We start from the raw sequence: 72,089 nt of genomic DNA, 5'->3' as shown, positions 1-72,089 counted from the left end.
AGGTGGACACCAGGACGAACGCCACTGGGTGTCTACCCCTGCCGCTTGGGAAGAGGCAGACAGCCTACCCTACAGCCAGGGCATGTCCTAGAAGCCTCTCCCCAAACCCCATATTGGGATTCCCAGAGTTAGAAAAGTTACCCCACTGGCCGCTTTTCCCTCCAAACTGACACATCTCCATGCCTATCCGCCAAAAAGCTGCATTGGGCCCCCTTTACTCACGGACCTGTGCAGCTTCCGCCACATCTCACAGCTAAAGCAAATTCCTCAGGCCCCTTCAAATGTTCTGTAGCCATAAATCCATGCCCCAGCTGGAGAGGTGCACACTGACCCAACAGTGTAATGCTGCCCTGCGGAAGGAAATGTCCCATTGATGTATTACCGTTCTGCCCGATCTGACCACCGCTCTGGCAATTGCATTGGTGACCTTCCTCCTTGCCATATCTATTCACTTGTCGTTGCGGGCACCTCTCCAAGACCTCCTTTCAAGCAAAACCGACTAGCAGATTACCATGCCTGGGCATGCCGCCAACAAAGCTGCCAAGTCCCAGCAAGCTTCCTTTACCAGGCCTTTGCTTCATGTGCTGCAAAGGTCGTTCTCCCCCAATTGGCGAACCAAAGCGTGAGGAGCCCCATGCTTTTTTACCAGCTGTAACATCACCGGCATTAACGAATGTCCCGCATGCCTCGTTGTCCCAGCCACTAATTCCAGACTGCACACTCCAGGCCCAAATTCTGTCCCCAACCAGTCGCTGTGGCATACCGTCCGTTCCAAAAACGATGCTGGGGCCCACAATCCACACCGTTCGACAATGACCTGAAACTCATAAACACAATTAACGGAAAAAACATCGCATGTCCCGTTGGCTCAGCCAATATAACCAGACGGCACACTCCAAGCCCAAATGTCGTCCCCATCCAGCCATTGACCCGACCAAAACGATGCTGTGGCCCACGATCCACCGTCCGACAGTGTCCTGAAACTCATAAGCACAATTAAAGAAGAACCCGGTCAGTCCAGACGTAATTCTTGTACGCCGATGAACGCCAGCGACCAACGGCCTGTAACTGTTCCGTTGGCAGGCCAGCACCGGCTGCTAGCGTGGCCGCTCCGATGCGGAAGGAGTGTCCCCCATATTCCGATACAGGAAACCCCATCCAGCTGATTGTGTTTCGGAACACACTGACGAACTGATGTCTCGTCAACGGCATATATGCTGGGACATGCTGAGACTTCGGCCTCGGCCTTGGCAAAATGCCAACGTAAGGCATGCAGATTTGATCAATGCTGTGATTTCTGCTTCGTCCCCCATCCTCACACTTCTTGCCCACGTGGCTGTTAGAGTCAGCCCCCTCCCCTGGGGGGGGGCAGGTCAGGCTCTTCCGACAGCAAAAGAGAGCGGCCATTCATCCAACACTAATGCATCCAATACAAGTAGGGGCGGTGTTGGGGGGGTTGACCTGCACACCTATGAAGTGGAATGCCTTAAGACTACTAATGAACCGCCTTAGGACCACTACTGATCTAATATAACAACAAAGCAACAACACCATATCTAATGTATGGCTTTGTAGCCGGTTTCCATACCCCCCCTTTTTAAATGCTCGGGTCCCCATGGGGGGGTATAGTGCGGGTCAGTGGCCACGTGGCCCAGAGGGCGAAATGTGATGTGTAGTCTGCCTTCAGCTACTTCTGTACACCCGGACAATTTTGCTTGTTCGGTTTTTTCAGTTTCAAGGTTCCTCATACGTGGCACAGTGATGCCGATGGGATGCTCAGGGGCATGCGCTGTGTTTGAGGCTCCCATATGAGGCAGGAAGCAGAGCTTAACATGGACCTTAAAAGGGGGCCAGGAAGGGGGCTGGCTATGCACCTGTTGTTTACTTGGATAGTTGCCAAATAAGATAGAATTTGCTCTTTCCACCCCCAAACTTTGACACCATACAGTAAATGAGAGATTACTTTGCTGGTAAAGAGACTAAACTGAGGCTATTTTGGTCATGTCATGAGATGACAGGAGTCACTGGAAAAGACAGTCATGCTAGGAAAAGTTGAGGGCAGCAGGAAAAGAGGAAGACCCAACAAGAGATGGATTGACTCAATAAAGGAAGCCACAGCCTTCAATTTGCAAGATCTGAGCAAGGCTGTCAAAGATAGGACATTTTGGAGGACTTTCATTCATAGGGTTGCCATGAGTCGGAAGTGACTTGACGGCACTTAACACACACACAAAGAGTTTTAATACTGGGTCTATAAGGAATCCTTCCCTGGTATAATAGAATCTCATTATAGCTCCTTTAATCTTTAAAGCTGAGGGCTTAATAATTAAAAGATGGGCATTCCAAATCAAGGTTTCACTAAAGGTTATGCCCAAATATTTAAAATTTTAAAGGTGAGTTCTTCTTCTTTACAGTACTCGCCCAAGCTATTAAGACGCCTTTTTAATCCAGCTCTAGTGAGGGAGATTAAGGCCATATCATCTGCATACAATAAGATTGGAAGTTTTTGTTAACCTATTTGGGGAAGTTTTTGTTAACAAACGCTGGTCCTGTTAACCTCAGCACAATGTCGTTTATATACAAATTAAAAAGAAGGGGTGCTAAGAAGAAGAATTTTCTAACAGAGCAGTTCCTCAGTGGAGCAGGCTTCTTCAGGAGGTGGTAAGCTCTCCTACCCTGGAGGTTTTTAAGAAGAGGCTAGCTAGCCATCTGTCAGCAATGCTGATTCTATGACCTTAGGCAGTTCATGAGAGGGAGGGCACCTTGGCCATCTTCTGGGCATGAAGTATGGGTCACTGGGGGGTGAGGGGGTGGTAGTTTGGAATTTCCTGCATTGTGCAGGGGGTTGGACTAGATGACCCAGGTGGTACCTTCCAACTCTATGTTTCTATGATTCTAAGACACACCCCTGCTTTACTTCCTTTCCTGTTGGAATTTCATTTGTTAGGGAGCACTGTTTATTTATTTAGTTAGTTGATTTATATCAATAACTATTTATTTATTTAGTTATTTGATTTATATCCTGCCCCTCTCCAGCAATGCCAGGCTCGGGGCGGCTCACAACATAACACAACCTAAAAAAAGATATTACAGAGCTTGAGAAGGTGCAGAAAAGAGCAACCAAAATGATTAGGGGACTAGAGCAACTGTCCTATGGAAAGCGGTTAAGATGCTTAGGGCTGTTTAGCTTGGAAAGAAGGCGACTGAGGGGAGACATGATAGAGGTCTATAAAATTATGCATGGTTTGGTTAGAGTGGACAGGGAGAAGTTTTTCTCCTTCTCCCATAATACTAGAACACGGGGTCATTTGCTAAAGCTGGAGGGTGAGAGATTCAAAACAGATAAAAGGAAGTATTTTTTCACACAACACATAGTTAAATTGTGGAACTCCCTGCCCCAGGATGTGGTGATGTCTGCCAGCTTGGAGGGGTTTAAGAGGGGAGTGGACATATTCATGGAGGAGAGGGGTATTCATGGCTGTTAGTTAGAATGGATATTAGTCATGCTGCATACCTATTCTCTCTAGTATCAGAGGAGCATGTCTATTATTTTGGGTGCGGTGGAACACAGGCAGGATGGTGCTGCTGCACTCATCTTGTTAGTGGCTTCCTAGAGGCACCTGGTTGGCCACTGCGTGAACAGACTGCTGGACTTGATGGGCCTTGGTCTGATCCAGCAGGGCCTTTCTTATGTTCTTATGTTCTAACAATTAACAATTTAAACAAAGCAATTTTGGTTAAAATTTCCAACATTCTGAAATTCTAGTGACGCTCTTGGAGGGATAAAGAAAAAACATTTTGAAGGACATTAATTCATAGTGTCGCCATGATGCGGAAACGACTTGACCACACTTAACTCGCACACAAAGAAAGAGCCAAAGGTGCTGATTTAATTGCCTTTTGGGGGGGAGAAAATTCCAGCCTATTCCTGTGGTTGGGGGCTGAATGGGCTTAGGAGGCCAGCAGGGCCTTACGCCAGCACAAATGACACTTCAATGGTTGTTATTTGGTACTGATGAAAGAATCACATTGTTAATGGCTAAATTTTTACAGGAGGTAATTAAATGTAAAAAGGGTTATTTTTGGGGATTATATTAGTGTGATGCTGCTTGTGGCCTTTTGGCTGTTTAAACAAAATTATTTAAGTAAGTTAAGTATTAAAATAGATTCCTTTGAAATGTGGTGTTGGAGGAGAGTGTTACGGATATTGTGGACTGCCCAAAAAACAAATCTGTGGGTTCTAGATCAAATCAAGCCTGAACTGGCCCTAGAAGCTAAAATGACTAAACTGAGGTTATCATACTTTGGTCACGTTATGAGAAGACAAGAGTCAATGGAAAAGACAATCATGCTAGGAAAAGTTGAGGGTGGCAGGAAAAGAGGAAGACCCAACAAGAGATGGATTGACTCTATAAAGGAAGCCACAGCCCCCAATTTGCAAGATCTGAGCAAGGCTGTTAAAGATAGGATGATTTGGAGGACATTAATTCATAGTTCATACTATGAAAGCTCATACCCTACCAGAAGCCTGTGGGACTTATAAAGTCCACAAGGCTGAAGTACAGTCAACAAACGATGGGTAGTAAACATTGATTTGGTGGTGTCACCTAGCTATTTGATTCCTCTGAAGAAATTTTTACCTATGGTTGAAGTGGTGCAATTTATGATCATCTTCAGAGGCTCTGCTTTGGGTGCCCTCACCTCCTGAGATTAGGCAAGTGGTAACCCAGTAGAGGGCCTTCTTGGTTGTGGCATCAAAACTCTGGAATTCTCTCCCTGGGGAGTTTTGTCTGTCCCCTTCTGTTGCTGTCTTCCACCATTGGGTGACAACTTTTTTGTTTTGCTTGGCATTCCCTCAGTGATTCATCCTTCCTGACCAATGTTTTAATTGTTGTTTCATGTCTTTGTGTTTTAGCTCTGTTCATAGTTGTTTTAATGATGTGTGTGGGGTGTGGGATTTTTCTGGTGAGCCCAGAGCTGACATGGACTTTATATGATTATTTTTATATTTCCCCTCATCTCTGCATTTAGAACTGCTTAAATCAGGGGTGGGGAACCTCAGGCCCGGGGGCCGTATGCGGCCCCCGAGGACATTTTTTGTGGCCCTCGGGAGCTCCGGGAACCCTGCCGCGGAGGCGGGGCGCAGGGTGGCCCTCCCCGAGGGTGTTCCTGGGGCCACGGCTTACAGCGCCCTTGTAGCGCCCTTTGGACCTCCTCTCACCGACTGTCGGTTGTTGGTCGGTGAGAGGGGAGGGGGAGGGATGCTTCCCCCAAGGCTGCCCCCTACAGCTGTGGCGTGCAGGAACGCTGCGGCACATTGTAAGCCCCTCTCGCTGCCTGTTGACTGTTGAGCAGTGGGGGGTGGGAAGAGGCTGGTGGCTCCGGGCGGCAGAGCATGCATGCGGGAGCTGATTTGGCTGGGGGGGGCTTTTATGGACTCTGGGGGGGAGTGCATGGAGACTGGGGCCCGGTTGCTTGGTGCTCTGTGCGCCGCCGGATGTGTGTGTGTGTGGGCGGGGGCGGTGGGGTGGCTGGGGCCCGGTCGCGCAGGCCGGCATGCGCGGGTGTGGGGGAGGCTTTTCTCTTTTCTTCCTCTTTTTCTGTCACTCTTTGTCCTTTCTCTCCCTCTCTTCCTCCCTCTTTTTCTGTCTCTTTCTTTGTCTACCTCCGTCCTTTTTTTCTTTCCCTCCGTCCTTTTCTTTCTTTCTCCCCCTCTCTCCATTTCTTTCTCCCTCCCTCCCTTTTCCTCTTTCTATGTTTTCCTTCCTCCCTTGCCAATCGACTGTGGGCCCACCGCTGGCTGCCCTCCCACCTGGGAGGGGGGAGGGGGAGGGGGCGCCCTGCAGGCCTTCTCTGGCTGGCCTCCCCTGGGGTTGCCAACCTCCAGGTGGTGGCTGGAGACATGGCAACCATAGCCTCTCCCCCCCACTGGGAGATCTACACCTGGTGTGGCCCCCGAAAGATGTTATTAATGTGCGAATGGCCCTTGGCAGGAAAAAGGTTCCCCACCCCTGGCTTAAATTCATCTAGGTGGATTTGTTAGCAACTCGTCAGGTTTTCATTGCCAAGTATTGATTGATTGCTCCTAACTAGGGGGTTGTTCCTTTCTTAAGGCTAGGGGGTTGTTCCTTTCTTAAGGCTAGTTATCCCTCGAAGAGAAAGGCCTGACCTTGTATTGCCTTTTTTCTTCCCTTAGGTTGGTTTTATTACACTTCCTCAGCTGCTAAGTGATTATTTCTCGGTGTTCGTAAGTTGTTATTCAAATGATCACTCTGTTGAAGATTGATTTGCAAGAATCTGTGGGATTGGATGTCAGTTAAGCTGCCTAGCCTGACTCACAGCCCAACATGTGCTGAGGCTGTTCAGCCACTGCAAAGCATCACTTTGCTGTGAAGTCTCCATTTGTTCCTGGGACTTGGCTTCAAGCTGCTTTGGGGAGGTTTTATCTCAGTAATTTCATTTGCTCTATAATTGTCTCAGTCCCTATTCTGGTTCAGTCATAAGTCACAAGACCACTACTGGTACCATTTTCACTATTCCAAGTGGTAAGACATTCCAGGGCATCACTTACCTAGAATGGTTCCCTTTGGAGAAAAAGCACTGGTAGCATTTGAGATATTTACAAATGGACAAGAAGAGAACAGCTGTAGGCAAAGAGACAGTCCTATAAGGCAGCATTTGATATCTGAGAGAGAGAGAGAGAGATCCTGCACATCCATGGTGCTTCAGCCATGGCTACTTCTCACAGTGTCTGCTTCTTCTTTACATAGAGCTGTTTCCACATGGGGACACTTACTGCTATTGCAAATGCAGATTGCATATTGAATTGCAGGTAGATAATCTCAGGAGAAATTCCAATGGAGCCTAGGCATAGTGTTAGTAGTGCATTGCACTGCCCTTGCACTACCAAGTTTACATTGTGCACCACCCATCATGGAGTCAGTCCAGTGACTACACGTTTGAGTACTTTGTATCAGAGATGTGAATTTGGTAGGTTGACAGGGTGCCCTTGGGCCAGTAGCTCAGTCTCTCAGCCTATTCTACCTTACAGGTTGTGAAAATAAATCAGATAATACGAGTACCATAAACATCACCCAAGCTCCTTGAAGGAAGGGCAGCATAAAATGTATAAAACAGATCTAATCTTGCAGAAGAGAAAAATAAACTGCAGCTTGGGGCAGAAGGAAGAAGCTCACTTCCTGGCTGCAGGGACGTATTATACACAAGTGAAACCAATAAACCATTGGTTATGTTTCCAGGTACAATTCAAAATGTTAGGAGGACAGGAAGCGTTGCATCAATACTTGGGTTTCGTGGCCCTTTCTTACATGCCCGGGATAACGCCGATTGCCTCTTCGGAATCAAGCAGCAATTTCCCTCCAAACTAGATGGGTCAGGGATCCTGGAGAGGTTTTTTGCCATCTTCTGAGCATGGAGTAGGGGTCACTGGGGGTGTGAGGAGGAGGTACCTGTGAATTTCCTGCAGTGTGCAGGGGTTGTACTGAAGTGGGTCAGTGCCTTTTGGTTGGCTATGCTCTTAGAATTGACCCCTTCCTGAGAAGTGGTATGTTATCTTATTCAGTTAGTCACCTACTAAGCAGGACTCAACTTCTTTACTCACTTAAAAAGTAAGTCTTTTTATTGATGTGCTCCAATGAAATTATGTGTATATATGTGTATATACAAGTATTACAAAGTCTTAAAATTCAGTAACAGTGTATACAGTAAAGCAAGCAAGTTCTACATACTATTCAGTTGTAAAATCCAATACTTAAAATATAACAGTCTGATTTAGTTCAAAGTATCTAATTCACACTCTAGAATAATATATAAATAAAGTAATACATACCAAGACAATCTTCTGAGACCCTCAGTCCAAAGACTTAGAGAGGTCTGAAATTCTAGCCCTTTCCCTGCCCATATTTATACTATTTCAATCACCTTGAAAAGGGTCTGTCTTGGTAAAGCACTTTGAATTGGAGCAGAGTGCTTTCCGCCCTGTTTTGGCAAAGTTATGTGAGCTGGAGTAGGGTGCTTTCCACCGCACATGCTCTGTTGCTGCACTACAGACTACCATATAAGGATTTCCTCCTCCAGGCTAAGCATACTATTTCTTAAACAGTCAGTTTTGAGTTTCGTTATATTCTATATAACTAACTTTACCAGCATTCTCATCCACAGAAAAATACGTTAATTTCTACCATCATTAATTTCTACCATCATGTCTTCATGTTACAATCTTAAAATACAATATATTGTTTACGTTATTAGTCAGCATAAAATACCTTTAGAGTATTGAGTGTGGAGAGCCCTTCTGCACTTGAAGGCAGGAAGTGCTGAGAGCACTTTACTCCATAGTCATTGAAAAGGCTGGGAAAAGTCATGGAAGAAGGCAGAAAGTGCTGAAAGTACTTCTGCACTGACACTTAAATCTTTGCCAGAGTAATTCAGAAACATACATCTCTGGCAAAGAATGTCCAGGCTCTTTTTCCTTTTCAAAGGAAAGTGAAGCCTCTGCTGCGTTTTTATGTGTATTTTGCTTTTACATTGAATACTTCTGCATATGTACAACACTAATACCACAGTTCATATGATCTAATATGTCAAAGCCTGTAACAGTATTAGATGACCCTGGTGGTCCCTTCCATCTCTATGATTCTATGACCATGAAAACCCTTTATTACTTGGGCCCGCTTATCTGAAGGACAATCTTGCCAGCTGATGTCAACACTGTGTCATCCACTGGTGATTTCCTTCTTTCAAAAAATACAGCTATCCTCCATTAGGGTCACAGCTTTCTTTGTAGTTGTCCCAACTTTGTGGAATGGTTTGCCAGAGGTAGTACGTAGAGTTCATTCTCTGGCAAAATCCAAAAAGCTGTATTATTCCAGCATGCCTTTGGAAATTAAACTGGATGATGCTGGATTCTATACTGGATCAATAGTTTGTAGCTGGGTTTTTTTGTACTGAAACTCTGAGATGGAGACTGCTGCCCTTCAGAGCTATGGGGCTGAGAGCATACATTGTGGAGGATAAATCTGCAGAAGTTTATTCTACCTTTGTTCCTGGGGCTTGTATAGTAAAATAGAATTTCATTACCTTTGTGGGGTTATTTTTGTGTGTTTTTTTTAAAAAATTTTAGTGCTGTTGTGTTAGCCACTTCATGCTATGAAGAAGCAAGACAAAAATGCATGAATAAAAAACAAAAAAATAATGAAATTTCTGCATTGAGGAACTGGAGGATGGAGTAGTTGAAACCTTCTCTCCTCTCTCTTGTGCCAGTAGCATCTCTATCACTTCTTGCTCTAGAAGAAGAAGAGTTGGTTTTTATACCCTGCTTTTTCTCTACCTTTAAGGAGCCTCAAAGTGGCTTACAATTACCTTACCTTCCCCACAGCAGACACCTTGTGAGGTAGGTGGGGCTGAGAGACTTCTGAGAGAACTATGACTAGCCAAAGGTCACCCAGCAGGCTCCATGTGGATTAGAGTCCACCGCTCTTAACCACTACATCACACTGGCTCTAGAAGAAAGGAAACATAAGATTCAACCTGATATGTATAAAACAGAAGATATAAAAACTGTTTTATTAAAGACAATACAAGTATTCTTTTGTAAGAACACGAGGCAAAGGTTTAGGAAATTCTGTTGGACATACTTGCTGTGTTGTGTTTCAAGATACCTGGGGAACAAGGAGGGAAAGAGCAGTAGCTGCCTTGTCTCCTGGGCAGGTGCCGGAGATGGAGGTGGTGGTGACTGGGTAGCAGCAGTGGCTTCAGACATCACTCCCTAGGAAGCCATCCCTGGCCTTCTTATGCAAAGCCTCTTGGGGAGAAACATGTAATTTGTTGCTCTTACCTCCAGTTGTTAAGCAATTCTTCAGACATTTCAGTGTACTTCTAACTGGTGCTTCTGCAATTAGTTTTGTGGCCAAGAAATTCGACAAATCTGTCTTGTCCAATGAAGCCATAAAGTGGTTCTCAATTACAGAAAGAAGAGAATCTCCATGATCTATCCCCTGATCTTGATGCCCTCTGGCTGAATTTTTAATGGAATGACTGTTGTACCAATCAAATACAATATAATTTCGTCTGTAAGCAAGTCTACAGTTTAGAACTGATTAAATCAATTCCTGAACGAAATCTCTAGATGTCTTTGCACCCAGACAAATTCTAAGGGAACCTATCCATCAGTCATTAGATATGCCTCCTTGATAGTCAGATCAGTTTTTCAGGGCAAGCAAGACAAAACACATCTTTGTCCTATTCTTTGCTCACCATTTGTCTGTTTTAATGGCACAATACTGGCATATGTTAATGTAGCAGCACCTTGGACAGGTCAACCTGATGTTGCACCTGATAAACAACAACTAGAAGCTGAAGAATATGTCAGGTTTAAGAACAAATTTCCACCATCATGCTTCACAACCAAGGAAGTCTCTCCAAGGAGGTATTTCATTTTTGTGAAGCAGCCTCTTTTCTATGTAAATTATGTTCTGGAGTTGCCCAACACCCATAATATTTTGAATCCTGGATATTTGTTTAGACCAGGTCCTTATTGGAGACATTCTGTTAATATAGTTAATCTATATTGTGGGAAAATGTTGAAAAATGTTTTAAAAAACAATCTTCATCTGTGTTATCTATTGCATTTTCCTTGTGAATTGCTCACTTCATCATATAGAGCCTGGACATGTGGATCTCTATCATGCAATGCATCAGTGTCATTGGCCAAAAGAGACAGTAGGTTTATATGAAAATACATATTAATCCAATGCTGTGAGACCACAATTCCACCTCCTCTCTTTGAAGTTCCATTCAATCATGGTTGACCCTGGTAATAACCTGATGAGTAGTGCCATCCTAAGGAGAGGTACACCCTTATAAGTCCATTGAGGTGGGGTGTAATTCTGCTTACAGTGTCAATGTAAATCTCTTGTTTGACCCACTGAGGATAAAGTGAGTTACCAACTGCCTGGAGAAAAAAATGTCCTATCCTTCTAATAGAGGTTTAATGTGTGCAAAATGGACATTTTGGCCATTTATGCACAGGAGGTTTCGCCTTGGATTTGCCGCTCTCCAGATGCACATTTTCCCCATCTAGATTGTCAAAACTCTGCAAGGGGACTTATTGTTCAGTTCTGGGAATTCAGATGGGGAAAATGTGCATCTAGAGAGCAGCAAACCCAAGGCAAAACCTCCCGTGCATAAATTTTCTTCAGGCAGCTGAGGACCAAGTTTCCAATTTCTAGGTCTGAATTCACTAAGGATGTGTGCTCTTAACACATGAAGAAAGGAATGAGGTAAGCAAATGAATGGATATAAAGGTCCCATAATAAATGACATTGTACTCAAAGGAGCAGGAGGAGAATTTCAGACATCGGCACTTTACACACACACAATTCAGCATGTCCCCACATTTGGAGGGAGCTTCCACACATTGTTGGGCTCTTTCTGAGCACAATGTGTGGGGCTCCTGGGGCTTTCCTCTTTAGACCAAAGCTAAGATTAAAAACCCCTTTGCTCCATCTTAACGGCAAAAGCCCCAGAGCTCCATGTGTCATTGTTAGAAAGAGCATGCTGTTGTGTGGAAGGTCCCCCGCTCCCATACCTGCTTTGTTCCAGCCCAGTACAGAAGACAGGCCCAAACAAAATATGTTTGGAGGTAAAGCAGGTGTAAGAGCAATGGCCACATCCCCTGCCTCTGTGTGATCACCTGGTTGTCTGTAGCGGGCAACTGTGTGGAGAAAGTGCTTGCCCCCCCCCCCATCAGCAATGATCAGAAAATAGTTTTGAAGAACATGGGGAGGGGGCATACATGCAGCCATTTCCTCCACATTGCCACATACTGTATTTGAACAGGCAAACATGGCGAGGCAGGGGGTGAAGCCAGCATGCTCATGCCCAGGCTTCCTGCCCGCAAATTCAGTGATTTTTTTAAGGCTGTCATCTGCACCTTGCTTTTGATTTAAAGGGGCAACAGTAGGGCGGTTGTGAACAAAGCCTCCATATGGAAGCTCTGTCCCCAGCCAATCTGGGGGAAGGGGTAGTGCTAAGCTCCTCTTCAAAATGGCAGAGCTAACACCCATCATGCTTTTTTAATTAGTTCACAGCCGTGGCTCAGTTGCAAAAGGGAAGAGGTTGCCAAGCCTTTGGTCATAATTTCGGAGCCTCTTGCAGGTGCCCAGCCCCAGGATGGTTCCATTAGCTGTTACCAGGGGAAGGGCTTTCTCAGCTATGTCCCCAACCCTGTGGAATGCATTCTCCAGAATGCACCGTCCTTCCACTCTTGGGCTGTCATTCCAGTCCCAGAACACTTCTGCTACTCCCAGTGGGTGTCATTTTACTCTGGGAGCTATCATTCCAATTCCAGAGCACAGATTCTGCTCCCTGGGACCATTATTCCATTCTGGGGGCTGTCAATCCAATGCCAGAGTAGTCTATCTGGGCCAAGTGACTTTAATGGAAAATCCATTTCGCACTTTCTTTGCAACTGTTTTTGTGCTGGAATGTATTTCAATGGAGCCCATGCAAGTGCAGCTAGGTTGGTTCCTGATTATACAAACACTCGCTTCCTCCCCACCCGGCGTTTCTGCTGGAGGAGGAGTAGGGGGAAACCCAGGATGCCTTATGCACACAAATAGCTACAATTTGAACCAAGCAGTTGATCTCAGAACAGACTTTAAATTTGTGGCAAAACAGCATTTGTAAAACCCAAGAAAGGTGGTGGGTGGGCGCAAGGTCAATTCTGAGGGACAAAAAACTCATGCATAACTCTAAGAAACAATCAAGTCATTCTGGGTGCAAAAGTGAGTCAAAATACCCATGCACAAAGGACCCTAGTTGCCACCAGTCTCCTCCCCAATACCATCAACTTCCATAGCAATTTCTGAACAATGGCAGATGGTGACCAAACTATGGGAGTATGCCATTTGACAACCTAGATTTTTGAATTCAACACAATTTTAAAATTAAAAAATGCTTCATTGTCACTAACCCCCCAATGCCTCCGCTTTACACATTTTTGAAAAATCTAACTAGTCTAATGGAAGAGAATGCATAGAAGATATAGATTAAAATGTAAAAGTCAAGCATGCAAACCCAGTCAGCAGATTATTGGGTGTGTGGGCAGAGGTAATGTGGCCAAACCCTAGAGCCTATAAACAAGCCTGAAATACCTGAAGCATTTTTTAAAAGAAAAGAGAAGCCCTAACTTGTCTAGATGTGGGAACAGGTCAGCAGACACTATAATAAAGGTGGCCAAGCTCATTAAGATAAAAGTGCATTTACTCCTGGGTTTGTCTTCTGTTGTCATTTCTGCAGACTGCGGCAGCTGTGATAAATGGGCTTAAAAAGTACATTTTTTACCGCTAATTGCACTAATTCTGGTTCTTTAATACATACTTTGACATACAGCTTTTTTTTTCAGTTAAGCAACAGCATATTCACAGAGAGGTCATTGTTGGGATATTGCTGAGGTGTGGGTGTGAATTTGAACGAACTCATGAGAATGGTAGAGCATAGTCGAATGTGGAGCTGTTGGTAGAGCTCGAAGTGGGCTAATTGTTATTATTGTAATGAGGAATAATTTCTCAATGGCACATTAGCCTTTTATTTATGCTGACACACATAAATTCACAGTAATGCTGCAAACCAGTGCATCAGTGGGATTTACTTCTGAGTAAATATGCATAGGACTAGGTTGCACAAATGTTTACATTAAGCAATGCTGGAAAAAATATTTAGTAACTGGGATATTGTATAATCATGGTCCTAAGGTGCCCGCTTGCCAACTGTATGGGATGCCTTTCAGCTTGTGCAGTCTGAGGACTTCTTTGGACAGGGTTCTTTGAAGTTTGAGACCTACAATTTGCTAACAGCATGTTGAAGAAAGGGTGGTGATGAAGCTCTGGATTTTGGGGGAAAGGTGTGTGTCTGCTTTGTTCTTTTAAGTACAGATTCTGAGAGATCACAGATCCTGAATCAGCAGTTCTTGGTCACCTTGGGAGGTGATCTTTTCCTTCCTCCTTATTCATCTCTCACATCTCATCCCTTTTGATGTATGTATGTGTGTGTGAGAGAGACACACACAACAAAGCCTATGTCTCTATTTGTGCAGTATTTAAGTAAATTAAATTAATCATAAAATAAAATAAGTGTCCCCCATCAGTCTCTAGGACAGGCAGATTCCCTATCCCTGGGTTGTGTGAGTGCAGAATCTGAGAGTCTTTCCCCCTCCCATCTCAATGACTGGTTGTCAGTGTGTGTAGTAGGCTGCTTACCAGTTTTGAACACAAGGGCAAACTGGTACGGATCCATGCCTCTGCCACCCCCCCCCCTGCCTGCCCTGCCTGTCTGCTAGTTTGTGTAAGTGAAGCTGGCTTCATCTAAAAAGAAAAATGGGATATAAATGTTTCCAAAAATAAAATAAGTTCCCTCTGTCCCTGTTGCCCTATCCTGTGTATCTGCCTCTATTACCTAAGTTTCGCAGCCCTACCTACTCACCAGCTGATACAAGCAAAGCATTTCCCTTTGTTCTCTGAAGGGCATCACCGCATGCTGACTGCCTATTTATCATCTAGAGGGGGGACCCATAGCCTCTGTGCCGGTGTCCTTCTCACATCTGCTTTGCTTTAGGGTTGCCAACCTCCAGATAGTAGCTGGAGATCTCCTGCTATTACAACTGATCTCCAGCAGATAGCGATCAGTTCACCTGGAGAAAATAGCCGCTTTGGCAATTGGACTCTATGGCATTGAAGTCCCTCCCCTCCCCAAACCCCACCCTCCTCAGGCTCCACCCCCAAAATCCCCTGCCGGTGGCGAAGAGGGACCTGGCAACCCTATTTACATCAGATACCAATGAAGAATTTCCTCTGTCTGCTTAGCCTAGCACCTTTGCTGCCCCAGGTAACAGAATAGCACAGGCAACCAGTGCCCATGGTTATGTAGAATCAGAAAGGCCTGCCCAAGCCAGCGAGATAGTACAGTGCTTAATGTAAAGTGGAAATGCTGAACACAAAAAGCAGATCAGGCTGATCTCAGGTTTCTTATCCTCCAGTCAATTATGATTTAACTTATCTCCAGACTACAGAGATCAGTTCCCCTGGAGGAAATAGAAGCCTCAGAGGGCAGACTCTATGGCTCACATCCCTGCTGAGCTCCCTCACCTCCCTAAATTCTGCCCTCCCCAGTAGGGTTGCCAGGTCCCTCTTTGCCACCAGTGGAAGGTTTTTGGGGTGGAGCCTGAGGAAGGCAGGGTTTGGGGGGTGAGGGACTTCATTGCCATTGAGTCCAATTGCCAAAACAGCCATTTTCTTCAGGTGAACTGATCTCTATCGGCTGGAGATCAATTGTAATAGCAGGAGATATCCAGCTAGTTCCTGGAGGTTGGCAACCCTACTCCCCAGGCACTACCCCTCCAAATCCCCAGGAACTTCCCAAGTGGGAGTTGGCAAGCCTCATCACTATCCCGATTGGTGAGACCACTTCTGGCTGAATGTTGTCCCTTGCTGTGTACACAGCTACTGATGCCCTTACTCTCCACTTCCTGCTCCAGCCCCACTCTCTTTTCAGACCAGACAGTGCATGTAGCTGTTGGTGATTACTCTATGTTACTCTTCCCGCTCACTGCCTCAGCTCCTCCTATCTGCTGCTGTCTCCGGAAAAAAACACACACCAGGCAGTCAGCAAGGCAGTGCAGTATAGGGCTGTCGATTCGGTTCCATCCGACATGAAAAACCGCCGAATTTTCCCCAATTCGGCGGTTTCCAGTTCGGATAGAGCCGAAGTAAAAAAAAGGCGGGAAAATGACAAGCCGAATTTGGCGAGTTCGGGTGGACCTTGAATAAATTCGGGCAAATTCGGCATCCCCGGATCAGCATTCTCCCGCGACCAATGGTGGCCCAAGCTGGGTCTTCTGGCCAACCAGAGCAGGGATTCTCCCTTATTAATTGGCCAGGAGAAGAGTATAAAAACTCCAGTCCCGTCTCAAGTCTGTATTCATTTCCTTCCATTTTGGTGGTGCTGCTCCTGAGAGATCCTGAGCTGAGCTGCTGCTGCTTACTGGAATAGGATTGGATGGATTTACTTCTCCTCCCTGCTCCTGCTGGAAGACATCAACACAGTTTGATTTTTGGGGTTTTTCTCTATACCTTTTCTCCTGTGTGTGTGTGTGTGTGTGTGTGTGGGAAGCAGTTTCTGTGGTTGTGGGGGAAGCCAAAGGGGGGCTGTTGCCTGTTCTGCCGGGTGTGTGTGTGCCCGCTCGCCTCTGCGGGAGTGTGCATTCTGCCTTTTTCTGCCCATTGCCACCCTCGCCTGGAGTTGAGTCAGTGTGGCAGTGTGGCTTGAGTCTCCCTTCGCTCGGCACCCGCTCCTCCTCCTTGGTTAATTTGTTTGGGGTTGAGCTGAGCCGTACTGGTTTGAGGGGGTGGGTTTGCCTGTTCTGCCAGGGGGGCGCTCGCCTCTGTGGGAGTGTGCATTCTGCCTTTTTTGCCTGTTGGCACCCTCACCTGGAGTTGAGTGCAGCTGTGCAGTCGTTGCCATTGTTTCTAATGGGCTAGCCTGTCATTCGTTTTAGTACATCCCAAGTGAGTCTCTCTGTCTGGCCTGTTCTTCTCCTTGGTTTGGAATTTGCGTCTTCTGGTTTGGGGGGGGTTTCTTCTGCTGGGGGGCTTGATTTCCTCTGTGGAGTGTGATTTGGGGGGGTTACCTGTCCGGGGGGGGGGCTGATTGCCTCTTTGCGAGTGTGATTGTTGCTGTGGAAGATTTGAATCCAGCAGCATGAAATCTATCAATACTGAAGATATGGAATTTGCGCAGGTCGCACTTACGCTAGTAGCGTTATAACATGCATTTTGGCTGTGTTGAAATGAAAAGATACATTACCCATTCTAGTTACGCTGTTTACTTGCGCTTTGAGCGTTCTAGGATGCACTTTCGGCGTAGTATGAAAGCTTTTCTTGCTTGTGTTACATCGGTTCTTAGAAGCCACGGACTGTGTGTGTGTGTGGGGGGGAGTCAAAGGGGGGGTTACCTTACCTGAACTGGTGGGGGGGCTTGATCTCCTCTTTGCGAGTGTGATTGTTGCTGTTTTCACTGGTTTCACAGTGTGGGTTGGTGAGTCTCTCTCTGGCTGCCACAGAAACAATGGGAGGTTTTGCCTTGGATTTGCTGCTCTCTAGATGCACATTAAGGATTGCCGGCTCCCATTCATTCCAATGGGCGGATGCTGGGACCCCTTCCAGACCCCCTGACCCAATCTGCACCAAACCTGGGGGTTCTTGCAAGTAGGGTCCCTCCAAGCTACCCTGAAAGTTTGGGACCTCTACCTCCAAAAATGCCCCCCGGAGCCGCGGAAAGCTGCGAATGTGCTTTAAATGGCTTTATTTGGCCGAATTAATTTGGGAATGCCAAATTTCATGCCAAATTCCACGGATCCGAATAGGGGGAGTTCAGACTTCAGCATTTCCTAAATAAAAACGGGCCGAATTTTACCAAATTATTATTTTGTTCAACAGCCCTAGCAGTAAACATTGGACATAATTCTCCTCTTGCATTTTCATTCTTTCTTTTGTTCTTACTTTCTCTCTCTCCCTCCCCCCCCCCATTATAAAGAGTCTGGGATGGGGGGGCAGGTCTCTTGCTACTGTGGGAGACCTCCCGGTCTAGACCCACCATTTCTTACCGCTTGTGGGGAAATGGGAAAGGGTCGTAGCTCAGTAGTAGAACATCTGCTCAGCAAGCAGAAGGTCCTAGGTTCAATCCCCAGCATCTCCAGTTAAAGGAACTAGGCAAGTAGGTGATGTGAAAGACCTCTGCCTGAGACCCTGGAGAGCCACTGCCAGTCTGAGTAGACAATACTGACTTTGATGGACCAAGTATGATTTCACTTCTGGAGTGAAACTGAAAGTGACATCACTGTGTTGGTGTGATGTGCTAGGATTCACCCAAAACTCTGTGATTTAACCATAGAATTTTGGGTGACTCCTTGAGTTGTACACTGGTGTGATGATGTCAGTTATGGTTGCTTGCTGGAAATGATATTGTGCATTGGTGCAATGTTGAAGAGCTTGTCCATGTCCTCCAAATTCCTCTACCAGGCAACCCTAGTCTGGGAGTTTCCAGCTGGGCAGCGCTGGCACAGGAGGCTCATGCTACTGCATGGCGCCCTGGGGCAGCCTTGCACCAGCATCTGTGCCAGTTTGCACAGCGCAAGTGGCATGGATGCCGGCATAGGGGTCATGTTGGTTCCTGTGCGGCTCCACCCCCCCTTCAGGAGTGCATGGTTAATTAGCTAAAATATGCACTGTATTCAGCATTTGCGTTGATGGGACATGGCTTGAGGCATTTTCTCGCTTTCATTTTGAAAGTACAAGATGAGCTGCTGGAAAAGCAACCTTATTGCAAAATCAGTCTGTCCTAAAATAATTGAAGATGGTGGTTGTTAGCACTAACATTGCTTTATGCTTTCCAAAATGAAAGTCGGTGACTGCCGTGATGGAATGACAGCAATTAAATACAATTCAAGCATGTTACTATATTTGGCGGCCTGGATTCCAATAGTCACATAACCAGTTCTAGGCACTCAAGAGAACTTCAGACTTATGTTTCTCAAACAGCAGTCCCCCCCCACACCACAGGGCAAATTGCTTTAGAAACAGAGGGCAGATCCCGAATCAGTTCCTAATAAGGCATAGTGATTTCCTGCTAGAGGAAAAACCAGTTCCACTGGGAATGGCAGCACCTTTAGGCATGTCAAAAATACTGCTTTGAATCCCAGCTGATGTTTTTTCTCTGTCAGTTATCTCATAATAATTTTCTCAGGACTCATACTATTTTAATCAGGAACCTTGCCATGTATCCTTATCAAGCTAGGTGGCAGCAACATTGCAGTCTATTTGGATTGGAATAGCACTTGTGTGTATGTAAGCAGCAGTATTGCCAAGGGTTTTTACATTCTGACTATACATTAAAATGAACTTTATTTGTCTTGGCCATAGGCTATGCAGGATATGGATGATTTATATTTACTGTTTCCAAATGTACTACGTATTATTTCTTTATTTACTTCACCTGTACTCCACCTTTCTCCCCAATGGGGACGCAAAGTGACTTACATGGTTCTCTTCTCCTACATTTTATCCGCCCAACAACCCTGTGAGGTAGGTTAGGCTGAAAGAGTGTGACTGGTCACAGGTCACCCAGTGAGCTTCCATGGCATGAGTGGGGATTCGAACCTAGGTCTCCCAGATACTAGTCCAACACTCTTAACCACTATTCCACACTGCTGCTAGAGTTTCTCTAGGAGATTTGGAGCTTGTATTATGAACTTATTATGAAGAAAAATACAAACTATTTAACCCTGTATTACTATTGAAAACTGTGTTAGCAACATGAGCAAGTAGATTGATTCAGAGGTTCACAAACTTAAGTATTTCTTAGTGATTTAGGTTGACTGTATCATATCTTTATACTCTAAACGTTAACATTACTGTGAAAAGATATTATTGGACAGATACAGTTAATGTTTCTCTAGTTCCTTAAACTTCATGTTCTTACAGCCCTGTGCCCCAGCCTGAAACAGTTTAGGATGAAGACTCAGGTTTATGCCAGCATATTTTAAAGGTACATCAGAATACTTAAGGGTATGCTGGCTGAAAGCTATGCCAGTGCAGAACTGAGTTTCATTGGGGTTGAGTCGTGGGTGGAGCAAGCTTCCTAGACCCCTCTAGTGGTCGATTCCACCAGGGATCTCTCTGACCTGGCCTTGCGGTTACAGGACGTGACCGTAGAGGAGTCAGAGGTTCGCTAAATCATCCAGTGATCCAAGACATACCAGAAGGGGAGGGGCACTCGGCTAAATCTTCACGCAGCTCCCAGGCCTAACCCATACGCCGTCTGGGCTGTTTCTTCTTACCTGATGTTACGGCCAGTTGTCCCAGGCCCGCTCTTTATTTACATGGATGGTTTCCCCCATAACCAGATACCAGTTCTCCAGTGTCCTCTGGAGGAGCTTGATAATACTTGGCCTCTCACCCAGAGAGTTTGGGCCCCATTCTTTCAGGATTGGGGCCACAGTTGCAGGCATCCAGGCCATCAGCAGGTGGAAAACTGCGGCTGACAAGACTTACATTTGGCAGCAACATGGCATCCGATAACCTGTCCTTTTAAGTTTCAGCTCATTGGCAGAAGAAGGTCTGGCTATGTGGGCACAGCACTGTACACTGGGTGGGACTGTACACTGCATCGACTGGCTGGGGCAAGCACCTGTGGCTGGACGGAGCATTACGTCTCTCCTGGTTGGGTGTGCGAGGCATGCATTGGGATGTTTTGGTACCTGCACTTCTACAAAGAGCACAGCAGCATGGCCCCCCAGATGCCCTGGTGATCCAGCTGGGCAAGAACAACCTGGGAGTGCGGAAGGGCAAGAATTTGTCTCGGGCAGCAACAGCAGATTTGCGGCCATCACTGCCAGGTTCCCCAGACCCCATCATCTTCTGGTCTGACCTGCTCAAGAGGTGATCCTGGCATGGGGTGGCTTGCCTGGAGAAGGTGGATGTGGCAAGGCAGCAAGGTTACAAACACTCTTGGCAAGGTGGCGGTGGCCCTTGGTGGCCTTGTGATCCGCCATCCAGACATTTCTTTCTGTTTGGAGGGGCTGTTTCAACTGGATGGAATCCATTTTTTGCCTGTGGGGGGGAAGACATTTGGCTCCACAGCATTAGGTATGGCCTACAGGATTGGTTCCAGCTGTAAGTGCTTTGGAGGGAGCCGGGCGGGTTCCACTAGTCTCCAACCATCTCTTGTGGTGCTGTTTGCATGGGGCAAGTTCCAGTGTTGGGGAAAAGCCAGTCTGTGCCCCTTTTCCCCTCCTTGGGGATCCCATTAAGGGATTTGGGGGGACGCCTTGCAAGGGACATGCCCAGCTTGAGGGCTATCAGGGCAGCCTCCCTGCAAATGGCAAGGGAATCACCGAGTGGCTCCAGCCCAAGTGGACTCCCATATACTGCCACCCTATTGAGAGATCTTTATAAGGGATCTGAGGAAGACCAGTTAAAAGTTTAATTGGCCCACTGCAACTAATTTTCTAAGTTCTTTGTCGATGAAATAATGTGCTCTGACTTGGATTCCACATAGGAATCAAGAATAATTACTAATATGGAAAAAAATGGCAAAAGAGATGAAATGTAGGATGAGCCTGTATTAGAATATTAATCATTTTAAAGTGAGGGGGAGAAAAAACAGCTATTGTGGTTTTCTTTTATCTACAGTTATAAGATGGAAAATCCAGTGGGCCCTTTCTTTCCCCCTTGAAATAAAAAATATATATAATGAAATAAAAACGTACAATTTGATACCAGGTCTACCACGTGAGGTTACTGTATCACATACTGTAATTTTTCATCAACTTTATATTTTGTTTATTTATTTATTTAAAATATTTATAAATCTTCTTTTTGCCCAACAACTGGGCCCCAAGCAGTTAAGAAAGTTGCAACACACAATATTAATTCAAACAAAGTACATTATTTAACGTTAAAAAGCCCCCAAAGCCCTCTTGAAGTGTTTTATTTTGCTACCTCTTCAGAATATCATCTGGTTGGGGGCCTTTCCTGAATCCTTTGGGGAGATTGTTCCATAAAGAAGACAGCCATTGAGAAAGCCTACGAATGGACTGCAGTTGTCTGTACCCAAGTTGTGGAAGGTTCAGCCCAAAGATGTTGCCGTGCTGAGCAAAGTTGCCCCATGGGCTCATATCAGGAGGGATGGTAAATTCAAACCATAATATTATTTGATCAACTTGACTGTGTCTACAGAGACACAGCGGTCCTTGAAATGAACTGGATTAATATCAGTAGACAGAACAGCTTGGAGCTTGTGATATCATGACAAACCTAAACAAAGTAGTCAAAGGGAATGGGAACAACAGTAAAAATGATACATAATACAGCTTAACATGGATCTGGCAGATGATGTGTCTGCCAAGAGTACTTCAAAAAAAGAAAAAAAAGAAAAAGAAGAAACTGTGAAGTCAAGACCTTATCAAAAATTAATACTGTAATTGGAATGACCTATAATGAATACACAAACAAAATTAGTATGTCAATATCATATCACAGAAACAACTTGATTACATATATATGGATTACATGACTATGAAAGTTACAATTGCTGTGCAAAACCCACTTTATGTGTTACTGACACACTCATTTTGTATGTGTATTCATTACATGCTATCCCAAATACAGGTGAAGCCCCCACCCCACCCCGGCCTCCATGCATAAAGCTCAAGAGACTAGCAAATCAAGATGCCTGTGCAAAAGGGGAAATTCTGCACTATCCCTTGATTTAACCTATTCCCTAACTGCATAGTTATGACCATCCTGCCCCACCAAATCTGTTTGTGCTGTGATGCTGGAGGACAGCATGAGGAGATTTCTTCCTGAGGCCCTGCCTCTTCTTAGCTGTGGAGATAGGCATCCTCCCAGTGTTTTGATGATTCCTTCAGAGAGCTGCCAAGAGAAAGGGAAAAGGATTCTCCTCGGTAACTGTCACAATGGCTGGCTCTTCCATGCCCCACCATGACTATTCTCCTGATTTTCTGATGCAATACTGACTCTCTCACGCACAACCTTCTTCTCCTTTCCACGAAGACTATGTTAATTGACACTTACCGCACTATATCTGCAAAGGCAGTGAGAAGGGGTTTGCAGTGGTACTGAACACCATGTTTGGCACAGAGGGACTTCACCAGAGGAGCCACCTTCCAGTAATTGTGTCGAGGCATTGTTGGGAAAAGGCTGCAGGGGGAGAGAGAGCAAAGGATAGATTGCAGCAGGTATTACAGAGCACTGCAATAGCCAAAGGAATTCCATCCCTGCTGAAGATCACAAACCCCTTAACACCAAAAATGGTTGTCATTCCATGTTTTCACGGAAAGGCATTGTTGGGAAAAGGCTGCAGGGGGAGAGAGAGCAAAGGATAGATTGCAGCAGGTATTACAGGGCATTGCAATAGCCAAAGGAATTCCATCCCTGCTGAAGATCACAAACCCCTTAACACCAAAAATGGTTGTCATCCCATGTTTTCACGGAAAGTCTCTCCCAGACATATTCAGAGAAGTGCCTTATTCCATACCAAATCCTTCTCTCTGTTTCTCATACTCACTGATGCTCAATCTGGAAGTTCAAGTGCCCTGTATACCAGTCGTTGAACAGGGATTGGTTCACATTGCATGTTGCTACAAGCTAAATTAATAATAATAATAAAAAAAAACACCTGAGTTTCATTCACTTTTGTCATTGTCAGCATAATATATTTTATACCAACAGTTTCTAAACTTACTTGTAATTCTAACCACTGCTCCATGTCCTTCTCCATTATGTCTTAGATCATAAGCAATTATTTGAAACTGCAAATTACCTTGAGTGCTTTGACAGAAAGGTGGTACATAAATGTAGTTAATTAATTAATTGTCCGTATCTTTATAGGTTATAATAGCGTGGGTGATTCCCTCCTTCCTCCAAGATTGTAAGTGCACTGTGTGACTTTTACATTCTAATCCATAGAGCTACAGGCATTCCTTTTATCATTTTTGTTTTTTAAAAAAGTATTTTTTTAAGGTTTCAGATTTTTTTGCAAATGTAGGATATTTTTCACATTTGCAGAAATACCTGTCTTGCCTGTTCATAGCTCCTGTCAGTGCATTTAAGTACCCTCAGATTTGGCTGACTTGGCTATTGGTATATAGAAAAAAGAAGTGCTTCTAGCTAGAATTTCTCACCTGGGCAGAGACCCAATCTAGATTCTTGTCATAATCAATGTTCATTGGAATGTGGTTCATCTGAAAGACCCAGATAATAGAAGTGCATTCTAAGAATCTGTGGAGACAAAATGGTAATAATCACCACCACTAAAGATACTTTCAATATGGTACTGCCTATTAAAACAGTCCTATTGCTCTTACCTGCCCAAACTAGGGCACATTAAGACTTATGGGACAGTTCCAATAAACTTTATGACCAACTTTCTAAATGATTCAGTACACTAGATAGTCTCTGTCACAGCAGTCACTGGTCATTTATGCTGGGGAAGTTTGTGTTTGGTTTGCTGCACAGTTTTCTGTTCCGAATTCTCAAACATCATATGCATTAGGGCTCCCCCCAACGAAATTACAGGAATAACTTGTGATTAATTAGGCTTCCCCAGTGAATCATGGAGCTTCTGAGTCCCTCCCCCTGAAAACACAGCCTTGCAGTTTACTTGGAGGGGGCAGGTCAGCTCTTAAAGGGACTGCATGTGCTTTTGCTGGGTATTCCTCCCCACCAACACCTCCCTGGCTGGGAGCTTCCTTCCAACCTTTGAAGCCTCTCTTCAGTGTCTTCATGCACATTTCATGAAGGTTTCACTCCCTCTTGTGCTTTGCTTTGAGGGAAGGGTTGGATGGGAGGGACAGACACGTGGGAAGCAGAAAGTCCATACCCACATAGGTAAAAAGGTCCTGTAATTGTACTAGCACTTATTCTGATGCAGATTCCATAGCATGGCTGTGCAAATGTTTATCAGATGTACCGCTGATCATTCGTTCTTAAAGCAGTGATAGATGGGAAATTGCCGTCTATGGCTGACTGTTTCAAAACAGGTTAGTGCCACTATATTTACTGAGCAAACCTAAGCAGATCTGGTTAGAATTTTACTGAGGAATATTCAATTGGCTGACCTGGCTTTCTCCCAGGAAAGATTATTGCACTGTTGATTGCTGTTTAAAAGCTGCTGGATCCAAAACCAGTTTAAAGCAAATAAAGTTTAGATATAGGTAGCAGCAACAATAAGAAGGAAATTTTGCACAATGAATATTACCTGGACAGCCAGTAGAATGCCATGAAGCTCTTAAACCCCATTAAAGGAACATACATGAGACAGACACGGATATTGTATATCACAATGCAAGCCAGCTCCTGCAAAAGAAACGGTGCAATTTTATCAGTTCCAGTACAAACTTTTTCTTGTGTAACTACAAGAGACTACAAAGCCCATTGTGCAATATGACACAGAGCAATCTATGCATACATGTACATTTCTGAGGACTGTTATGCTACAAAGAACAACCATGATGGCATGAAGGGGTCTAGTTGCCATTCAGATGGGACAAACCTGAATCTAATGCATCAGATAGATTTTCTGCAGAAATCAATGTCTTGCTTCAATGTAACAGGAATTCCTAGCAGAATTCCTCAGAAAGGGGGCATCAGTAACAAATACTGAGGTCACTCAGATTTTTTTCTTCAGTAAAAATGTTGTCCAATTCCTTAAGAGTTAATGCCCACTATTTTTAATACATTTATATTCCACATATCTTCCATCATGGATCTCAATGTGGCATACATAGGGTTCACAAGAGCCCTTCTTATATATTACGATGAACAATCAATGTACACTGCACACATGATTTTTGTTTGCATGCATGCTCAGTAATTCTCAAGTTATATTCAATTGTTTTATGGCTGACTGCAGTATTTACCCCCACATTTGTCCAGGGATTGGTCCCTGGTTTCCTTTTCAAGCCAAACAAACCTTGGTTCTGTCTTACAAACAGATGTAGATACATGTGCAGGATGAATATGCATTCACTGTAATAAGTCTACAGGGCATCTATTTAGCTTCAGTAAGATTGGTGGATCAATCCTTCCTGACCCCAAAACACCACAATGAGCCCAATCTATATGGACAGACAGATTGGCCTTTATATTTCATACTAACCCACTGAAAAAAAGAATTCCAGTGACAGAATGAATTGAAAATACATATTTTATGTATGCTTCCATTTCCTTCTAAAGTCACAGGTGCCTGACACTCTGAAGCTCTAGCCACTGGCTTTCATAATGTGGCTGCTGTTAAACAGTAGCATTAAGCAATAGGAATCCCAAGGCTACATTGTCAGTGGCAAGATTTATTTCAGTCCTTATATCCCTCAAACATTAGATTCATGCTGCTCAAGATCAATGGATCAAGGAGCTTCTAAGGGAAGGAAATTAAACAGTAGCAAGCATCCAGGCCTAGTTGAGTCATGCAAGTTGGGTGGTATTAGTTCACCCAGAGGTTGCTGCCTAGCCTAGGTCTGCCAACCTCCAGGTGGGACCTGGAAATCTCCCAGAATTACAATTGAACTCCAGATTTGTCCCCCTGGAGAAAATGGCTGCTCTGGATGGTGGACTCTATGGCTTCCATTTCCATCTAAAGTCACAAGTAGGGCTGTTGATTCGGTTCGGTCCGAACCGAAAAACAGCCAAATTTCCCACAATTCGGCGGTTTTTCGGTTCGAACGAACCGAACTCAAAAAGGGGGGGAACCAGGGAGCCGAATTCGCCGAGTTCAGGGTGTTCCCGAATAAATTCGGCAAATTCAGCCCCTTTAAACAGATCTGTGCCTTCCAGCTGGAAGGCGCAGATCTGTTCCCCCCCCCCCACGCCTCCAGGGAGCTTCCCTGGAGGCGCCGGGGTGCCCTTTAAATAGATTTGCGCCTCCCGGCCGGTAGGCGCAGAACTATTTAAAGACCCCCCCAGCCCTGCCGGGAGTCCAGACCCCCCGCCCCATCCGCCGGGACTCTGAGGAAGGGGGTGGGGGGTTGCCAAGCATCTAGGGGTCTCCTGGAAGGGCTGGGGGGGCTTCAAATAGATTTGTGCCTCCCAGCCGGGAGGCGCAGATCTGTTTGAAGACCCGCTGCGCTCCTCCAGGGAGCTTCCCTGGAGGCGCGCGGCGGGACCTTTAAATAGATCTGTGCCTCCCGGCTGGGAGGCACATATCTATTTAAAGCCCCCCCCAGCCCTGCCGGGACTCCCGGCAGGGCTGGGGGGGGGCTGGAAACCCTCTGCGCAGAGGGTCTTGCCAGCCCCCCGCCAGCCCTGCCGGGAGTCCCAGCAGGACTGGGGGGGGTCTGGAAACCCTCTGCGCAGAGGGTCTTGCCAGCCCCCCGCCAGCCCTGCCGGGACTCCGGCAGGGCTGGGGGGGGCTTCAAATAGATCTGTGCCTCCCAGCCGGGAGGCACATATCTGTTTGAAGACCCGCTGCGCGCCTCCAGGGAGCTTCCCTGGAGGCGCGCTGCCCCCTGAAGGCGCGTGGGGGCCGAATTTTTCCCCAAACTCCGGATCCCCCTGAATTTCTGGGGATCCGAAGCGGGGGAGTTCGGACTTCGGCACGGCCCAAATAAAAACGGGCCACATTTTGCCGAAGCCGAACTATACCTAATTTTTTTCCAACAGCCCTAGTCACAAGTGCCTAACATCCTATGGAGACAAGTAAATTGCTCTGCCTCTTGAGACTCATAAGACACTCAAGTCTTAAGGGACAAAATCACCCACAGGATTTAATCATGTAATCATGACTGTGTTTCTGTTTACTATAAACACTGTTGAATTCATACTGTTTTGACTACTTTATTAGCACAGCTCACCTGAGTTAAAGAATGAAAAATGAAACACAGTACAGGTGTTTTGGATTTTGCTCAATGGAACTCTATGAGAAGTAATGCTTGTTTTCTGCCAGTAGGTGGTGGTACAGTATGCCCAAATATATTGAACCAAACATCAGACTGAGGGTTACCGCACTTTGTATTCCCAGCGATGTATTAAGAGTTTGAAAATGTTATAAAAAACATCGCTTTAAAAGGGTTTTTGGATACCATGGCTTATAAATGGTTGGAAGACGTCTTTACAGCTAACAAAGACGTCTTCACAAACAAAGTGCGAACAGTATTTTTTATAACGTTTTCAAACCCTTAATACATCGGTGGGAATACACAGAAAGTGCGAATAGTATTTTTTATAACATTTTCAAACTCTTAATACATCGCTGGGAATACAAGTGCGGTAATCCCCAAAGTGAAAAGAAGCATTATAGAATGTAAGACTAACAGTGCACTCCTAAAGAGAGTTATTCCAATCTAAGCCCATTAATTTCAGTGGGCTTAGGCTGGAGTAAATCTGCATAGGGTTGTGCAGTAATGATATCTGTTTGTTTTTTGTATCTTTTAATTTTTGTGCACAGTTGGAAAAACCATTTTTACATAACCTATTTTCGTTGGTAAATTTTACATTTTAATTTGTTTCCTTTAAAAATCTTTTATGCCATTTTTATATTAGATATTATTTTCCTATCACTTCTGTACCATTTATATGGAACTGACATGAAAAATAGTTTGAATGGTAACATTTCTATCAAATTTCATTAATATGGTCAGGGGAAAAGGACAAATAGCTGAGGTTGGCAAAAATGTAAAAGAAAATTGGACTTTCAAATCAAACCTGAATTGTCATGAAATGCACGGAGATTACAATACTTTAAAAGGTGTGTGTGGAATGGGGTGGAGGAAGGAATGTGTTCCTATCCTCAGAGAAAGCAAACTGAAAAGACCAGATTGCACAATATCTGCTCCTAAACCTACCACACTGATTTTGTAAACGTGTCCTAATAGAGAGTGACAGTAATAGTAATAATAATAATAATTTGGTCCTTGATGACCTTTGGGAAGATTCTGCTGCTGTAGAATTTGGCAGCCACAGTTTCAGAGTTCTGGGAGCACAGTATGCATTGGTTACATTCAGGGCTGTATTCTCCCAGGCCACAGTCTCTATCTCTTAGGCATCTAGGAATGCTTTGTGCTAAACATGGTTATCCATGGAACGGTGGGAGTGACCAAAGGAGCCATAACTGATTCAAAGAGCCATTCGCAGTTTCACTGTAGCATGTATTGGCTCTAGAATTACCACAGTTATTGGTCGCTCCCACCGTTCCTTGGATAACTGGGGTAATTCTGGAGCTGATAGATGCTACAGTGAAATTGTGCTGAACATGGGCATTCTTGATAGGTAAGCACAACTATGGGAACCCTTAATTCCAGGGACTTGCCAAAGATTGACTAGGCTTTTCTGCAGGTATGTATCCCCGTGGTCACCCCCGCCGACTGCTTTAGGGCTTCCTTTTGATTATGCATGCCTTTTCCACCCATCAGAAGTGGCCTTATTCTCCCTGTGCATTTTGCCCACATTTTCCAGATTCTGACTCAAACAGCATCTGGAAAACACGAGCAAAACATGCAGGGAGAGTGAGGTGACCTCTGATGGGCAGAAAAGGCATGCATAATCAAAAGGAAGCCCCAAAGCAGACGGCGGGGGTGACCACAGGGAAAGGTCTCTGCATAAAAGACCTCCATAATAGTTTAGATTGGATTGAAGCAGCTGAGTTAAACTGGAGTGTGTAAGATTTTTTTAAAGTTTTATATCCATATCCTGCTGTACCCTTAAATCTTCACTCACTGCTGGGCAACACTGCAGTTTCTAAGGCATTCCATACTACCACTCCTCTCAGCAGAGACTGAATGATGCCTTCCTCTGATTTAAGGAGACCTCCCCCAACCTTCACAGCGCTTCTGAGAAGCTTAAGCTGGAGGAAGGCAGCAACTTTGCTGCGTGAAGTGGTAGGATACATTCCCATATAATTTTCTCTCCACATTTGGTCCATAAATATGTATTTGGAGGTTAGGGTTTCCAGGTCCCTCTTTGCCACCTGTGGGAGGTTTTTGGGGCAGAGCCTGTGGAGGGCGGGGTTTGGGGAGGGGAGGGACTTCAATGCCATAGAGTCCAATTGCCAAAGTGGCCATTTTCTCCAAGTGAATTGATCTCTATCGGCTGGAGATCAGTTGTAACAGCAGGAGATCTCCAGCTAGTATCTGGTGGTTGGCAACCCTATTGGAGGTATCCCCCCACCCATGCATCACTAGTGGCTGTTGGTGCTCACTGATGATATAGTAAATTTATGCTCATATATCTCGTGTATTATTCCCCTAATAACTTATCCAAAAGAGGAAGAATTGCAAGTACTAGTCTGCAAATTACTTACCACCCACTTTTTCCTCTTAATTGTGTAGCGGATTATAGCCCCCTGGGCAAAAATCATGAAAGTCAATGGACCTAAGACTGGTGAAAAGAAAGAAACGAGAACAATAGAAAGATTTTTTTTTCTTCAAAGGTACACCACTTAAATGCAAATTGGTGGCATATTTCGCAAGGATTTTCACCTTAACAATTCACCCAACCTGATGTCCCTTTCGCATGCATATAAGAAATTGCCTTCTTCCAAAACAGAGCACTGGCCATCATGCTCAGTACTATCTACTATGACTGTCCATGTAGTTTCAAGGCCAGGGATGGTACACAAGACCTTCTGCAGGCATACCAGGTATTCTAGCCCTTCTACAGGACTAAGGCTTCATCCACACGATGATTCTTTTTTATTATTATTATTTATAATAAAAACAAAAGCATACAAATACAAAGAAAATGATTCTTCATAAAGTTCTCATAGCTGCTGAGGAATTCACAGCGGTGATGAAATATCCACACAGCAGATTCCCCCACTTTCCCCTTACCTCAGATACCCATGGGGGCCACTGTCACTCCTCCACCACTCCAGGGCTTTTGGGAGCTTTAAAAAAATTGGTAATTGAGGACATTGATTCACAGGGTGGCCATGAGTCAGAAGCAATTTGATGGCACTTAACCTACACACAATTGCTAGCTCATTGTAATGTTGTAACAGTGTGTTACCATGATCTTCTAATTCCTCTGAATTCCCAGTCTTCCTTTTTTTTAAAAGGCCCTAGCCCTTTTTGTTGCAGAGATTTGCTTTTTAAAAATGTATACTGGGAACTCAGAGGAGCCATTAGACTGTGGCAACAGATTGCTACAATGTTATAGTGCTACAGTGAGCTAGCAATTACTGATTTTTTAAAGCCCAAAATAACCTCTGGTGGTGTGGTAAGATTGCCAATCTCCAGGTGGTGGCTGGAGATTCCCTGGGATTACAAGTGATCTCCAGGTGATAGAGATCAGCGCACCTGGAGAAAATGGCCACTTTGGAAGCTGGACTCTATGGCATTATACCCCACAGAAGTCTCTCCCCTCCCCAAACCCCACCCTCCGCAGGATCCACCCCAAAAATCTCCAGATATTTCCAAATGCAGAGCTGGCAACCCTATGGTGTGGCAGAGACAATGGTGTCTAGGAGGGGCTAAGAGTATGAAAATAGTGCTGATGTAGCTGGGACTTGCACAATGCACACCTTCCCATCCTGACCACCTGGCTGCATATTTGAACTGCCTCCTTCCCAAAAGATAGGAGAAAATTATGCTTGGTAAAAAGTATACCAAGGTCCAGGAAAGGAAAACTGGAACATGATTAGACCATTCCTCCTCAAATTAACGCAGTTTGATAGCTGAAGAGGAGAAAACCTCTGTGTGGAAACAAATGCTACTGAATTGTCCAAGAGCTTTCAATTGGAGCTAGTTCCTAGTAAAAGTGTATAGGATTATTTCTCATTGATTTAGTTTTATGCTATTAATTTTATTATTTAAACTATGTTTTCTGTTTTAAACTTCCTATAATGTCTCCTTGAGTAGAAGGATGGGGTATAAATTTTTATTAATAAATAGGATTGCAAACTTAGGTTTCAAAGCAAAATGACAAGTACTCACAGGAAAAGTATGAATGTTGGTACTGGTAAGGCATGTATTTCTTCTTCTTTCTGCCAAGCTGCAGATATAGAACAGAACACAAAACTTAACCTGGGAGCCAAATAAACACCACTAAAAACCACAAACTTCCATCCACAGTTTAGTGAGAAAATATTGATGTAACCTGGACAATGATAGGCAAAAACTAACGTTAAGGAACTTACAGCTGCAAGAAGGCCATAGGGTGTCCAAATCAAAATTTCAACACCTTTATTGGCATATATAAAACAGTTCTAGTAAAATTTGCCAGACAAAGGGTCACAGTGTCTGGGGTATCTGCGTCGTTATCGTATCGCATCTTCAGTTAAAACAGTTAAAAGACACATGGTTTCTAGGATCCATTCAATGTGGCGTTCTAAACGAAGCCACGAGGAATCTGGCTACCGACCAGGTTACATGGGAATTACAGTCATTTAATAAAAAACGAACAAGCCCTATGTCCGTTTGAGCTCGGCTGTCATGTATTTTTCTCTTGCCGAGGTGTGTCATTCATAGTGCAGGAGGATGTGAGCTACCGATTCTGGTTGTTTTTGGGAGCAGGAACAATGTCTTTTCTCATAAGGGGTATTTGTGTATCTACCGCACGTTACTGCCGATGGTAGGAGATTTAAATGCGCCAGCATAAACTGGCATCTATGTATCGGTAAGGCGAGTGAGGAAAAGTAATTTGGCAGTCTGTTTCTTTCAGGGAGAATCCCAAAGTGCAGTGGTGAGCATATTCTTTGAGCCATGGGCTGTAGCATCTGTCCCACGATGTCTAGAATTCTTTGTTCAAGCGTTCTATAGGCTTGCTGCTCATTTAGGGAAAGAAGGGACTCAAAAAGTACCCCAATGACTTTAATTTTGGTGAGGATCCCTTCTTTCCAAAACGAGTGAAAGCTGTCGGTGAGGATCCACCATATCAGACCTAATTCTGGGGCCCGGAAATGTATTTGCAACCAGAACTTAAATATACATAACCAAGCTCTAGTTTCTAATAAGTTTAAGCCCAGCTCTAAGCAAAGAGCAGGATGCATCACACAGTTGGGAATGCCAAGTATACGTCTTGCATAAATTGCCTGGCTTTTTTCAATACTTTGGGCATTCTCTACCCCCCATATGGGTATCCAGTATAGGAGCTGCGGGAGCAGTTTGGCCTTCAGGATGCGGATGGCCGCTGGAACATACTGTCCTCCACGGGAATAGAAAATGTTTGACACCGCCCCCATCTTGCATTTGATCGTGTTGGTAGTTTGCTTCCTCTGCACGGTCCAGTTTAAATTATATTGGAAGTTTATTCCCAAGTATCTAAAAACCTTGACCTGTTCTATTTTGTTCCCACTTAAACTCCAGGACGTGGGATGCCATGACTTCACAAAGACTAGGACCTTAGTTTTCTCGTGATATAAGAGTAGATGGTTTTCCTTGCAAAAAGTGGCAAACATGTGTAGGAGACGATTAAGGCCAACTTTGGAGAATGATAACAATACTGCATTGTCGGCATACAGCAGGAGAGGAACAGGCTGAGTGCTCAGTTTGGGGGGGTGCCCTTCTACCTGCCCCCAAAAAGCATGAAGGTCAGCCAAGTAGAGATTAAATAGGTGGGGGGCTAGCACACAGCCTTGTTTAACTCCTTTGTTTGAATTTATCTCTGGAGTAAGTTGTCCCTCTCTATTGCATCTTATTCTGCGACTGGTCGATGTATAGAGCTGTCGAATGAGATAGAGCAGTCAGGGGTCGATCTTCATATTTGTCAGTTTGGCCCAGAGGCGCTCCCTCGGAATTGAGTCAAATGCCGACCAAATCCAAAAAGGCCGTGTAAAGTTTCCCTCCCTTAGTTCTGCTGTACCTTTCGGCAAGATGGTATAAGATGGCGCAGTGGTCAAGTGTAGATTTGCCCTTCCGGAAGCCTGCCTGTTCCTGTCCTATCAAAGGGGATCCCCATTCCCCAAGCCAGGAGTTTGGTGAGTAGATGGTTCGCATATAGCTTGCCCATTATTGAAAGTAGGCTGATGGGGCGATAATTCGGTGGCATGGATGGGTCTCCTTTTTTGAAAATTGGAACCACTATGGCAGAAGTCCATGACTCAGGCATTGGACCGCTTTGATCAGTCCAAGTAAAAAGAGAGGCTAGAGGAGGGGCCCACTGTTCAGGGAATTTAAGCAGGGTTTCTGAAGCAGTCCAACAGGTCCCGGGGCCTTGCCCGACTTCAGCTTGTTTATCAGCAGCTTAACTTCCTCTGCATCCACTGGGGGCCATGGAAGTAGTCTCTGAAATGCTTGGTTCGTAGAATTCTCGATTGGAACGTTACAGTCGTGAAAAATGTTTTGGAAATGGCCCAACCATGCATTTACTGTGATTTGAGGATGTAATGTAATCGAAAGCTCATGCATTCCTCCAGTAGCAATTCTCCAGAATTTCTTACTGTTCCTGCGTTGCATCGCTTCAAGCAACTAGTCCCACATTTCTTGGTTGTGTTCACGTTTTTGGTCCAAATCATCTGCTGGAAATGTTTTCTGGATAAGTACTTCCTGAACAGGCCAGGGGCGCCAGCTCCCTTACAATGACTGCATAGCCTCCGAAGCTGTAGTTTTTGCGTTTTACATTCCTGGTCAAACCAGGTAAAGGATGAGGGGAGATGTTGGCGTGTTTTAGCATCAGTATGTGTTTGATATGTTTGCGAGGTATTTGTTAATATCTCTGCATATAACCACAGTGCTTCGTCCGGAGATTGTGCCCTTTGAAGATTCTGGAAATGGTGTTATAAGCGCCAACCAATCAGAAGATCAGTGATCGCTCTTTCTATAGCTTGAGACCATTTGGTGGGTGCAGAGCGGTTGGTTATTTGGCAGGTGGGTGGCAGATTTTCCAGATGACTAGTGTTCAGTTTAACCGCTAGGGGGCAGTGATGACTTTCGGTTCGTGTTATCACTTGAAAAGGGTTATATAAAGCCAAAACCCTTTCCCAAATGTTATATGGGGGGCCGCTTATTAACACAGCAAATTACTCCAGGTTGGAGAAAATCCAATCCAAATTCCTGAGGGCTGTACTACAAGTCCCTCCCAGTGTATCTAATGCTGCAATTCGAATGGAGACAGGGGAAATAACGATTGAAGCAAGGATGTGGATTGTCTCGATCTCCTATTGGCTCAAAATAGCTTCACGTCCCAAAGGACTTGGTAACTTAATTTTATATGACACTTTTGTTTCCCCCTGGTTGAAAAATCTGATGAAAAAACTAGGCTACTATGGTCTCTCACAATATCTGCTCCTATCAATGGACTATCCACAGGCCAGAGCCCTGATCAGGCAAAGAGTTCTGGACGTGGAAAGGCAGCATGACCTAAGCAGAATCAAAAACATGTGCTACAATTGCAGCACTCTTACCAACGTGGTCCCGATGTCTTACCTTTCCCACTTAGATAGCCCAGAATACAGGAGGGCTTTCACCCTGATGCGTTGTAACGCACTCCCTTCAGCCGTCTTGGAAGGGAGATACAAAAAGATACCATATGCAGGACAATTATGCCTCTGCTCTGATGGGAGTATTGAGACCCTCGAGCACGTTGTGTTTGAATGCAAAATCTACAACAAGATACGAGAAGCCATTCTTTCTGTATTATCGGACCTCCCAGGGCGATCCAGAACCTTTAGTCTTTTTAACATGCTCTCAGACAAAGATATGGAGATAACTTTTAAAGTGGCCAAATTTGGGTGGCAAGCAATGAGGACCAGGCGTGCATGGGTTGAACTTAATGGTTGAGCGATTTTATATTTATATTTATACTAATTTTAAACATGTAATATTTTTAATTAAGCGCTTAACGGCTTTTATGAGTGAGAGATTGTAAGATGGTATAGGGGTTCACACTTGATGCACTTTTATATGTGTTATGTTATGTATGTATATCTGGTATGTTTTTATGCTGGTCTTGGACCGTATTAAACTCTCTTTGTACTTTGTACTTTGTACTTGAAAAGAAGAGGCAAGCTCTCTCAGGGCAGGGGATAGTGTCCAAATCAAAAGCCATTAGGTTTGCTATCCTTTGCCAAATTACATGTTCTTCCTATGGGATTCAGTACAGGAAAGAACACCAAGTTATCCATCAATAAAAGAGGTACACTGAGGGTTCTCAAACTGTGGGTTGGGACCCAGATTGAAACTCTCTTGGAGGCAGGTTGCAAAGCCAGGAGGGAGGAGATGGGACAGCGTGAATTGGGAGAGGGGTTTGCGGGAGGCCTGATGGCAAATTTTGTTTTGCTGCTGCATAATGTACAGAAGGTGTACAACTCTATTGATTCTCCTGGAGCTCTCAGCAGCTTTTGAGACCACTGATCATGGTATCCTGGACTGCATCTTGGGGTTGGACTGGGAGACACCATTTTGTGGTGGTTTTGGTCCTACCTTGAAGGGAGGTTTCAGAAGGTGGTGCTGGGTGACTGCTGCTCAGCTCCTTGGCCAATGGCCTATGGAGTCCCACAAGGTTTCATTGTGCCCCAATGAAGCCACTTGTTGTACATGAAGCCACTGGGAAAGGTCATCCAGGTAATTGGGCTGGGTTGCTGCCGATAGATGGATGACACTCAGCTCTATCTTGTGCTTCCAGAGAATATCAGGGAAGCTTTGGAAACTCAAACAAATGCCTGGAGGCAGTTTTGGGTATGGATGAGGATGTCCATCTCTTTTGGCACTGGGAGGGAGTCCAGGCTGCATTGTCCTCCAGGGTGCCACTTTTTCCCGGACAGTGCCCTGGCAACGCCTCAGAATCACAAGGGGGAGGGGGCAACTTGCACCCCTGGACACACCAGTCCTCTTCTCTGTAACCTGGAAAGTGTCCCTCTTCCCTGGCTCTACCCTGCCCTGTCTTTTAAGGGTCTCCCTGGGGGTGGGACAAGCCTGGGCTCATCCACCCCTTCCTTTCTGGGGGCTGGGCATTAGCTGGTGAGACAGCTGTGGCCTTCCTTGAGTAAAAGTGATCTTGCCACTGTGGTACATCTTGCTCTAGTAACATCTAGATTTCTTTCTTTCTTTCTTTCTTTCTTTCTTTCTTTCTTTCTTTCTTTCTTTCTTTCTTTCATTCATTCAATCGATTCATTGGAAATATTCCACCTTTTTGTTTGGTTTCTAGGCTGCCCCTTCCTTGCCAAGCCAGGCTCAGAGTGGCTCACAACTTTTTAAAACAATCTAAAATCAGTGGATAGTTATATAAACAATACCAATAAAACCAGGCGCCCTACTGCCACAGCAGCTATAATAACATAATAACACGGCAGATATAACAATTTATTCCATTTGTGGGGAGATAGCAGAGATGGGGGAGGAGGGACATGAGGAGAAGGGGAGGCCAGCCAGATGGAAGACTGTCGCTGCCCTCAACCATATACCTGGCGAACAGCTCAGTTTTACAGGCCCTGCTGAATTGTTTTATGGGCATAGTGTTCCACCAGGCTGGGGCCAGAGCCAAGAAGGCCCTGGCAGAGGACAGCCAGATACTTTTCAGGCAAGGGATCACCAGAAGATTTTTTTTCCAGATGGGTGAAGTGCTCTTTGGGGGGTATATTGGGAGAGGCGTTCCCACAGATATGACGATCCCAGACCATTTAGGGCTTTCACAGTTAACACCAAAACCTTAAACCTGATCCAGTGCTCAATCTGGAGCCAGTGCAGCTGGCGGAGCACAGGTTTAATGTGTGCCTTCCAAGGGGTCCCCGTAAGGACCCAAACCACTGCATTCTGGATCAATGGAAGTTTCTGGGTCAGTCTTAAGGGTAGTCTAACCTGGAGGTGACCATTGCGTGGATCATTGTGGATAGGTTGGGTTGAGAGAGGTAGGGTATCAGCAGCCTCAAATGGTGGTGCTGGTAAAATGCTGCCCTGGCTGTATTGGTAATCTGTGCCTCCATTGTGATTCACCCCCAGGCTCTTGAAGGATGCAGCTGCTGTTAATTGTACCCCGTCAAGAGCCGGGAGCTGGCAGCTAACACCCCCACCCCCCCGGCCCAGCCACAGGACCTCCATCTTCAATGGATTTAGTTTCAGCCAACTGTGCTTTAGCCATCCCACAACAGCCTCCAGACACCTGGCCAGGTGTTCCAGGGTGGCATTCAGGTGGCCCCCGATATATCTGGGTGTCATCAGAGTACTGGTGACATCCCAGCCTGAAACTCCAGACAAGCTGGGTGAGGAGGCACATGTAGATATTAAACAGCATTGGGGAGAGAATCACCCGCTTGAGGACTCCACATGCCAATGTTCATTTACTGGGCATTTGGCTTATTCCAGGTTTATTGGGGGGGGGGAATCAGGCCCAATAAGCCTGAACCCGAAATTTACTGAATTTTTTTTTTTGCACACCCCTAGTATGGAGTTATTTTGCAAGTAGGCCCAGAAGAGTAGAATAGGTTTATATGGGGTCCCACATCAAAAAGTTTGAGAACCACTTTTTCAGTTACAGTTCTTCCCACTACCACCTCTGCTATTTCAGAGGTGAGTAGCAGCATGCAATATCAAATGTCTTGTCTAGGAGACAAGAGATGAAAGCTACTCATGGTCATCTGCAGTCCCAGTCCCTGCCTTCTTACCTCCACAGAAAGTGGCTTCCCCAAGGTGAACAGGAAAGGGTGCATGTTGAGGTCAGGGTCTTTACGGAAGCAGTTAGGTTTGGCATGATGCTGGTTATGCATAAAGTTCCATTGACTCGGTGGCCCACCCTGCATATATAATGAAAATAAAAACACTTTGTTTATTCATGAGATCTTTATAGCATGTATCTTTCCCCCAGTATATAGAGTACATAGAGACTATTTGGATAAACTTGCTCAACTTTTACTATGGTTCTGGTACGATGGACAAAAAGAACTCAGTGCTGCCTTCTCTACTCCATCTCCACTCTGCTGCCTCCCTTTCCTTCTAACAATTGTGAACAAGTTTAGCAAATGACTTATTGTCTTAACATGACAAGGCCCCCACGAGAGAGAGAGAGAGAGAGAGAGAGAGAGAGAGAGAGAGAGAGAGAGAGAGAGAGAGAGAGAGAGAGAGAGAGAGAGATGCTTTTCATATCTAACAAGGATTAGAGCAAGCAGTTCTAGCCAGTTCTAAGATTAGCGACTTCATGATGACCCAGCCTCTCTCTTTGGTAGGGTTGCCATCCTCCAGGTACTTAGCAAACAGAGAACAGCTACAAACTGCAAACAATATTTCTTTATGCTACAAAGAGCATATAAAGATACAACCAGTATCTAATACAGTAGTGGACAATGTCCAAAGTTACATGTATGGCCACTATAAGAAGAAAAATCCTAGAACATAAGCTAGGAACGTTTCTTTCTTTTCCAAGAGGTAAGGTGATGGAACAATCCTACAGAAGTCCGGTTTCCTTTCTGTTTCGGCTTAAAGTGACAGCCTTCCTCAGGGGCCAACGCTAGCTGTAAATTACAATGCTTCCGCGATGGCCCATCCTCCAGGTACTAGCTGGAGATCTCCTGCTATTCCAACTGATCTCCAGCTAATAGAGATCAGATCATCTGAAGAAAATGGCTGCTTTAGCAATTGGATTATATGGCATTGAAGTCCCTCCAATCCCCAAACCCCACCCTCCTCAGGCTGCACCCCAAAAACCTCCCGCCAGTGGCGAAGAGGGACCTGGCAACCCTATTCTCTGGAGTTATCGCTTGCTGACCACAGGCAAACCATTATTCTCGATTTCTGCCTCTCCCACCTGCAATACAGGGATAACAATAGTGATCAACATGATACAGTGTATCAACATGATACAGCTGTTGTTGTATCCAAGGTGATCCTTGGAGCTCTTTGAATGCTTGATATGTACTACATTAATTATACAATTTTATGATGCGCCAGGCCCAAGAATCCTTCTTGCCCTACTGGACTAGACACTGCATCCAAGAGCTACTTATTTGACCAGAATTTTGGATCCTTACCTTAAGTATTCCGAGCACAATGAACTGAAACAGTCTATTCCACTTGGGCTTCTGAAAGACTGAAACATGTCCAAGGTCATGCTGGAAATATCCATATTGGACCTAGAATGCAATAAGCAATACCGGAACAATTAATTTCAAGACATTGTTTGGAAGGAATTGTTCAATTAAATGTTAGCAAATAAATATGTACACAAGCACATTCATGAACATGATATTCCCCAGAGACTAGTAATTTAGAAAGGACTGTGTCTCTCTACGGTATCCTCATCTCATGGGACAGCAGGAAAATTATTGGCTCATACATAACTATTGAAGTTGCATTTGCATTTATTTATGTAAAGGTAAAGGACCCCTGTGCAAGCACCGGGTCATTCCTGACCCATGGGGTGACGTCACATCCCGACGTTTATTAGGCAGAATTTGTTTACGGGGTGGTTTGCCAGTCCCTTCCCCAGTCATCTTCCCTTTACCCCCAGCAAGCTGGGGACTCATTTTACAGACCTCGGAAGGATGAGTCAACCTTGAGCCGGCCACCTGAAACCAACTTCCGTTGGGATCGAACTCAGGTCGTGAGTAGTACTTGAACTGCAGTACTGCAGTTTACCACTCTGTGCCCCGGGGCTCTTATTTATTTATGTACATTCCACCTTTCTCCCTAACTTAAAATGGCATAGAACATTGCTCTCCCCTCCTCCATTTTTTCTCACAGCAACCAACCTGTGAGGTAGGTTAGGGTGAGAGAATGTGATGGTCCCAAGGTCACTCAGCAAGCTTCCATGACAGAAGTGGGGATTTGAACCTGGGTCTCCCAGGATCCCAATGCAACACGCTATTCACTATACCATGGCAACAGACCAACTGAATGATACCTGTAAATGTTACAAGTTAAAATAGTTCTATGGAAGCTGCTGTTCCATGACTTCATTCAACAGTACTGTTGTAACACTTTCAGTGCAATCCTAGTCAGTGTTATGCCCTTCTAAATCCATTGACTTTAGTGGATTCAGAAGGATGTAACTGTTTAGAATTGCACGGTTAAAGAGCCACATCTCTTTGGACGGGATCAACTGTCCTTACCATGAAATCCTTTCCCCCAATTCCAGCTATGTAGTAATTTCATGACTGGGCTTTTAAACCTTACAGCTGTGCAACAGGATGAGCTCATAGAAAAACAGCTCCCATGGCACTGTGCTAGTGAAACATTTGACCCACAATTAACTGAGAATCAGAATGAAGAAGACTTTTGCTTTGTTCAAGTGTCAGCATCTTGAACTCAGGTAGGGACAGATGCTTTCCTTGCTTATGATCACTCAAAATAGAGACCGAAGGTTCTAAGAAGGAATTTCTCTGTTATTTGCCTCCTTTGAACCCCTTTGCTAGAACCCAAAAATTTCCCGGTCAGCAGTTACAAGTAAGGCTAAATTTTGCCTTTTCTAAAGTTGATGCTCTCATGGTTTGTCTGAACTTCCACAAAAGCCTAATACTAACTAAGGCCAATTATTCACGCACGGGTTTGCTGCTGACTTGCAGCGGAGCGATATAGGCCAAACTTTAAAATGGTTATTCATGGCTTCGGATTACTGCTGTAAAGTCCGACATTTTAGTTTATTCATTGCAATTTTCGCCCGCAGTAGCCGCAGCAGCCCACAACAATTGAGCCCTCCCCTCCCGCCATCATCGTCTTTTGTTGTGTTCGCTGCTCCATGCCCCAAGCCCGCCCATCAGACATCCGCACATTGCTCCTTTGATGGGGAAGGGGGAACAAAGGGTTACTCCTGTGAAAATGGCAGCATTGTGAAAATGCAAATAGGTGGCCGTCTAATAAATTGATCTCTTGGTGTGGACATTCCAGCAGACGGGAACCACATTTTAATTTTTTTTCTTTAAAGCTGCCGATATAGTGATTTTCTGGAGCTGGAAGGACGCATGGAGGGGATGAAGCGAGGGGGGAAGGGGGTTTCCAAGGGGGAAAGGGACAGAGGCAAACTGGGAAAGGGAAGAACGGCCGGAGAAGAAAAATGTTTTAAAAGGGAGAAAAGAGAAAGTGAGTAGGTAACAGGAATTTGTAAACATTTCAAAAAAAGAAGAGAGTGAGAAGGTGAAGAAGAAGAAGAGCTGTCTGAAAGGGGGAGGAGAAGGAGCTCGCTGGCATTTTGCTGGGCGCCCTCTGTGCCCTCAGATATCTCCCCCCTGGGCCACAAGCCGGGCCAGCCGCCGCTGGAAGGAAGCTGTGAGCCAGGCCTGTGCTTTCCGTGACCCTTGTAGCGCCTTTCCTTCTCCGAAGAAGCCCACGGGCAGCTGGCTGACTTCCCTGCCGAGCCGCCCCCCGGCCGCCATTCCTCATCTCGCTCCCTGCTCCGGCTGAGCGCAATCCACCAAGCAAGCCGAATGGGTTGCCCCAGTCTACATGCCATAATAATAATATAAAACACACACACACACCGAAACTAAAACTGGAAAGCTGTAGGTTTCCAAACTCTTTCAGCCAAGATGCTTGGAGGGTTTTTATTGGAGGGTGGGAAAGGGGGACGGGATTATTGGCGTTATGCAACCTTCTTCTCCAATTGGTGTTTGCAGAGGGGAAGGATTGCCGGAGAGGGAGGAGAGTGGGAGGAGAGACGGGAAGGGGGGACAGGCTGGGTGGGGATAACTGATCCGAATCCTGGAAGTTTTTCATGGGAAAAGGGCGCGTTGAAGGTGGGGCAGAATCCAGGTTCATGACAAGACAGTTTTCTGATAATGCGGGGATAAGGCGAATTTTGTGCTCAAACCCCAAGCAGTCATGAATAATTAAAAATTAGCCACGGGGCAACGCAGCCTGGAAAGCGCAGCATATTGCCATGAATAGTTGGCCTAAGATATAGGGTTGCTCCCCAGCAGCTGGCAACCAGTGGGAGTCTGGAGGGGCGGGGATGTGCTGTTGCCATGACAGAATTACTTCACTTCAGAGGAAACCTGGAAATAATGTCATGTATCTCTAGGAATTACCAGAAACGCTATGGTAAAACCATAACATTTCCAGAAATTCCTATAGAGGCTTGACACCACTTCCCGGTTTTCCCCAGAAGTGACCTAATGCCATCATGATGTCAATGATTTTTTTACTTCACTTTTCTCCCACCGCCTGCTGGAGCAGTGGTGGACAACAGAAACTGGGGGCCAGAGATATCCCACTTCCAGCAGGTGACTGGCAACTTTATATAAGGAGAAGGTAGGAAAATACCTGCCTGGAATGGAACAAGTAATAAGTAACGTGTACAAGGTGCTTCCTACATCCATGGTGATTCAGAGTAGGAGTGCAGCTCTCGTATAACTCCATATAACTAGATAAACATCTCTATAATTCATATCTGGTGGTAACAGAAAAGGAATCCTATGTCCCTGCGGGTGGGAGAATAAAGCTGGAAAGATTAACACCGCATGGGGAGTTAATTGGGGATCTAAAGACTAGGGACTTGGGCCAGCTGAATAAATTCTACATTAGCAGAATAAGGCCTGTTTATGTGAGGCCTGTTTATGACAATTACCATCAGTGCTGTAGCCTAAAATTCTGACAGAAAGGATAAAATTGCACTTGCTACATTGAATGGTTAGGGAGAATATTACAAAACATCAAACATATTAAACTCAGTTAATTTCCATTGGTGTTATTGCCCAAAACTCCAACAAACAGGCAGCTTCATTGAATGGTTTGCATGAATATTATGAACCGTGTAAGAATTAACTGGTTTTAGAAGTGCTGAAGAATAACCTAGAAACTTGCTATGTTCAGTGACACACATCCATTACCTGGCATGTGGTGAATAGTACTATACCAACAAGGAAAGGTGTCCAGGATTTTCCAAAGTACCAGATCGTGAGCCAGGATGCAACATCGAACAGTATGGTATGAAGAAATATGAACATGAAGAAATAATAATTGGGCTTCAGGAGTCCCATTCTCTTCACAGTGCTGTGCAACTCACGAAAATCATTTACTAGCATTTCCTGTGAAAAGAGCAACAGTTAAACTCTCCCATTTCTGGGAACATATGTTCCAAACTGCTTCTGAAAGCTTTCTTCTTCCAGAGGTATCACAATGGTAATAAAATCAACCAGTAAGCTTACGGGTTCTGCTGTAGTGGTTTGCACTTCAGAATTTATTGTTTTAATTCAATATCAGAAAGCCAGCAAGGGCATAATTATTGTTTTCATTATATAATAGTATTGTTGCCATATCGGAAAGTCATGTCAGACTACGGGAACAGTATCAGTGCTCCCAAAATGGTGATCATGTCCCTTAAAATAACTTTTGAAGTTCCTGAACTCCCCCACCTTCCCAAGTCAACAGGAGAGGGAGGGATGCAGAGAGATGAAGCACATTCCAGCTGGTCCACGATGCATTGACCCTTTAATGTTCAGGTCTATGGCCCATTGAAAATAATGGCCCTTTAAATTTTAAAAGGCCGATGTGCCACAGCTCAACTGGGCTTGCTGAGAATTGGCAGTAGACCTGGCCTCTGGTGTCTCGTGGCCAAGTCTACCATGCATTAAAAATAATGACTCTTTAACATTTAAAGGATTGATGCCGTTCAGCCCAACTGTGGCATGCTCCCTCCTCCCTAGCTGCTTCTGCTGCTCCTCAAACACAATTCCTAATTCTGATATTTATTGGGAGTGAAATTTCAAAGTCAGGAAATAGTGGGAGTGTTTTTCACATTATTGGATATGGTCAATCCAAAATTGGAGATATGGGGCATTTTATCAGGTCAGCGATATCTTACTGCACACTGCCATTCTGCTTCAACACAGAGACTTGGTCCAACAGGTTCCTGTTCAGATCAGAGACTTGTAATAAAATTTTCTCCACTGCTGTCTCCTTCTTAAATTCAATGAAACACAAAAGAGGAAGCTGCAGTGAGTGGATTCTTCATAGGAGTTGGGAGACTTTGCAACTTAAATTGTCTGTAAGATAGTAGCTGGTTTTATTCTGATAACCTGTAACACCGAGGTTGCAGAGCATCATGAAAGCAACACGTCCAGTGAGTTATACCCTTGAGTGATTCAGGGAACCTAAATGCTTAAAAGATTAAGGTGATGATGATGATGATGATTAGTCTTATATCCTGCTTTATATCCTGGCTGAAGCCAGGCTCAGAGCAGCTAACAATCATAAAGCATAGTACATACACATATAAATTAAAACTAAGTCAAATACAATAAAAATTATTATTAATAAAATCTGTTGGTGCTAAAACTGTCACAGGAATCCACAACAAACCTAGGGAAAAGCAGAGTCCCCAGCTGAACAGTATAAGATGCAAAATTATGAAAGAGGGGAAAGGAAGGCCAGCTATGATGGATACCATGGCTGTCCTCAACAGTATGCTTGGCAGAACATCTCAGTCTTACAGGCCCTGTGGAACTGTGCAAAGTCCCATAGGGCCCTGGTATCACTAGAAAGAGAGTTCCACCAGGTTGAGGACAGCCAGACATTTTTCAGGCTGGGGACCACCAGTAGGTTATTATTCGAGAGCGTAATGTTCTCTGGGGGGCATACCAGGAGACACGGTCCCAAAGATATGTTAGTCCAGACCATGTAAGGCTTTAAAGGTTTAAGGCTAGAAAGAATTCTGCACCCAGGCTCTCTAGTACCTACAATGTACGGTGGAACAAGTAAAGTGCATTCTAAAAATGTGGGAGCATTACTTTTCAGCTATGGGTTAAAACCTAAAGTTCATCACGTTCAAGTTCAAAACATCCATTAAAAAAAAAACCTAGGGAAAACTCACATTTTTGTTGGGCTCACAGCTGGGTTGATCAGAAGCCAACTCCCCAATTTGCAGTGCCTTCAAGTATTTCTTTACTAGGTCTTCATCCTTGTGGAAAGCTGTGAAGGCATCCTGGGAACATATAAAAGAAGGAGATTGTGAAAGGGGGAAGACATGAAATGATAGACATGGAATTCAGAGTTTGTTTTCAGTTAGGGAATTTCTGGTTGGTCCAGGAGCAGGTGAGTAGCTTAGCAGGTGTGGATGGATGCTTGCTGTATGAGCTGTTTGTAAATGGTGACAGAACATAGTGAGTGGATGCAGGTATGTGTGTAATATTGGATATGTATAATATGTGTGTAATAATTGCAAAAAATGGTTGTCAAAGGACAGAAAGTGGAATGAAAGTCATGTGTGGCATCTGAGGAGACCAAAGAAGCAGGAAGAGGAGGCACAGAAAACAAGAGGACCAGTAGGAAGGAGACACAGAAAATGCAAAGGGGGTCGATTACGAAGGACTGTGAAAACAAAGGTGGTTGAAAAGAAAAGGATAAAGTTGAGAAAGTAAACATACAAAGACAGAATTTGGCCTGGGAGAGGCGTCACTTTGCAGCCCCTGCAGTGAATGGGTGGCTGGGTGTCGGGCAGAAAACCAAGACAACACCATGTGTGGGTATAACAGGCCACACCTTTTTATTGGTTACAGCTGGAAAGGCTTGGTTTGGCCTAGGCAATGGATCCAGGGCAATGAGCAAACTGCCTGCCTCCCAATGTGTAACCCCCCCTCAGCCCGCCTGCTGAAGGAGAAGAACGTGGGATGGCAGTAACATGGGGACACTGGGCACAGGCCACGGTGTGGATCCTCCTGCCATGTAAGTGAAAGGAAAGGCCAGCAGCTTCCAAGTTGGGCTCCTTAACCCACACACCCCAAGGCCTCTTAATGGGGTCCCCGTGCAGAATGATGGGCATGCAGGCCCAATCTCCCACCCCAAAAAAGGATCCATCCCAAAAATAAATCTTCTTCAGCTAGCTCCGAGAAAACAGAACCTCCATGGGCACTGGAAGCCTTTCATCCAGAATGTTTGACTCAATGTGAGTTATAATTAAACTGCAGATTGGAAGATAAGCTGAAGAAGATTTATTTTCGAAACGTGGCTGGATCGACCTCACGTCCTTGTTCCTGTCCGGTCCATTCGTCCTTGCTTGAGCAGGTCTTGACCGGTCCATTCATTTCTGCCCAGCGACGCTTCAGCGCCTGGGCTGTGGACTCTGCTACATTTGCGTTGCTTCGGTTTGCACCACTTCGCTTTGCCTTCACGAGATAGCTTTTTTAAGGAGGAGTGGATTCCCCCCACCCCCCTCCATGCATCTCTCCTTCGGGAATTACTGGGAGGTGGGGGTTGTCACGTTTATTAGTTATAAGACTGGCATGAATATAATGCCCTGTAATTGTTATATAGTTATAAGATTGGTATGAATGTAATGCCTCATTAGAAATATTTCTGTTTTTCTGTTGGGTAATCTGTTTGTATTATTTTAGTAGTATAGTAGCAATTGTTGATTGTATTAGTATAAATAGTAAACTATTTACAAATGACAATTTGTCCTAGAAATTGACTCTTGGAAATTTATCTTTGAATTTGAGTTTGTGTGCTGTTTATTCTTTTCCAGTATTACCTGGAGGTTGGCAACCCTAGGCCTTGACCAGGTGTGCGCAAAAAGCCCTCCCCAGAGAGACAACTTTGCAAGCAAAGTTAATGTGACTTAGCAATAATTGCAGCTCCTTAAGTGTGCACTTGCTTCCCGCGATCACTTTACACCATTTTGGGCTGCATTTAAGACAAGCAGGGAGGCCAGAATGAAAAATTGACACCTTTGGTCTGCCTGCTCAGCCCCGCCTTCAAGGACATATCTTACCCACTTGGATAACCTTGACTACAGGAGGGCCTTTACTCTGATGCACTGTAATGCTCTTCCTTCAGCTATATAGTAAGGGAGATATAAAAAGTTATCTTACGGTGAACGTCTGTGCCTCTGCTCTGATGGGAATATAGAGACCCTCGATCATGTCTTGTTTGACTGTAAAATCTGTAGCAAGATACATGAAACCATCTCCTTTGTAATAGATGGCTTCCCAGGGAGATCCAGAGCAATCCGCCTTTCTAACATGCTCTCAGATAAGGACATGGAGCTAACTTTTAAAGTGGCCAAATTTGGATGACGAGCTCTGAAGACTAGGTGAGCCTGGGTTGAACTTAATGGATGAGTGACTTTTATTTATATTGACTGCAATTATGTATCATATTTTATGTATCATATTTTAAAATAATGTTCTTAATGGCTCCCCCATGAGTGACTATTTTTATCAAATATTTATTGGTGTATATAGTCGTTATCCTGTTACTAGGTATATATATATTATCTACTGGTCTTGGACCGTATTAAAGTTATTGATTGATTGACTGATTGAAGTTGGGGACCTGTTCTTCTACAGTTGCCTCTTGGATACACATAGGAAGAATATCAGTTTGTGTAGCTTCAGATCGCAGCCTATTAAATATTGATGAATATTTCACATTATGCTAGATGAGCCTATAAAATCAATTATTTTGTACATAAACACAATTCTGCGGCATGTGAAACATGACCTGAGTTTGCATAACCAATCAAGATAGAGAAACTCCCATTTCAACCTGCATCCAGAACTGTGTGAGAACTTCACTTGTATGGAATTTGGTACTGGATTCAGAATTCAGCATCTTAGAAATATCAGTGGCCATTGTCCACATAGTTGTCATCTTCCACCTACACTAATCTCTACTACAGTACATCTTCACTGAAAACATAAAAGCTTATTCCTGATTGAGTCAATCAGCAAAAAGTGATCTTAAAATGTCTTATCTCATTCCATCTCATCCCTGAGGTGCAGCCTGTCAGTAACTTGTCATGTTTTGTTGTTTGGTGGCACATCAAATAATGTAATGATCACAGAATGTCTGCCTGCACTCAAGAGTGGGAAAGCCCTTCTTTATCCTATGCCAGATTATTTTTGACTTCAGTGATAGCAGATGAGAAAACTTCTAGGAAAACTTCTAGAGACACTGTCCTTCAGTGTTACTCCTCTGAAGATACCGGCCACAGCTGCTGGCGAAACGTCAGGAAAGAAAATTCCAAGACCACGGTTACACAGCCCGGATAACCTACAAGAACCAATGAACTCTGACCGTGAAAGCCTTCGACAATACTTCTAGGAAATGTTCAGAAATTACATTCAAGCTTGTTTCTATATGTGGACACTGCCTTAGATATATATTCTTAGAAGCCGAATAAGCCCAGAGGTAGCAAAAAAACAACTTGGTGCCTGAGACAAAAATCCAAATGGCATTCCCACAATGGTAAAAATATAATACACTAAATAATTGACCATTTCAGAGCCAGAAGGTGTGACGGTTAGAGTGGCAGACTAGGATCTGGGAGCACAGGTTCATATTCCCATTCTGTCATGGGAGCTTTCTGAGAGACCTTAGACCAGTTACTGTCTCTCAGCCTAATCTTCCTCACAGGGATGCTGTGAGAAGAAAATGAAAGTGGACAGAAAGTATGCTGCCATGAGTTCTTTGGAGGAAGGGCAGAATAAAAATATGTACCCAGTAAATATATAAATTGTTACCCTTTGAGAATACCCCAGAGTTGACTCCTGAGGAAAGCTGCATCATGCCCTATGTTAGGACCAGCCCTGAATACCTCGCAGATGCTTCACACAGTAATTTATATGATCTGTAACACTGATAGACATGTAAGAACATAGCTGAACTACCCACTTGTGTTATATCTCCTGTTCCTGGTGTGTGGGTGCTAGGTGGTGGTACCTGTTTCCAGCCTAGGGAGAAATGTAGCCTGCAAAAGGATTTGGTGGTGGAGCCATTACAGTTCTAGAAGGAAAAGTGATTGGTTCTTGTCCAGGAGGTTTCATTCCTTTTATTTAGGTGGACTATACTCTCACATATCATAACTCAGCCATGATTTACTGCATACACATGACAGTAACACCTTTTAGTTCTAGATATCCATTTTTATCCCATTCTGCAAGGAACTCAACGCAAGTTGACATACTTGGTTCTCTCCTTCCATCTTGTCTTCATTACACTCCAGTGAGCTATATTATGTTGTGTGAGTGTGACTAGCCCAAGTTCACCCAGTGTGTTTCATGGCTGAAGGAGGATTTGAACTTGGGTGTCCCAAGTCCAAGTCTCATATTCTAACCACTACAGAACATTGCTCGCCATATTCATATCTGGTAGTCCATGTAACATAGCTCCAGTAAAAATATCATTCAAAAGTAACAGACAAGGGACATGCTAATGGAATTTCATTGTCATGAGTGATGATTGATGGAAAGGCAGAATATTATCTCCCAGAACAAGGACAAGAAGGCAACTGAGGTGTAATACAGGAATGTACAAAAATAATTCCAAGGAAAATTTAGATTAAATTTATACTAGATTGAAGGTAATAGGAAAGTTAGCCCAACTTTCTCTTACAAATTTGCTTTGAAACAAAATGTTACTTTGTTTAGATTCATCATTTTATTTGATTTATTTGACTTTTAGGCCGTTCTTTCCTGGCCAAGCCAGGCTCAAAACTGCTCACAACCCTTTAAAACAATCTAAAAACAGTAATTAATTACATTAAAATACAACAGTAAAACCGGCACCCGTACTGCCACAGCAGCAAATATATCTGTAATATAACATAACACAGCAGCACTAACAATTTATACTCTTTGTGGCAAATAGCAAAGACAGAGAAGGAGGGAAAGGGGGAAGGAGAAGAAGTGGGGCCAGCCAGATAGAAGACCCTTGCTGCCCTCAACCATATGCCTGGCGGAACAGCTCAGTTTTACAGGCAGTGCGAAATTGTTTTAGATCCTGTAAGACCCTGACCTCACTGGGCATAGCGTTCCACCAGGCTGGGGCCAGAGCTGAAAAGGCCCTGGCCGAGGCCATGACACCCCAAATAATTTTTACTTTCCTAATTGTTTATCCCAATTCTAGAGGATCTTCATAGTGCAAATGCTCAGAGCTCATTGTAATCATAAAAGAGAAATTACATTATACAGATTCAGATGTGAACCTGACACCTTCCGTTTCCGTGAATGACACTGAAGAAGTTAAAATAATTAACACTGAGAATACACCCTGAGAAACTGCAATTCATTGGGAAATGGATATAAATTTGTAAGAGAGATCCTGCCTGTAAGACTCATACAGCCAAAGGGAAAGACATTCCAAATATATTTGGGAAGGATGTAGCCTATTCTTGTTGCTTCCCAGACTTGTGCTGCTGATATCTGAGGGCCAATTCATACGCTACAAAATTCATATACCTCTGTTGTCAGTTCCCAGATACATGGGGACCAAATTCAGACCAGGAAAGTATTGTATGGGTAGGGGGATTAAGTAGGGTTGCCAAGTGCCAGGTGGTGGCGGGCAAACCCCGCCAATCCACCTGGCTGCCCGCTGACCGGGTGAGGGTCGGTGGGCAACTGGTGACACGTCACTTCCGGTTCACATCCGGAAATGCTGCACTGCAAAGGGCCGGTTTCCACTCAAACTCCCAGTTTGAGCGGTAAAGGCCTGTTGCGATGGTGTACTTCCGGGTGTAAAATTCATCACAAGGGGCCGTTTTACACTCACACTGGGAGTTTGAGTGGAAACTGGCCCTTTGCAATGCAGCAACCACTTCTGGGTGCACACGACCCCCTCTCCCCCCCACTCTAAAAACCTCCCGCCGAAGAAGAAGAGGAACCTGGTAAGCCTAGGATTAAGCTTTCTACCCTATACCTTCCTATGCCGCTAAGGACTGGCTTGGTCTGAGAACTTGATCAACATGGTCAGAGAATGAGTAGAACAGCATCTTGTGCGTCGCAACTGGCAGTCCGAGCCTTGCTGAGAGAATGAGCGGGACTTAAAGGTGGATAAGGAAAGGAGTTTGTTCCACTGGAAAAAATGACGTGTAGCCATCAGTATGTATAAGTTTCCCCAACAGGGCAAATTGTGCCTCCACAGAGCTGTTTCAATTTGGGAAAATGGCACAAGGGGAAAGGCTTAAACCCCCTCTCCTCATGTGCCATGGTCGTGATCTGAATCTGTCCCCTGTTCACCTGGGAATGGAGTTCTGAGCATGGACCTCCTAGGGCATGTCTAATCAATGGCAGCTGTGTAGGGGATGAGAAGACTTTGTAATGTGAATTGGCCCTGAGTCCTAGTCAACTTCTTACTTCAGTACTAGTCATGCTTTCTCTGTCCATCCTTCCTCAGAGTATGTATGGAATAAAATGAAGACCCACGTTTGCTGCTCTGAATTCTTTTGGAGAAAAGGTGTTATAAAAATGTGATAGTAGGATCAGCCCTGGCTAGGTGTGACTCAAGACTACAGGTGCAATTATCTTTTATTCTCTCTGGAACTGGCCCTCAGGCATAAGCAGATGAAATTTATTGCCTTGTCTTCCTACTGAGCGGCAATACACTCTGCTCCCTGGCCCTTTATCTTTCCTATTTCTGTATCTAATAGCAAAAGTGTGCCCCATCTGCAGATATCCATGGATCGGGGTCACACTTACTCAAAACAGATAGTTCTGAAAACTTGGGGGAAGTCCCAGGTTTGCAGAACAATCTGAAAATTAAAAAAAACGGGGGGTTTAAATCTCCACCCAAAACACTTTTGTGCATGCACATACAGCTAACCTACCTCCTCTGGTAGTGGCTCCAACAGTGGGGTTGATGGCAGCCAGAGAGTAGAGGCTAGATGCCGCTGGACTTGCTGGCAATGGAGGCAATGGGGGGGAAAGGGGTCGGGATAGGGTTGCCAGGCCCCTCTTCACCACCAGTGGGAGGTTTTTGGGGCAGAGCCTTAGGAGGGCAGGGTTTGGGGAGGGGAGGGACCTCAATGCCATAGAGTCCAATAGCCAAAGCAGCCATATTCTCCAGGTGAACTGGTCTCTATCGGCTGGAGATCAGTTGTAATAGCAGGAGATCTCCAGCTAGTACCTGGAGTTTGACAACCCTAGGTTGGGAGATGTGGCGGGCCTGGCGGCAGTGTCTGGGAGCCATGTCAGGATCACTGGGGGAGCTGGAGCTATGCTGGGCTCACTGGTGGTGTAGGCCATGGGGGGGCAGGAGACATGGTGGGCCCAGCAATAGAGGCTGGACACTGTGTCAGGATCACTGAGGGGGGGGGGAAGCTGGAGTTGTGTGGGGCTCACTGTGTGTGGCGAGAAGGAGATGCGGTGGGCTTGGTGGCGGAGATCCGGAGCCATGCCAGGCTCTCTGGGGGAGGAAGTGATGGGAGGAGCCAAAGCTTGTCGGGCCCACTGGCAGCATAGGCAATGAGAGTGGGTGGAAACTGAGGAAGGGTCCCTAGGAGCACCAACGATGGTGGGGTGGGATCTGCGGCAAAGTGGGAGAAGGGATACAAGTATTGTGGGTTCCCTGTAGAAATCTATTTCTCAAAACCACAAGAATCACATCCCACATCAAATTGTTTGAGCATAGGCTTAATATATTTCAGTGTATGCCTAAATATTTTAAATATGCTTTGCATTCACATAAATGTAAATGTAGGCATCAGACAACATGCTCAGCAGGAAGGTGTGGTAGTGTTGCAGTCTCTTGTCAGTGTTTCCTAAATTTGGGTTTGCCTCTGCGTAATGTATAAAATGGCAACAGAAAATGTATGGGGGAAATAGTAGTTCATACTCATGCTATGGCAACATACCATATCCAAGGTAAAATATTCTCAGTTTGAAATCAATTTAATAGTCTCCCCACTCAATTTGATGCTGTATTTATTTTTTAATTGAAAAGACATATCATTTCACAAAAGTATATGTCCTCTGCCAACAGTGTTAATTTCTCAGTTCAAATAAATTCTGAGATAAAAAATCCTTTCTCAGCTTTTTCTTGAATGCTTGAAATTGTTTTAAATTTGATTGCAAAATATTTTGTGCATGCACATTCATTTGCTGCTTTCCATGTAACTATTCCCATCCTGCATCCACCAAGCATTGATGCTAGTGATTTACTCTAGAGGAGTTTTGTTCCCACTGGGCTGTGCATGTAGCTGTGGTGTGAGCTGCCTGGCTTATCTCTTTATTCTATCCTTACCGATTTTCCTAGCTGACTCAGTGTTCATTCATGGGAATGTTTGGGTCTAGATAACAAATACTTCAAGCATGCATGTTCTTGCACTGTTGTGCCATGGTTGTCCCATATCCATCTGCTAATTAAGAAAAGAAATCTTACAACAGGTGTGTGTTCCCTGGTCCTGCTCGCTGGGGGAAAGCAACATAGTTGTTTGGGGTGTGTGTGTGTGTCTAATATTCCAGCATTGCTCATTTTGGCTGCCTGGCTACCAGTATCAAGCATGTTTTGTATTTTATTGCATTGCAAATACTTTATGCGTTCTTGCATTGTGAGTTAGGAACTGTAGTTTGATCCAGTAAATTCTGAGTATGCAGCAACTCAATGAATGCTGTTGACTAATGAAGGCCATTGACTGTGCTATACAAATGCTGCACTCATGTTATAATGCAGTAATTTGTAAATAAAACATGGCTTGCCCATGATAACCGAGGCCTGTGTAATCCAAGCAAGCCAATAACCGTGAGTATGCATCAACAGCAGATTCCTAGTCAGTTGCCATGCTGAACACCGCAACACCACATCAAAATAGTATTTATTTTTATGAAACAAATCTTCAGTCTGATCAAATTATCAATGTGATAAACAAATCATCAATGTGATTCAGTGCTAAATTCAACTTGAGAAAATGAATGCTATGAACAAAATAAGTTCTACTTTTTTGAACACTAGTTACGTATAACATGTTTAGAACACACCTAAAAGGCAGACAGTGCAATCCTAAACAGAGTTACAACCTTCCAAATGCACTGAAGTCATATGGGCTTAAAAGAGCACAACTCTGCTTAGGACTCCACTTTTGTAATAATGCAGTCTTGCATATGGAACTGAAATTCCACTGAAGGTTATTGGATTTAACAACCTGGCCATTTAGAGGATTGCTATCCATTATTTTAATTGTCCTTTTCACTTAGTGAACCTAAGGCCACAGTCTATTTCACCATTCATTTATTCATGCCTAAGTGTAGACCAAATTCCTATAACTGAAGGGAGGGATTGTCTATTCTAGTACTTCTTCCAAAGCTCTAACATTCTTTCTCTAGTCATAAAAAACTGACAAGTAGACATAGGTGAATGTTCGAAGCTGGTTTACATGGTCAGATTATTGGTACTTTAGCATTTGCATGATAAGCCCCATAGCACAGAGTGGTAAGCTGCAGTACTGCTGTCCTAGCTCTGCTTACAACCTGAGTTCAATCCCAACGGAAGTTGGTTTCAGGTAGCCGGCTCAAGGTTGACTCAGCCTTCTATCCTTCCGAGGTCGGTAAAATGAGTACCTGGCTAGTTGGGTTTAAAGGGAAGATGACTGGGGAAGGCACTGGCAAACCACCACGTAAACAAAAGTCTGCCTAGTAAACGTCGGGATGTGACGTCACCCCATGGGTCAGGAATGACCCGGTGCTTGCACAGGGGACCTTTACCTTTTACCTAGCATTTGCATGAGAGATTTGTCACCAGAAATTGAACCTGCCACCTCATGCCCAGGAAGTGCGTGCTCTAACAGTGAGCAATGGTGCTTCCCAGTGCTCCTGCCCCCCATAAAAAGATCTCACCGTAGCATCCTGTCCTGCATAGTGGCTGATGACACGAGTACCCCCCGGGTGCTGCCAATGGAACTGGCTGATGTCATAGACTTTCCTGTTGATGACCAGCCATTTCTCTTGCTTGGAGTTCCTCCGACCTGAGTGGAGCCCTATCTCTTCCCAGGTGAAAAGCCGTGAGATATCTGGACTAGGTTCTGGCTTTAGCAAGCTACTGCCTGACTGTGGAGGCATTCTGAGCACTCGGAACTGGGTTTCCTGCTGTCACTCTGCCCAATGTCACTCCGTCCTTTCTATTCCATTTCATGTGCTTTATATAGACCTGTTGCAACCATAACCACCCTTAACAGTCCGTTGCTCCAGGCGTTCACTTTCAACACTGCCTGCTGTCTTCTGCTCCTCCCTGCTTCATTTTCACACCAGCACTTTCAGAATCACCCGTCAGTCATGTCTGCTCATGCTTCTTAACCAGACCTTAGAATTGAGCAAACAGGTTTTCCAATTCATTAAAGTTTTCCAGTGAGCTCGGAAATAAATGAGGTGATAAATCCATCTATTGTTTGAGGCTATGCATTGTGCAAGAAACACAGCACCGCTCCAACGGAGGGATAGTTTTCAGTGATATCATCATCATCATTTGTTACTTCTAGTGTGTAAACACTTGTACCCAGGATTAAAATTGTGTAATGTTAAGTTTACAGAAGGTTAATTTGGTGGCCTAGAGATTGCAGCAGTGTTGAAATACCGAGAGTCAGGAGGGTCATGGCCTTCTGCTTCCTGCGATGGGCTCCCTTAGCTGCAGTTTTAGAAGATTCTGGGGACATGTTTCTTTATTCAAGGCCCCCCATGACTATCCTGCCTGGATCTCTGCCACTATGATAGGATCCTGCAGAGATTTTTACATTAATGGAAGGGGGTGATTTCCTTCTGATCCCCCTTCCATTACAGACTTCGGACTCCCCATGTATGCTATCCTAGAAGTTCCCTGTCACCCCTGAGCAGAGGGGGAGGGGGGCATTTGGTGCTATAGTGGAATGGAAGAGGCAAGAAAAATCTGGAACAAAGGCAAACGCAGTCTTGGGCTGTATCAACAGAAGTATAGCGTCCAGATCACGCGAAGTTATGGTATCGCTTTACTCTGCTCTGGTTAGACCTCAACTAGAGTACTGTGTTCAGTTTTGGGCACCAAAATTTAAGAAAGATGTAGACAAGCTGGAACGTGTCCAGAGAAGGGCAACAAAGATGGTGAGGGGTCTGGAGACTAAGTCCTATGAGGAAAGGTTGAAGGAGCTGGGTATGTTTAGCCTGAAGAGGAGAAGACTGAGAGGGGATATGATAACCATGTTCAAGTACTTGAAAGACTGTCATATAGAGGAGGGTGCTGAGTTGTTTTCTGTTGCTCAGGAGGGTCGGACCAGAACCAACGGGTTGAGATTGAATCAAAAGAGTTTCCGTCTGGACATTAGGAAGAATTTTCTAACAGTTAGAGAGGTTCCTCAGTGGAACAGGCTTCCTCGGGAGGTGGTAAGCTCTCCTTCCCTGGAGGTTTTTAAGAAGAGGTTAGATGGCCATCTGTCAGCAATGCTGATTCTGTGACCTTAGGCAGATGATGAGAGGGAGGGCATCTTGGCCATCTTCTGGTCACTAGGGGTGTGGAGGAGGGAGGTAGTTGTGGATTTCCTGCATTATGCAGGGGTTTGGACTTGATGGCCCTGGTGGTCCCTTCCAACTCTATGATTTTATGATTCTATGCTCCATTGATAGAAATCACTTCTGTCAATTGAAATGACTTGTGGGTTCCAAGCCACTGGGCATTTTCACATGGAGTTAGTCTTGCTGCTTGGTGTCTTTACTGCATCATTTTTTCCTAGACCTTACAGACAACATCATTTGCAAGGGAGTGCAGTGCCAACTTCACTCCACCTTTTCCCATTTTTTTTTCTCAGAACACCTTTGTGCCATTGTTTTTGAATGGATCACTCCTGAAACCTTTTGGGGAGAGTGCATACATTTTTATTTATTTGTTTATTTATCAAACATCTATATCTCATCTTTCCTCTTGGTTCAAGGTGACTTACAATAATAGTTAAAACACCCCCAGCTAAAAACAAAGATAAAATAGCAAGCCCTGAATTCCTCCCCCTCCCTTCTTAAAAGTTGTCTGCCATTCAAACCCCTTCAGTGCCCTAGGAAACAGCCCTTGCAACGCCTCCTGAAGATCTCCAAGGTGGGGCCCCTTCATCTCTTCAGAAAGCCCATTCCACAGAGCCAGAGCCCTGATGGAAAAGGCCCAGGCCCTGGTTGATGCCAATGGGCCACCCAAAGCAGTGGGAGAGCCAACAGATGACTGATGACTGTAGTTGTTACACAAGGTCATATGGAAGGAGACAGTCCCTCAAATATGTGGGTCCCAGGTTGTACAGGGCTTTGTAACGCTAGGGTGGTAGGCATCCTGTCTAGTCTACCACAAGCTTGCTGCCCACCCTGCCGGTACTAAATGCAGCCAGCAGAACAAGTCACTCAGACGGTTAAGAGGAAGGAATATGTGTGTGGATGCCTCATGGGTTTTAGGTTCCTTGTGACATGTATTCATTTGTTGCATACTTTGCATAACTTTCTTGAGTGTTTTGGAGTCCACTTTCTTGAGACATCTGGTCCGCATTCATTTTGAGCTCTCTGCTCCCTAACTATCTTTTGAACCACATACTGAGCATCTGTGTTTCTCATCTACTTTATAAAATGTGTTCTAAATACCTAACATTCAACATTTGATTCCATGAAAATATGCTTGTGAGATAGGGTTGCCAACCTCCAGGTGGTGGCTGGAGATCTCCCGTTATTGCAACTGATCTCCAGGCAACAGAGATCAGTTCACCTGGAGAAAATGGCCACTTTGGAAGGTGGACCATTGAAGTCCCTGTCCCCCAAACCCTGCCCTCCTCAGGCCCCATCCCCAACATCTCCAGGTGTATCCCAACCCAGAGCTTGTTGCAACCCTATTGTGAGACTCCATCACTTCTTTATTATTATATATTATTGTGCCCTCTATATGCTTCCTTGGGATGCCAAACACATTCCTGTGCCCTTTTGCCTGTCTTGTCTTCTTTGCTAGTGTCCTCCAGTCTTCCATTCCTCTTCCTGCCTGTTCTATATTTGCACTACTTCCATGATCTGAGAATCAGAAGTTGTTACATATAAAAATAACTCCTTGATCTCCTACAGGGCTTTAACTAAATCTCATGAAAGGCTCTTACCAAGGAATTAATGCAGGTTCTTAAATCCCGTGCTTTTAGCTTTTTAGTTTTCCATGTTATTGCCCTAATCAAGGCTTTAAAATTTAACAATTGTCTTGTGATCAAATTAATTTACAACAATTAATTAGACTATTGTCGAAGGCTTTCACGGTCAGAGTTCATTGGTTCTTGTAGGTTATCCGGGCTGTGTAACCGTGGTCTTGGAATTTTCTTTCCTGACGTTTCGCCAGCAACTGTGGCAGGCATCTTCAGAGTAGTAACACTGAAGGACAGTGTCTCTCAGTGTCAAGGGTGTAGGAAGAGTAATATATAGTCAGAAAGGGTTGGGTTTGAGCTGAGTATTGTCCTGCAAAAGTATTGTCCTGTAAGTATCAAGATAATGTGCTAATGAGGGTATGGTATGTTAATATGGAACCATTGTATCCTGAAGTGATCTGTTAATGTGTGTAATCCAAAGCTAATCTGTATGGCTATTGTTGAATGTTGTCTTTGTCTGGAGGTTTTTCAGGGCAGGAAGCCAAGCCTTATTCATTCTTAAACTCTCCTCTTTTCTGTTAAAGTTGTGCTGATGTTTATGAATTTCAATGGCTTCTCTGTGCAATCTGACAAAATAGTTGGTAGAATTGTCCAGTCTTTCAGTGTCTTGGAATAAGACCCTGTGTCCTGTTTGTGTCAGTCCATGTTCAGCCACTGCTGATTTCTCAGGTTGGCCAAGTCTGCAGTATCTTTCATGTTCTTTTATCCTTGTTTGTATGCTGCGTTTTGTGGTCCCGATGTAAACTTGTCCACAGCTGCAAGGTATACGATATACTCCTGCAGAGGTGAGGGGGTCTCTTTTGTCTTTTGCTGATCGTAGCATTTGTTGTATTTTCTTGGTGGGTTTAAACACTGTTTGTAGGTTATGTTTTTTCAAAAGTTTCTCCATCCTATCAGTGACTCCTTTAATAAATGGCAAGAATACCTTTCCTATGGGAGACTGTTTTTCTTGAGTTTTCTGATTTTTGTTTGGTTTAATGGCCCTTCTGATTTCATTCTTGGAGTAGCCGTTTGCTAGCAGTGCGTGATTTAGATGATTAGTTTCTTCCTTGAGAAACTGTGGTTCACAGATCCGTCTTGCACGGTCCATTAATGTTTTGATTATTCCTCTTTTCTGTCGGGGGTGGTGGTTGGAGTTTTTGTGTAATCGCTACTTACATGGACTGACACAAACAGGACACAGGGTCTTATTCCAAGACACTGAAAGACTGGACAATTCTACCAACTATTTTGTCAGATTGCACAGAGAAGCCATTGAAATTCATAAACATCAGCACAACTTTAACAGAAAAGAGGAGAGTTTAAGAATGAATAAGGCTTGGCTTCCTGCCCTGAAAAACCTCCAGACAAAGACAACATTCAACAATAGCCATACAGATTAGCTTTGGATTACACACATTAACAGATCACTTCAGGATACAATGGTTCCATATTAACATACCATACCCTCATTAGCACATTATCTTGATACTTACAGGACAATACTTTTGCAGGAAATACTCAGCTCAAACCCAACCCTTTCTGACTATATATTACTCTTCCTACACCCTTGACACTGAGAGACACTGTCCTTCAGTGTTACTACTCTGAAGATGCCTGCCACAGTTGCTGGCGAAACGTCAGGAAAGAAAATTCCAAGACCACGGTTACACAGCCCGGATAACCTACAAGAACCAATTAATTAGACATTTTTTCAAGTTTAAGTCTGCATCTTTTGGTGCTGAGAATAAGTTCACAGAAACACCTAAAGTACAAGCAACAGCTTTCAAATGTGTTAAATGTGTCTTAGGGTAAGTTTGTCATAAATCATGACATAGTACATAACAATGGGGATTCACAATTAACATTTGGTCTGATTTATGATATATAATTCTAAACAGAGCCCTAGAATGTGGATCAAAAAATCCAGACATTGGGCCATGGGCAGGATTTGTCTACAAACCTGAAGGAATGGTTTGCAGAAAAATCTTAACTCTCAAAAATACATGGGTGGGGGGGAGGTTAAAGCCTCAAAATAATAGAAACAATTCCTGTAACTTTAAGTGATTTCACGAGACTACGTTCTAAGATCTCAGTGGCCATTAAGAAATGTTTTGTCTTTTTTCACTATTCTTTCATAAAGAAAGAGAAGATCCTTGCTTTATGGAAAACATTTCCAGAAGCTTCTGAGTGCTATTTTGTTAAATTTCTACTCAGTGCAGATTTATCTGGGAAAAATCTGAATCAGTGATGTTGTTCCATGGTTATGGCAAAATGGATTATATCACAAAACATTAAAAGATGTCTTAGAGCCTCAGGACTGAGGTGTTATTTCACAAATCAGTCATAATGCTGAGACAAGATCTTTTCCCAAAAAGCAATACTGGATTTATTGAGGGGGAGATTTGGAGAAGCCAGTTAAGAGATGTGCTGAGACATGGACTAAAGGTAACGGGTGGTTAGCCACAAAAATGCTGTTTGAAACTATTGTCCTGTTTTCGTTGTAGCTTTCAAACTAGATTGTATAATTTAGAAACCGTTAAAGCATATTTCACTATAGTTAAAAATAAGAGGGGGATCCACAAAGAATTGTGGGAAGGTATATCATTTTCTCCTGTATCCCCATCCTCCACTATATTCTCTTTCCCTTCTCTGGCAGCCCCCATAGCCTCTCCCCATTTTTTGCTTCCTTTTCTCCTTCCCACTCACCAGCCAACCTATTTTTATCTGCCCCTCCATCTTCAGCTTTCCATTCCCTAGGAAAAGTTTGGTAGAGTTGAATGGTGACCTCCTCCACCAATGGGTGAGGCTGAGTGCTGAGCTCTTTAATGTGGATGTGACATGCACAAGTTTCCAGTTGTGGTAGCAACCTGAGTGGTGTGGGAGACATCACCAGGCTGGCCCAGTGATGCAATGGGTGCTGCTGCTAGGGCAGGCTAGGGTTGCCAGGTCCTACCTCTCCTCCAGCGGGAGATCGCGTGGCAATGAGTGGACGCGCCGACGGGCATGTGCGTCACTTAAGCCCCTCGCGAGGCGGGACTTCCAGTTAAAAAGGGGCAAATTGCCGGGGGTTTGCCCGCCACCACTGGGCACCTGGCAACCCTAGGGCAGGCCCAGTGGTGTGGTAGGCCACGGGGCTCAGCCAAGCCCAGTGGTGCTGTGGCTGCCGCCACATGGGTTGTTTTTTAAATAAATTTTTTATTATTTTCTCATTTATTACAAACTAAATCAGTTTTCATCATATAATTCTTATAAATTTAAGCAGAGTAGAAAACAAAGACAATTATCTATTACAAAAAAAGGGGGACTTCCCCTTCACTCTATTCTGTCTAGCATTTAATTTGTATATACTTTTGCCAACATGTAATCCTCATTTGTAGATTTACATTATATTTATCTTATTTATCTTATATTATCAAATCCAGTCGTATAATATTCTAAAATATCTATAATAAGAAGTTCAAATTAGGGATTATATTAAGGAATAACCTTTAAATTGACCTATTGAGAAATAACTTTCACAGTATATTCTCCACGCCTCCCACTCCCCCCAAAATTGTTCATTATCACTTTCATTAATAAAAGCTGTAAGTTTAGCCATCTCCATCATTTCCAGCATTTTACTTATCCAGTCTTTTTTTCTGGTATCTCGTCAGACTTCCATTTAGCTGCATATATCAGTCTAGCCGCTGTTGTGGCATATATCAAAAATGTTCTATAAGTAAAGATTTGGTCTGGTACCATACTAAGAAGCATCATTTCAGGTGTTTTAGGTATATTCTGTTGTAAAACCACCCAAATTTCATTATATATCATTTCCCAATTTTTTTTAGCTTTTTCACAAGTCCACCAAGCATGATAAAACGAACCAATTTCCTTTTTGCATTTCCAACAGTTTGGTGACATTGTGGGGGATGACATTGCTAATTTCTTAGGTGTTAGGTACCATTTGTACATCATTTTATAGATGTTTTCTCTTAATAGTTGCAAAGATAACAGTTTCAAGTCTTTTGTCCACAATCTCTCCCATTTTTGCAAGTTTATATCATGTCCCATCATTTGTGCCCAACTGATCATAGTAGGTTTAATTCGGTCTTGTTCACAATCAAGTTCAAGCAATAGTTTATACATTTTAGATATTAAGTGGTCATTTGTATCCAACAAGAGTTTTTGCAAAGTTGATTTAGTCTTTAAAAAACCTGTTTTCAAATCTTGTAGATAAACCGAGTTAATTTGATGATATTGAAACCAAGATAGTAAGTCTTTAACTTCTTCATATTCTTTAAGTAAACATTTCGTACCATCCCATTTCAGAAGATGTTGATAAGTTATGAATTGATCTGGTCTCAGTGGGCACAAAGTTAACATTTCTTGAGATGAAATCCACAGTGGAGTTTTTATTTCCAACAGGTGTTTATATCTGATCCATATCTTGAAGAGGGAAGATTTAACCATGTGTTGCTGAAATGATGCATGTATTTTAATTTTGTCATACCACAAATAGCCGTGCCATCCACTTATGTTGTCATATCCCTCAAGATCCAGCAGTCTTGTATTTTTTAAACCCATCCAATCTCTCAGCCATATCGAAGCCGCTGCTTCAGCATAAAGTTTAAAATTGGGTAATGCAGGTCCACCCCTCTCTTTCAAGTCCGTTAAGTATACTGCTGCCACATGGGTTGAGCTCATTCATGTAGTGGCCACCCTTGATGGTTCAGGCCCAGTCACACTATGGCTACTGCCACTGGCCTGGGCCCAGTTGTACCCAGGCCATGCCAAGCCCAGTTATGACTTGGCCAACACCAGGCTGAGCTGGGCTCAGTCACACTGTGGCTGCTGCCAGGCCCAGTTACATGGTAACCACAGCCGGGCTAGGCCCAGTTGCACGGGTAGTGAGTTTCTGGTGGTCACCACCGGGCCTGTCCCTAGTGTAAGCTCTAGTCCCGTGATAATCCCATAAACAGACTTCAGCAGACAGGCAGTCCAAAGAAAACGGATTTATTAGAAAATCTACAGGTAGCAGAAGCCAGGAGCAAAAGGATACTAGTAAAGATCATAAGTTCAATACATGGCATAAATAGATGGGCAAACAGGAGATAAGTCTGGGTACCATGGCAACCCCCTCCCTAGGGTTGTCAGGAGCACTGGAAGTTCCCACTGGACAAAGTCTAAACAATCTGGGAGCCAGCCTTGGTCGGCACCTGGTGTAACCACAGCATACCATTCTCAGGCCTATGCCTCACATTCTGCCCCCCCAAAGGCCCCCCTCACTTCCCTACGCTGGTTTGTGAGGATAGGCGTCATGGAACTCTCAGACCAAAGGGGGGGGGACACGGAAACATCACGAGAATACACCCATTCATCCTGAGCAGAACTGAAGTTCTTCCAGCGAACCAAATATTGAAGGGCACCACGGTGAATGCGAGAGTCCAGGATTTTTGACACTTCAAAATGCTCATCCCCCCCCCCACCATCTCGGGCACCTCAGAAGGTGGTTTGGGATGCCATTTTGGAGAAGGGACATGCTGCTTCAGGAGGCTGATATGAAACACGGGGTGGATTCTACTGAGGGATTTGGGAAGGGAGAGTTCTACTGTCACCTGATTGATAATCCAGGAAATGGGAAACCGACCCACATATTTGTCACTGAGTTTCTTGCACGGGCGGGTGGATCGTAGATTTTTGGTGGACAGCTACACTAGATCTCCCACTTTGCACTCCCACCCGGGGGATCGGTGTTTGTCAGCCTGAGCCTTGTATTTACGCTTGGTCCGATCCAGGTTTTTAATCAGTCACGGCCGGCCAGGACGTTTGAATCGTGTGCACCCATCCGGCTACATCTGCGCCTCCCTCCTCCCCTGTAACATCAACATGGCCAATGGGACGTTTGAAGTTCTAGCAAGTTCTCCTCCATCAGGGGACAAGACAGGGAAGGGGGGGACAGCTATTTGTCCTAATAATTGATTGTCCTATTAAGGGGAGAGTGTTCAGTTATTCAGTGTTGTGATTGGGAGGGTGCCTATGGCAGGGTATAAAGGATGAATCACATGCAAGAGAAAGAAAGGCTCCTCTACCTAGGGCTGCCAACAGGCCTGCCCCTTTGAGGCCCTTAGGATCCTAGCTGTGTGCAAAACAGAAAGATAGAGGTGGAAATGCCCCTATTGAAACCAACAGAAACATAAACAAGAATAATACTGATAAACAGTTGGGGATATTCTAAAAATGACTAAAATGAATGGGAGGGATTTAAAACAAGGATTTAAAAAGAATATGCACGTCACAATAGGCATGGATTCCTTATGGATTCCATTTCTCAGATGTCCTGATAACATGCACATAGACCAATGTATTTCATTTCTTATATCACTTCTTGATTTCTAGGACAGGAGACTCCCAGGGCTCAAGTCTGCCTGAAAACTACCTTCTGATCTGGAAACCCTTCCCTTTAAAACCTGATACATAAGGGCACTCTTAAATTACATGAAGATGAAAAATGGATTCTGGACCAGCTCAGATTATGATGATTACATAGGGTTGCCAACCTCCAGGTACTAGCTGGAGATCTCCTGCTATTATAATTGATCTCCAGCCGATAGTGATCAGTTCACCTGGAGAAAATGGCATCTTTGGCAATTGGACTCGATGGCATTGGACTTTATCCCATCCCCTAACCCCACCCTCCTCAGGCTCCGCCCCAAAAATCTCCAGATATTTCCCTACCTGGAGCTGGCAACCTTATGATTACACCATATACAATATCACTCAGAAGTAGGGCTGTCGATTCGGTTCATCCCAAACCGAAAAACAGCTGAATTTCCCCCGATTCGGCAGTTTTTAGTTCGGATGGAACCGAACTCAAAAAAGGCGGGAAAATGGGGAGCCGAATTTGGCGAGTTTGGGGTGTTCAGCGAATAAATTCGGCAAATTTGGGGTTCGGCGCAGCAGTTAGTAAGCAGCATTCTCCCGCGGCCAATCGGTGGCCAAGCAGGGTCTTCTTCTGGCCAATCAGTCGCGATTGAGCATGTGAGCCCAGCTGCTGCGCGGCCCGGAAAGAGAAAGAGAGAGTATCTGTTTGTGTGAGAGAGAAATCCCTGTGTGTAGGGGGGTGGACATTCACTCCTTTCCGTGGCTGCAGGGGGCGCATTTTTGGGGTTAGAGGTCTCAAACTTTCAGGGTAGCTTGAGGGGACGCTTCTTGCAAGAACCCTCAAGTTTTGTAAAGATTGGCTTAGGGGAGCCTGAGATATGGGCCCCGAAAGGGGTCCCCCCCTTAATGTGCATTTTTATTCCATTCACAGCACACATTCGAGCCATTCCGTGGCTGCAGGGGGCGCATTTTTGGGGGTACAGCCCCCAAACTTTCAGCGTAGCTTCAGAGGAGCCTTCTTGTAAGAACCCCCAAGTTTTGTAAAGATGGGATCAGGGAGTGTGAAATATGGGGTCCCCCCTTTTCCCTGTTGGGATGAATGGGATCAGGCAATCCTATGCATCTAGAGAGTGGCAAATCCAAGGCAAAACCTCCCGTGCTTAAATGGAATTGTATTGGATTACCCACTCCTCCCAGTCCCTCCTGATGGAGGGACATCCACAGTAAGACCCCTTTTGGGGCTTTAACCTATAATTTTTTCCCGTATGTATGTGGGGGGGGGAGCAGAGTCTGTGTGGGGGGGCAGTTTCTGTGGGGGGGGGAAGCCAAAAGAGGCTTTCACCTGTTCTGCCGAGGGGTGTGTGACCGCTGACCTCTGCGGGAGTGTGTGTACTGCTTTTAAAGTTTTAAAGTTTAAAGCTGCGTCTGTGCGGCGGCTAGCGAGTCTCTCTCCGCTCGGCACCCAGGCCGCGCCTCCTCCTTGGTGTTTTTCCCTGTTTTTGCCCCTAGCCTGGGGTTGAGTGCAATGGGGCGGCTTGCATGAGATCCCCTGCGTCTTGGATTTTCCCCCATTTGGGGGGTGCACAGCGGCACCGTATTGGTTGGAGTGGTGGGGGTGGTGCTGGTGAGACTTGCTTGAGTTTGGTGGGGTCGTTTGCATAAGGGGGAGCGTCCCTCCACCATGAGAAGAAGGAGCAGGGCAGAAAATACAAACTCTGTTGTTGTTTTTTGCACAGTCTGTTTTGCTGCTCGCTCAAAAATGTTTTTGCAAAATCTGACTCTCACAGTACATTTGCTCGCGTGTTGCTTTGCATTGCAATGGTTAGCACGGGAGGTTTTGCCTTGGATTTGCCGCTCTCTAGATGCATAGGATTGCCTGATCCCATTCATCCCAATAGGGCGAAAAGGGGGGACCCCATATTTCGCCCCCCCTGATCCCATTTTTACAAAACTTGGGGGTTCTTACAAGAAGACTCCTCTGAAGCTACGCTGAAAGTTTGGGGGCTGTACCCCCAAAAATGTGCCCCCTGCAGCCACGGAATGGCTTGAATGTGTGCTGTAACTGGAATAAAAATGCACATGGGGGGACCGCTTTCGGAGCCCATATCTTGGGACCCCCTGACCCAATCTTTACAAAACTTGAGGGTTCTTCAAGAAGCGTCCCCTCTAGCTACCCTGAAAATTTGAGACCTCTCACCCCAAAAATGCCCCCCGGAGCCGCGGAAAAGTGCCAATGTGCTTTAAGTGGCTTTATTCCTGTGGGCAATTTTTTGGGGGGCTACTCCTTCTGGGCCCCATATCTCGGGACCCCCTGACCCAATCTTTACAAAACTTGGGGGTTCTTGCAAGAAGCGTCCCCTCAATATACCCTGAAAGTTTGGGACCTCTACCCCCCAAAATGCCCCCCTGGAGCCACGGAAAGGCTCAAATACGTTTTTAATGGCTTTATTCGGCCGAATTTTTCCCCGAACTCAGAACTTGGTGCCAAATTCCACGGATCCGAATCGGGGGAGTTTGGACTTTGGCATTTCCCGAATTAAAACAGGCCAAATTTTGCCAAATCTGAATTTTACCAAATTTTTTTTAAAACAGCCTTACTCAGAAGGTCATGCAGTTCTTGCTGTTCTGAAGAAATGCCCTCCTGTCATCTTTAAGTAACATGATCATACTTGCACAACAATGGTAGGTGTATTTCCATGATTGCTTGCCGTCTTTACAAGTAAAAAAATCCAGAAGATAAACAAACAACAGGGGATCTAGTTGTTACACATTTACTCATCATTCATGCATGTGTGTAAAGTGCCATCAAGTTGCAGCCGACTTGTGGCAACCCCTGGAAGGGGTGTTCAAGGCAAGTGAGAAGCAGAGGTGGTTTGTCATTGCCTTCCTCTGCAGAGTCTTCCTTGGTGGTCTCCCTTCCAATTACCAATCCTGCTTAGCTTCCAAGATCTGACTAGACTGGGCTATACCATGCTGCCTTCCCTTCCAACTCATGGCTATAGTGGGGACAAACATCCAAAAAAACAAAAAAAAAACAATTATTTTAGAAAGGAACATCTAGGAATTCATGCTTGCTCTGCCTCCCCCAACTTTCTGCCGCACAATATGTTAGAAGGTCTTCCTCACCTCTGCTCCCATGGGCCCCTAAGTGGGGTTGCTTCCAATGCCTCCATCTCCATCCCAGCTCTTCCCAGGGTTTCCTGCCTGGATCTTCAATCTAGAGGCACAGGGTTTACTCCTAGCACTCAATTCCTCCTCCTCTGGCCTCCTTGCTCCTTGAAGCCTGGAAGAAGAAGAGTTGGTTTTTATATGCCAACTTCCTCTACCACTTAAGGAAGAATCCAACCGGCTTACAATCACCTTCCCTTCCCCTCCCCACGACTCCCTGTGAGGTAGGTGGGGCTGAGAGTGTGTGGCTAGCCCAAGGTCACCCAGCTGGCTTCATGTGGAGAAGTGGGGAAACAAATCCAGTTCACCAGATTAGCCTCCACAGCTCATGTGGAGGAGCAGGGAATCAAACCCGGTTCTCCAGATCAGAGTCCACCACTCCAAACCACCGTTCTTAACCACTACACCATGCTGGCTCCCTAGGCAGCAGCAAGTGAATCTGCCTCAGCCTTTGAATACCAGGGTTTAAATAACCTCAGACAAGCACTGCAAATCCTGTTCTTTCCATCCTTTCTTCTGGAAGTCATCTAGGTCTTGTGGAGCTGGGAGTCATTCTACTGTTGCCTTGATTACAGTGTCTTAGCTCCCACTGGTCCTGATTTGGCTGCACTCCTGGAACAGCATCCCTGTTTAACTTTCAATGGCAATCGTCAAGATCAGATCTGCCTGTGTCTGTGAGTCAGTGGAACCAGCAGCTGTTTCCCATTGGGGTCAGGATCCCCACTGCAGCGCTTCTGTCTGTGAGGCAGAACTGACTTCCAGTGTGCCAGTCTTATCCACTTGCTATGCAAGAAACCAAAGGCAAGAGAGAGACACCTCAAACCAAGGGGGTAGCAGGAAAGGGGCCTCCACTGCAGTTTGTATCAGCAGGTTTAAGTTTGCTTGCACAAGGAATTGTTTCAGTGACAGCGGAACAGTGGGAATGGCGATTATCTATGGATAATGAGATGTTTGCTTACATATGTATTTCAAAAGAGTATCTCATTGTTATATAAAATTCTCCTTATTCTGTTTTCATAGTCTATGCACAATTCCCAAAACATTATAGGATTGTTAATATTTATGAGCCAGACTGTTTATCATGCTCTTTGAAACTGAAAGGATGATTGTCTAACCTAGGGGAGGACTTACCAGGAGCAAAGAGAAGTCTAGGCTGGAGTTGTAGACAATGTCACTTCCAGCTAGGCTTACCAGGTCCTGTAGCTCCATCAGTGGCAGCTTTTCTGCAGAGTCCGGTGCCCACGCATCCTGCGCAATGCGCCTACATCACTTCCGGGTTTACTCGGAAGTGACGCAGACGCTATATCAATCTCTGCTGAAACTCTATGGTTTCCAGAGCATCCGCGTCGCTTCCGAGTAAACCCTGAAGTGACGTAGGCGCGTTGCATGGGCACGCGTGCACGCATTGCCTATCAGCCCTCAGCTGGTCGCTGGGCAACCTGGTGGATTGGCGGGATTTTACCCGCCACTTGGCAACCCTACTTCCACCTCACACCAGAAGTGATGTCATCATATTGCTGGTGACATAGGGGAAGTCATTTTTACCATAGAGTTTTTGCCCAAATACCAGTGGTTGCTGGAAGTAACAATGCTGCATTGCCAGCAACGCAGGCCTCGACCTCCTTTTGCTGCCAGTAAGTTTCCTGCCAGCCAGCTGATTGGTACTGGGGGTAAGGGGCCTCAGAGGGGGCCTGGCAACTAGGCTTGCCAGGCCCGTAGCTCCACCGGTGGGAACCTTCTGAGGCTGTGGCTGCGGCGCACGATGCTCACACCCCGCAAGACGCGGACACTCTAGCGATCTCGGCCAAAACTCTATGGTTTCCATAGAGTTTTATCCAAGATTGCCAGAGTGCCAGCGTCACTTTCAGGTTTACCCGAAAGTGATGCGTGCAAGCAGTGCCCGCCAGCCATCAGCTGGTCGGCTGGCAGTCCAGTGAATCGGCGGGATTTTACCCGCCACCACTGGGCACTTGGCAACCCTACTGGCAACCCTAACCTGGTGATTCTGGAGATCATTAGCAACTGATTTGTAGAAGCTGCTATTCAGTATCTGTTTTGGTTTTGCACAGGGGAAAAGATTAATATTGATTTAATATTGATCTTTCAGCAACCTTTTGAAAACTTGCATTAATTTTGAGTCCCCAACTGACTAATGGTGACCCCAGCCATGGGTATTCAAGGCAAGAGATGAGCAGGGGTGGTTTGCTCAAATAAAGGACCTTTAAATCATGAGGGGAGACATGATAGAGGTCTATAAAATTATGCATGGTTTGGAGAGAGAGGACAGGAAGTTTTTCTCCCTCTCCCATAATACTAGAATGTGGGGTCATCTGCTGAAGCTGGAGGGTGAGAGATTCAAAACAGATAAAAGGAAGTATTTTTTCACACAGTGCATAGTTAAATTATGGAACTCCCTGCCCCAAAATGTGGTGATGGCTGCCAACTTGGAAGGCTTTAAGAGGGGAGTGGAGATGTTCATGGAGGAAAGGGGTATTCATGGCTACTAGTTAAGATGAATGCATACCTATTCTCTCCAGGATCAGAGGAGCATGCCTATTATCTTGGGTGCTGTGGAACACAGGCAGGATGGTGCTGCTGCAGTCATCTTGTTTGGGGGCTTCCTGGAGGCACCTGGTTGGCCGCTGTGTGGGTAGACTGCTGGACTTGAGGGGCCTTGGTCTGATCCAGCAGGGCTTTTCTTATGTTCTTAAACTTTATAGGGCACATGGACCTCCAAACAGTTGTTTGATGGTGCTAACTTCTGCTTTCTCCCTTCCCACTCCTGCATCTGCCTGAAACCCAAAACTCTCCTGAAATTCTTTTATTATTCTTGGATATCCCCAAGCTGACACAAAACAGCTAATTTTGGCTTTTATTTTCACAACAACCCTGTAAGGCAGGTTAGTCTAAAAGTATTAAATGAGCCCAAGGTCACCCAGCAAGCTCTGATGGAAGAGTGGGAATCTGACCCTGGTCTGACACTCTAACCTCTATACCCGTGTTGGCGAACCCATGGCACGCGTGCCACTTCCGGCACGTCGAGCCCTCTCTGCCGGCACGCGCGGGTAAGTTGAGAAGCTGGGTGGCAAGGGCTTTGAACTGCTCCGCGGTGCCTGCAGGTAGCGCGGAGCGGTTCAAAGCCTTCCCCTTCCCTGGACTCCCCGCTGCCAGCTCCCCTTCCCTGGACTCCCCGCCAGGAAGAGCTCTTTCCCCAAAGAGAAAAAGCAACTTTTCAAAAGAGATTGCAGAAGGAGGCGGGAGAGGCGGCAGGGAGAGGTCCTCTCCCTCCACCCGCTGCCTGCCTCCTGTCCCCGACGGGGCGTGCTCAGCCATCCCAGCTGGATGGGGAGGAGGAGGGGAGCCTGCAACTCGGCCGGGCTGGCAAAGCGGCGCCGGCTGGGCGATGGCCCTCTCTCCACTCCGGCGCCTGCTTTGGCTGCCTCTTGTCCAGCTCTGCGCCGGGACGGCCGTCGGAAGCCCGCAGCCGGGGCGTCTTCGAGAGGCAGAGGTGAGCTAAGGAGGGGAGGGAGAATCAACAGCCAGCCAGCCAGCCAGCCAGGAAAAGCCATCCGCTCCCCCCTTCCCTTAACCAGAGCGGTTCAAAGCCCTCCCCTTCCCTGGACTCCCCGTTGAACCGCTCCCCCCCTTCCCTGAACCGCTCGGTTGAAAGCCCCCCCCATCCTGCTCCGGGAGGCCAGGTCATCCAAGCTGGTAGACCTGGCCCCTGGGAAAAGCCATCCGCTGGCGGCCAGGTCATCCGGGCTGGTAGACCTGGCCCCTGGGAAAAGCCATCCGCTGGCGGCCAGGTCATCCGGGCTGGTAGACCTGGCCCCCAGGAGAGAGAGAGAGAGAGAGAGAGAGAGATAGAGAGAGAGAGAGAGAGAGAGAGAGAAGCAAGTGATCCCTGCTCCGGGAGACCAGGCGTTATGAGTTGTTTTTTCTAAACTAAAACCTCAGTATTCAGGTTAAATAGCCGTGTTGACACCTGGTGATAAATAAGTAGGTTTTGGGTTGCTGCTTGGGCACTCGGTCTCTAAAAGGTTCGCCATCACTGCTCTATACCATGCTGGCTCATGAATGGAATACTCTGTAGATGAAAAGAACAGCCCCATAGATAAGGTCATAGTTTCTTCATAGGCCAGCCAATAGCAAGGTATTCATTTTCTGTGATTGATTAATTTTGCTCTTTGGGAAAAAACAATAGGGTGGAGTCATTCGTTGGGGCCTTCTTGCAAGAATATGGCTTCTGCCTCCCTGTCAGAAGCATCAGTGTTGAGAACAAAAGGCTTTTGAGTCTGGTGTCTGAAG

General features: G+C 45.0%; 1 protein-coding gene across 1 annotated transcript; it reads right to left on the bottom strand.

Moving 5' to 3' along the window:
* Positions 1 to 22,295: 22,295 nt before the first annotated feature.
* Positions 22,296 to 55,244, bottom strand: LOC130479318 (acyl-CoA (8-3)-desaturase-like). The gene is made up of 12 exons (XM_056851704.1): positions 54,991 to 55,244; positions 45,258 to 45,368; positions 43,276 to 43,473; positions 39,484 to 39,585; positions 38,125 to 38,253; positions 31,523 to 31,580; positions 29,890 to 29,966; positions 24,856 to 24,953; positions 23,780 to 23,876; positions 23,164 to 23,243; positions 22,671 to 22,796; positions 22,296 to 22,508 (listed from the first exon to the last, which is right to left on the bottom strand). Exons 1-12 carry the CDS (start codon positions 55,210 to 55,212, stop codon positions 22,457 to 22,459), a joined length of 1,350 nt encoding a protein of 449 aa, XP_056707682.1. The 5' UTR covers positions 55,213 to 55,244; the 3' UTR covers positions 22,296 to 22,456.
* Between the last annotated feature and the right edge of the window lie 16,845 nt (positions 55,245 to 72,089).

This window comes from Euleptes europaea, chromosome 6, assembly GCF_029931775.1.
Source record: "Euleptes europaea isolate rEulEur1 chromosome 6, rEulEur1.hap1, whole genome shotgun sequence".
Classification (NCBI taxonomy): Eukaryota; Metazoa; Chordata; class Lepidosauria; order Squamata; family Sphaerodactylidae; genus Euleptes; species Euleptes europaea.
The sequence above is the reverse complement of the archived record's forward strand: the minus strand, read 5'-3'. Positions and strand labels throughout refer to the sequence as shown.

Bases quoted from the DNA above. Each gene is read 5' to 3' on its own strand.
- LOC130479318 (XM_056851704.1), bottom strand. From the start codon at position 55,212: ATGCCTCCACAGTCAGGCAGTAGCTTGCTAAAGCCAGAACCTAGTCCA. The intron at 43,474-45,257 runs GTGAGTTTTCCC...CTCTTTTCACAG, and splicing joins GCTGTGAGCCCAACAAAAAT to GAAATGCTAGTAAATGATTT. The intron at 38,254-39,483 runs GTAAGGATCCAA...TTATATATGCAG, and splicing joins TTGTGCTCGGAATACTTAAG to GGTGGGCCACCGAGTCAATG.